Raw genomic sequence first — 70,860 nt, 5'->3', positions numbered from 1 at the left:
CTTTTGGTTGGTTGATTCATAAATCTGAGTATATTTGGTATCCCCTTATAGAAAGGTGTCGTTAATGTATTCTTATTAATGATTTCATATAAAACCGAGTCTATTTGGCATCCCCTTATAGAAATGTGTCGTTAATGTATTTTTATTAACGATTTCATATAAATCCGAATCTATTTGGCATCCCCTTATAGAAAGGTATCGTTAATGTATTCTTATTAATGATTTCATTATCTAAATTGTTGCTATTATTTATTGTTTTGTATACAAGTTGTGGAATTTCATCTACTATATACTTATTGTTCAAAACTATGAAAAGTGCTCACCAACATTCGTGTTGACAAAGTTTATTTTATGCAATGTTACATGTTTGTTACTTGGTTGATTTGGAGACTTGAAGAACTATTATCTTGCGACCGTTTAAGTTATTAGACATAAATGTTTGATTAATTATTCGGTTATTTGTATGAACAAGTTTGTGTTATTTGGTTGATTTAATGAAATGAACGAGTTGTTTAAATATTGTCATTTTGATAGTGTCTTGTGTTCATGGGAAATCCGTTGCACCCCGGCATGTTCCGCCGCCTTTGGTCGGGGTGTGACAATTAGAAATGCTAACTCGTTAAGTATAAGCAAGTTGTGAAATCTAATGATTAAGTAACAAAGAACACATTTTATCGCTACTAAAAAATGAGGCATTTTTCTACGACGAATTTTGTAAGAAATTTGTTGAAAACTCCACTTTCTAACAACTTTCCAACAAAATTGTTACGTTGGAAAACACATGCTTGAAAATTATTTTCAAACGTTTTTAAACAACTTTTCTAACAAAATTGCCACAAAAACATGTTGTTGCAAATTTCCCCCAATTTTCCTACTCGGCTTATAGGCTAAAGTTTCATTTAGTTGTATTTTTTTCCTTTTAGTCGTCCAATTTTAGCCGCTATATTAAATACTTTAACTTCCAAATTAAATATTTAGTCGGCTCACATTTTATTTCTCTATTAGCCGTCATGTTTTAGCCGTCAAAGTTAAATATTTTTTATTTACCTAATAAACACTTAGCCCGTTTTCAATTTTTTTACTACTAGTCATCTTCGTTTATTCCCCTTAGCCGACATGTTTTAGCCAACAGAGTTAAATATTTTTACCTGCCTAATAAAGCAACTTGTCACAACTTGGTGACGTGGACTTGTTACGGAATAAAAACGGGGTTGTATTCCACTTTAAACTTGTTTATTCCTTCTTAACCGACTTTGGAATATTTGTTTATTCACTTAGCTGGTTCTTTGTTTTCCGTATATCTTTGCCGGCTCCAACTCGGCTCACAGGCTAAAACTTCACTTAGTTGTCTTCTATTTTTTTTTCTTTTACTCGGGTAAATTTAGCAGCTAAAATTAAATAGTTTACCAATTTAGCTACTATATTAAATACTTAACCGATTTCTATCTTTTTATCTCTTAGCCGGTGTAAGTTTAGTCCCCGAAATTAAATACATTTACCAACTTCATGTACCGTATTATATGTATTTAGTTTTGACGGCTAAAACATGCCGACTGGGAGAAAAAAACATTGACGGCTAAGAGAAAAAGAAATAGAAGCCTGCTAAATATTTAATTGAGTAGGTAAAAAATTATTTATTTTCAGTGACTAAATTTACACCGTCTAAGATATAAAAATATATAAGTCGGCTAAGTATTTAATATGGTAGGTAAACTTGGTAAACTAAACTATTTAATTTTTGGCGACAAAAATCAGACGGCTAAAATAAAAAAAAAGAAGACGGATAAATGAACATTTAGCCTATAAGCCGAGTTGGAGCCGGCTAAGAAGAAATATATGGAGTCGACTAAGGGGCTGTTTGGTTCATTCATATCTAAATGAATCATGTCTGAATGAGCTCATGTCCCATTCAACAACAACAACAAATCTGAATAAGTCAGACATAATTTTAACCATTCAGATGTTTTCTGTTTGGAACCAAACAGTCTGAAGTCTGAATGAATCAAATGTTTACATTTGAATGGTTCCATTCAGTTGTAAACAAACAGTCTCTAAGTGAATAGACATATTTCCCAAAGCCGTTAAGAGTGAAGGATGACGGCTAAATAACCAGAGATGTAGGCTAAATTTTGCTGTATTTGACAAATATCGAATTTTTATAGGTTAAAAATATATAATAAATATATTATTATGATAAAGAATAATAAAAACAAGAAAGAAATAAAAAAATATTTACAAAAGATAATCAATATTACTATTATGATAAGCTTTAAAAAATTGTTATAAACTAGTAATATGTTAAATAAAATTGTTAAAAGAATTGAAAGAAGGGAGGTCAACTTTACGACCAGCTGATATTCTTGTGTTCGGGTGGGTAGGGGGAAAACACGCCTGTGTGGATCTTACAGGAGTGTCTCCTCTTGCTGGGCTCAGGGACCGTGAGTTTGTTGTGGGTCAGGCTGCGCTGAAGGCTGAATCGAGCAAAGTTGTTAAAAACGAGAAAACTTGTTTAGAGAATCAACATGTCTTCCTCCAATTTGCTTTTGATACATTTGGTTTTCTGGCCCCAGAGCTGTGAATTTTTTGAGTATGGTTCAGCGTGTCGTACACGGAACCTCTTCAGCTCCTAGGTCCCAAAGCTTCGTTTTTAGTAGGATTGGCTTTGCTATTCAAAAGGGGGTTGCGGCGCAGCTTGTTACCCGTTTACCTGCCACTTTATTGTAATCGCTTTGTTTCATATTTAAAATATGGTAAACCTCTTTAAAAAAAAAGAACTGAAAATATAGAAAAGAATGTATGACAAGTACACGAGGGGATTACGTTTTAACTAACCCTATTTCTTTTAAAAAAGCAAACTGCATTTTACCCTTGCCATATGTATAGTTGCAAGAAATATCCAAACATATAATATTTGTCTTTCAAGTCTCTAGTTTCTAGATAATAAAGCAAAGAAAGGGCCTACCAAGCACAAAAACCAAGAAGTTATCGTATCCAGACATTTATGTATAATTTATACAACCCTGAGCACTAATTTTAACGGTACTTGTTTTTTTTTTTTTAATTATTTTTCTCGACATATTCTCTAACATGATATGAGATTTTCAGATTTATCTCGACTGTGGCCTGTGGGTGCTAGGCTACTAGCTCCTCGGCCCATATGCACATTTGCGACCCATCCTCAATCAATCATTGTAACATCTTTAGCCCATTTGTAGCATATCTTCGGCCCATGTGTCATCTACTTCTTTCTATGTTCTAATGTAACATGAAATTGATGCGAAGTAACACAGTTGAACAGGCAATCATTATAGAAGTCATGAATGTTTCTTGTGAATTTTACGCTCACTCATTTATCTACCTGTCTTACATAATACCCTACGGGAGGACATGGCCATCTCAATATCCTGTGTAGGGTGTGCAGTCGCACATGACCCATAAATTTATTTGTTAAATATATATTTTGTTTAAATTCACTTGAATATACTTGATTAATTGAAATTTTCAACTTAACTATTTTAGTATTTTGTATTATTATCACACCGGTCGTTCTAATACTATATTTTGAAAAGTATCACACAATGACCATGTTTGTAGAAGCATGCTTGTCTGGAGATCCAATATTCAAAAAGTCTCTTCATACAACTTGACATGAAATGATTTTTATTGTTTCTTGGATTCCAATTCATTTTCATGGTTTGGTTCAGAGAGACAAATATTTTGTAATCACGTGAGTTATGCATCATTTTTAATAATTACATTTGTGTGCATCATTTTTGAAACATGAAGGGGGTGTTTGGGATTGCTTCTTAAAAGTGCTTATGGATTTTTGGAGAGGCAAAATATCCAAAATGTCACTCCAAAAGCACCTAAAAGCTCCAAATTGGAGCTTTTAAACGCTTTTGAAGGGGCATTTTTGATATTTTGTCTCTCCAAAAAGCCATAAGCACTTTTAAGAAGCAATCTCAAACATGCTCAAAGTTAAAAGTACAATAATGAGTTTATATGCATCTTTTTTGAAGTTTTTGTTGTGAAAATTTGGGCGTACAACATATGCGGATTATACAAGAAACTTAACTAATTAAAGAAAAACTAGGAGTTAATAAAAGTATTGATGAGATGCATATTTATAGAAAGGAAAATGTAGGAAGTGTTATGGAATTTATTTTTCTTAGCTTAATCCGGTAATTTATAGGACATGGCTAAAATATGGTTCATACATATGAAGTTAACTTAAGAGTTGACACGACACAAAAATAAGCATGTTAGAGTGGGGTCTACATGGTATTGGCTCGTGAATGGGTCACACAACCTACATGTTTGATAAACGGGTTATATTGTATTAAGTCACGAGTAATCAGGTTTTTGTGTTGAGTCACGAGTAATCAGGCTATATTTGTATTGAGTCACGAGTGAATATGTTGACCGGCCATTCCACTTGAAATTACAAACAAAGTAATTACTAAACAATTAACTAATAAGATAATATCATCTGTCAACCAAAAAACTATCCTAACTACACTCCGTTAATTAATCCGAGTATTTATATACACTCGATCCCAACTACCGGCTAGCTACTCGATTAACTTGGGGTGTCTTTCCCATCTACCCGGTTAATCGCGGGTGGTACCAGGTCCGCAATCCTTAAGGAATAAAATCACAGTTCTCGCGGTAGTTTACTTTATTTAAACTACCAATTAAAACTTCTTGTATCTACCTTTTGCCTTTCATAATTATAATATCATGTAAATTTTAACCAGGTCTTAACTGAACTTTTATAACTAGTCTACTTTACTTGGCCCAGATTTATGCGGTATCAAAAAACGTACCATCAGGTAATTAACTGGCCATTCACAATTTTGTAGAGGTGGTAACGTGAGTGGATTGGATTGGATTTAGGTGATGGGTTAGAATGGGTATGGGTAGAGGTGCACAAATCGGTTTTTTTAAAAAAACCGGTTCGGTTAATAACCGGACCGGTTTTTCTTGGCCTGGAAAAAAACCGGTTTTTAAATAACCGGATCGGTTTATTAACCGGTTTTTTTGGTGCAAAACTCGGACCGGTCTAACCGGTTAGGACCAGTTTAGAAACCGGTTAGAACCGGTTAATAACCGGTTTTTTTAATTAACCGGTTTTTTTTTTTTAAAATAACCGGTTAATAACCGGTTTTTTTCATAATAACCGGTTTTAAAATTAACCGGTTTTTTTCATAACCGGTTCAGTAACCGGTTTTTTCTCTAGAACTTGTAACCGATATACGAACCGGCGGTTACTAAACCGGTCAAACCGGTTTTTAAATAACCGGTCAAACCGGTTTTTAAATAACCGGTTTTTGTAAAAACCGGTTTTCGGTTTAAACCGTTGAACCGGTTCACCAACCGGTTTTTTTGCCCATCTCTAGGTATGGGTTAGGATGGGTATGTGTCATGATAAATTTTTAAAATAGATGGTTAAGATGAGTATAGGTCAAGATGGGTTAACTGTATAGGTCAAGATGGGTATAGTTAACCCATCTTGACCCAAGTGAAAGTTAAAATACAAAGGTTTCAAAAAACCCTCAAAAAAATATTCAAAAAATTATTTAAAAAATAACTCAAAATATAAACAAAAAATGCAAAATGTAAAATAACTAAAATGTTCCGCCCATCGTCCTCGCTCATTAAAAAAACCCGGTTTTTGTACCGATAAGTTTTTTTCGGTTCGGTTTTGCTTTTTTTCTCTTTGGTCGGTTCCGGTATCTATTCGTTTTCAATTATTTCGGTTTGATTTCTCGGTTTCTATTCGATTTCGTGAGTTTTGTTTAAAATAAAATTGGATGATGCTTGTTTTAGTTCATTCTAACCCATAAACAAACCAATTTTAACCCATAACTAAAAGTCACTAGTATTTCCCTAACCCTTCTTAATCTCCTTAGAAAATTCTTTTGATTCATCATTACTCATTCCAATTTTAAAAATTATTCATATTGACCCAAATCAACTCATTTGGATTGTTTTTATTGTTTTTGCAACCCCTACAATTTTGTATTAAAAGTAAATAGAAAGACCATTGTCTAAGCATATCCAATTCATGATTAATCAAACAGTGACTTCCTCCAAGATTGACCCTATAACTTATTAAGTTATCAAAATAAAAAATCATTTATTTGGGACCAAAACATTAAAAAGATTATTATTTTTTTTCTTTCTGTGTCAATGTTGTAAAAGTAGGTCTATAATACCGAGTACTCTTTGAGTACTCGATACAAGGTATGGTGTCGAGAGGAGTTTCTTTAACTCCGCCTAGTTACTAAAAACTGGTCAAAGGTGGTCAACATTTGCCAGAATCACATCTAGTCGGTTAACTTGAATCTATTTTGACTTAAAAAATACAACATAATTTGTATTTATATAATATTAAAGAACGAATATCATTTTTTAATTATTGGTTAACATTTTTTAGAATAATTTAGTGTTTAAAATGTATTTCTTTTATTTATATTGATATTCATTTATTTTATTAGAAATATCAGTAAACTTATGATATTTGAAATATATATATTACCCAAAAATTAATTTTCTTTATATTTATCATGTAGTACTCCCTCCAAAAGAGTCGACCGTCTAAGGACGGTCTAGCGACTTTTAGAAAATTGTTACGTGTCATCCTAGAATTAATAAACGTAAAAACCCAAAAAAGCTCAACCCTTTTCTCATTTATAAATACTACTTTTTTACAACATCATTATCACCAACCCAACAAACAAAAAACAAGAGCAAAATACCCATAAAAAACTCACTTTTTACCCTCTCCATTAAACTAAACAAATAAAACTAAAAATCTAATCTAAAAAAAGAACCAGGTTAAGGATCAAAAACCCTGCTTTTAACATGCTGCACTTACATAAGATCTAATGGATTCTCTCAATAATCTTTCAGGTTGGTGTTGCTCTAATTTCTTCATCTTTGGTAGTACAAATGCCAAGGAAGATATGGCTTTTGCTGCCACCACTTTTCTAACCAACAACTCCCATCTTGCTTCTTCCTTCTTGACGTGTACCCCTCTTGTTTTAAACTGCCTGCATAAGGGCACTTTGCAAGACTCATCTTCAAGACAAATGGAAGAGTGGAGTCTGAAGAGCTGCCACGTGCGTTTACACCTGACACAGCCTCCACCAACTCTTTTCTTGCAATTTGCAAAGTGGTAAATGGAGTGTTGGAGGCCCTCACATGTTGAGAACTTGGTGCAAGGCAGCAGTGTTCTCTTATTGCTAATTGGCTGTGTGCCATGTGGTCCCACAGTGGTGCAGCCTTGGGTGCAAATGTGATGTAAACAGTCCATGGCTTCACTCAGCTGCAAATACAAACTCTGTGCTTGCACTTGCTTCCTTATACTCTTTCTCCTCTGTAACCAAATTCAGTAATTAATAATTATCATCATCATCATCATCGTACTCAGTATATCCCACCAATAGCAAAGCTATGGTAGGGTGTAAGATGTAGACAGCCTTACCTCTACCCCATGGGGATAGAGAGGCTGCTTCCGGTGACACCCCCGGCTCGATAGTAGTTTTGCATCAAGCCTTGGACATATTATATAAGGCACATAGCACTCAATCATCGGGACGCCGGCTGATTGGTGCATGTACCCTTGTCTTTCGGCTATCAACGCCACCACATGATGCCTGATTAACCTTCCATCACTTTTAACGTTATTTTCACAAAATTAGTAAAATAACGTCAAAATTAGTGCAATTTTACTTTTGCCCACCCAAGGGTTCACACATATATACATTATATGCGCGCACCGCAAGCAGGGCACCAGTAATTAATAATATATATATATATTATTAGCAGATATTAAATGATATTTTGAGTACTACTCACTGATTCAATTTCATCTATGAATCTGAGGATTTCGAGTTCGAGAAACGGGTCGTTGTCTTGAAGGAACTTCCATCCTTCTGTTTCCTCAACGGATTTGAATCCGTTGGAAATTAGTTTCATGCATTTCAGGTAAACATCAGGCGCGTCGCAGAGGCGAGCCAGTTGGAGAACGTCCACCACGTTGTCTATCGTCAGCCGTCGGATTAAGGCCTTGGAGCACTGCGTCTTCAGCTGTGGTACGGAGTAAACGTGAGCCAGCGCCAGCAGATGAATCGCATATTTCTCAATCCGTTCTTCGTTGCATCTGTTACCAATGGTTCTTCATATTAATTAATAATCAATAATAATAATTAAAAAAAGTGTAATGACCTATTGTAATAAAGGAAGCTAACGAAGACTTGTACAGCGTCACACGGAACGCCGAGGATCCGAATTGTCTTCTCGGAGCTCTGGCATATATTATTAATTAGGCTTTCTAACACCGGTGAAGCTGATGCCTGAAATTAATTAACACTCGATATTCAATAATCATCTGATTATATAAGCTATCACTCGATCGTAATGTTTAATTACCAAAATTTTAGCGTTTGCCGGAATCCTACGACCACCGGATGTCAAAATATATACACTAGTCTCAACAGATTCAGCGAAAACGTGATCGTCGGAGTTACGAAGCGGAGGTGACACAGGGACTCTACACATACTGCCGGAAAATATTAAAAGCCGGTGATAATGGCAATAGTAGTATTAATTCGTTGTTATTCTACCTACACACTCTTTTCTTATTTATAGGCAATGAATTCCAAAAGGTGTGCTATGCTGCAAATACTTTTCTACCTCACTTGCCTTGTCACTGCGCGTGTGCCACACAGAAACCGTGATGAAATACCGACCGTTGATTAGCAGATGAACTGTGAATTACCAGATATGCCCCTTCGGGGTTTAATCACATGCTGAGGTGTCAAGATGGATAAACCAGCTCATCATGTTCCGGAGAGTCGTGTTTGATAATCGGCCTTTGGAAGAACAGACTCACTGCTGACATGGCAATTATCCACTTTCCAGGTGTTTGTGTAATTCTCTTTACACGTGGAGGGCTAGTGACGTCACACGTTACCAACTTAATTGTCAAGTTGGAGATTTATAACTCCACCGTATATACATATGGACTGTTGTGGATTATACAAGATATTTTTGGGTGACAGATGATTATTCACACAAGGTATTATTGTGCTTTTGATTTTTGAAAAAAAAACCAAAAATGAAATTTCATTGGATGCATTTTATTCCATAAAATCTATCTTTGAGGATAATAATGGGTGATTAATAAGTCATTGATCCTAGGTAACCTGTAACTATTTTTGATAACGATGTGAATTTTCTGCGATCAATATGCATTTTCGTACTTCAGGTTTTTGTTCTTTAGTATGTTGGAGTTAAATCAATATGGAATTTTTGGATATTATGGTGGTCCCGGTATTAACTCAAAACTAAAATTTCACTTACCTATTGACGGCCACATTCAATTTATGTTAGATATTTCTAAAACCTGATTATCATTTTTGTTATCTTATATCTGTTACTCGATTTGGGTGAACTTACTAGTCTTTTGATATTTCTGTTGTTTGTATAGGGCGAAACTTGTTTATTTATTAAGTGCTAATCAGGGTACTATATATACTATGCATGTGATTTTCTCGATTAGGTAGAGGCCGGTTAACTAATATAAAGAAAAAAATGTAGACTTAGTAGTAAGTTGATGTTATAAACTTATTTTTACTTGTCGTGGACCTCCGAAATATCAAAGACGACCCATCACTTACTAAGTTGCATGCGATGATAAAAGATCTATAATTCTTTATCACCCAAACCAAATATAAGTGAACTTAAAACGGGCGGGAATCTCGGCAAGAAAAGAGGCTCATGTGAATTTTTTGTCGGATCCACATGAAAGAAGGTCTACTCTCCGACCAGCGGACATTCTTGTGTTTGAATAGGCGGGGAGGGGGAGGGGGAGCATGCTTGTGTGGACCTTACTGAGGTGTCCTCTTGTTGAGCTTAGGGACACTGGGTTTGTTGCTAGGTAGGCCGTGCTAAAGACAGAAGCAGGAAAAATTGCTAAGCACGGGAATGCGTGTGAGAAGAATCAACACGCCTTCATTTCTTTTGCTTTTGACACATTTGGGTCTCTTGCCTCCGATGCTGCTACGTTTCTAAATAGAGTTCAGCGAGTCGTGCACAGTAACTCCTCGACGCCAAAGAACGATAATTTTGTTTTCAGTAGGATCCGTTTTGCCATTCAAAAGGGGGTGGCGACGCAGCTTGTTGCCCGCTTATCTACCTCTTTATTGTAATTGGATATTTTATTTGAAATGAAAAGTATTTCTTGTTAACTTAATATGAATATACAAATCACAACATGATGTATTTGCGTGCATCCTCATATTTCCACAAACTCCATACCTTTTTTTTTCCAATCATAACATGATGCAGGGCCTAAATCGGTATCTAAAAGGATGTCTTGTTGTAAAAATGTTATCTTGATTATACTCTATATAAATCAAGATGATGTATTCATTTTTCTTTTTTGCAAAATACATAAGTAATGTGGTTCCTCATACATTTTTAAACCTAATTCAGTTTAAAGTTTAAACGCCGCTAAAATCACACATATCAATTCAAATTTCAAATTATGAATGTGTGATTATTAGTTTTGCTTCGGAAACCGGAGGCCTTAAAGGTGGAAACCTAAAGTCTTAGCTTCATTTCGTTGTCCTAGTGTCGACGACAATGACATGATGTATTTGCTTACGTCATGATCTTTCCACCAACTCTATATACACTTCTATTTTTGGAACATGCATATTCTTTTCATCGTCTCTCCTATTTTAGTTTATGACATTCTTGCTTTAAATGAAACACACCCTGCCCGTGTCACAATTTGTAATATGTTTTCATCTACTATTTACGCGGCGGCTTAAATGTAACAAGTTATTCAGTTATCTTTTCTAGTTGAATATGAAAAGAAATATCGCAAGAAACATTTTTTATGCATCTTCCCACGTCATATCCACTATACCCTCTTTGCTTCTTTCTCTAATCAAGGCGTTCACCTTTTCTCTTATCATATGGAACAAAAACATTTAAGCAACAAATTTGTAATTGTCATTGAATAAATTAAAAATAACCGCAAAATGATTATCTTTTTGATAAAGGACAAAATTATCAAAAGACAAAATTATGTATTATAGTTTGTACTAAAAGCAACAAATTTTGTATCTTTTAAAATTTAAGAGTCACTCACTCATGCTTTATATATAATATAAATTAACTTATTGAAAAGTTTTAAGGCCATATGTACTAGGCGGCAAAAAAGGGCGAGAACACCGCCCTCGTGAGCGAAAAAAGAGGCGACAAGGGCGGGGGGTATTTATCGCCTGGTTATGTTTTGTTTTTAATATTATTATATTAGTATGTGTGTGGGTGATATATATATATTGGGCTACAACACCATTATACCCCTAAAACAAAAACGCATCCTTTGCTGACTGGACGTCACATGGCGCATAACGCCCCATTTTGTAGCCCCTCCACTACATATAGCCTAAGGAGGTAAAATAAGGAATCCAAACACCATCTAACTGTCGAAATTTGCATAATTCACTCGCTTTTGAAGCGCGTGTTTCACGGTTGTTTGTTTTTGAAGATTTAGATTATCTATTAATAATTTTAATAAAATATAATTTTCATTTCATTTTTATATAACAAGTTTTTTAGCCCGCGCGTTGAGGCGTGGGGTTATTTTGTTTGTGACACGTACGGGTGCATGTTGCAGCGCGTAGTAGCCATGCATTGATAGATATTGAGTCCACATAATTTGGGGTTGTTCAAAAAGTTCGAGACTCGAAGCTCGGGCTTGTGGCTCGTTCGATAAAAGCTCGAATAAAACTGGCTAAACAAACTTGATTTGAAACATCCTGAGCTGAGTTGGCTCATTTTTGTAACCGAGCCAAAATTGACCTTGGCTCGGCTCGATCATAGCTCGGCTCGTTGGCTCGATCTTAATCTCGTTTAACTTCAAAATTGAGCTAGAGCCTTAGTTGAGTTTCCCCGTTTAATTTCAAACCCGAGCTTGAACCACCCTGACTCGACTCGTGAACAACTGTCCACTCCAATCCTCCTTTAGCCGTTTAAGAATATAATAAATATGCATGGCAGCATTCAGTAACATATAATATATGTAGGTTTGGCCCTAATAAGCAGTCAAACTGTCTATATTCTATACACATATTTGGTGCTGCTCTTTATCTTTAGCCCATTCTAATCGACTATTAGGCATTAATATGTAAAAACAAAAATCATGACCCAAGTTAATCCAAAACAATTGTCTAGCCTGCTCTAATGTTTGGCTATGTTGTAGTGACTATTTGTCTGCATAATAGCAACATACAAAAAACATTAAAAATATTCTTCTACAAATGGTGTCATACATCTAAAACCAACGCGTTTATTGAGCTGGTAGAATTGAGCACCTTTAGATTGAATTTAAGTCTGCAAGATGGTGACAACTTAACACTCTCATGAACCCACTGTAGCCTTCTATGCAGACCTGAAGCGATCATGATTTAGGAGTAAAAAGGTTAATTTAGGATAATCATGATCATAGAGATGGTCTCCATACCAATTTTAGTGTTGTTGAACATAAAGTTTCTTGCTTTATTTGTTTTCTTGTTTAACATTATTGAATATAGAAACATAAATAGGTAATACTGATAAAAGTTTGCTAAGCAGTCTATGTTAGATACATTTTATATAACTTATTTCTTTTTCTTGTAAGATCCTTACTTGGATTCAGTCCTATATATGATGTGACTTCATAATGTTTTACAAAAATAGGAAAATCTTTAGATAATATTTTTAATTAATCGCGGTTGAAATTTATTCGAATTTTCATTATTTATTTAGAAGCGTTACTTTCAGTTCTGTAAAACTATTGAAATTAATTAACCGTCCATTTCAGAAAGATATTGAGCTCATACGATCTCTTGGTGTAGATCCTTACTGTTTCTAAGCAGCCCATGATTAGATTTATTTTATAACTTATTTCTCTTTCTTGTAAGATCCTTACTTAGATTCTTTTCTATATGATGTGACTACATATCTTTCATAATGTTATACAAAAATAGGCAAATCTTTAGATAATGTTTATAACTAATGGCAGTTGAAATGCATTCAAGTGTTTCATTATTTAATTTAAAAACGTTACTTACAGTTCGGTAAAATGATTGAATCTGATTAATCAACCGTTGCAGACAGATATTGAGCTCATACAATCTCTTGGTGTAGATGCTTACCGTGTTTCTATATCATGGTCAAGAATTCTTCCAAGTAAGATATGTAACTTAAAATAAAATGCCACTAAGGACCAAAATTTTCGTTTGTTAATTAAAATCTGAATTGTATCAGGGGGAAGATTCGGTGATGTTAATCCAGATGGGATTATCTTATAATCGGTGTCGTATTCTTTCACTCAAATATTCTACTCAAATTTCTCTGCAACTCTCCCTCTAGATTTATATCATTTAAAAATCAAATTTAAAGATTCTTTAAACTGACTGAACATGAACAACGTGAACCGATAAAACTGAATTTGTCGGCGGTTCAGAACATATGACGTCTCCTAGTTTTACCAATCCTGATCATACTGAGTCCGTGCCCGGTAGTTGGTAGTCCCAGTATGTAAAAAAAATACTGATAAGTGACTAATAAGAAGTTAAAGCGCTCAAAACTGGAGCCTTCACCATGAGATCCAAAGTTTTAGCTTATTGTTCCTAATAGTTGAGATGGATGTGTAAAAAAAATTAACGGTGAAATGTTATAAAATGGCTAGCGAAAAGCTAGCACACAATAAAAAAAAGTTAAGCGGATTTTGTAACCAAACCGTGCGGCTAACATTTATTTTCTATATCGATTTACAATCCAGAAAAAAACATAAGAATAGAAACAAAATAAAATTTATTATTATTATTATTGTTATTGTTTTAATTATTATAAGGTTCTAAATTATGTCTCCGATGTCACTATATTTTGGGTCTTTTTAAGGGTTAATAAAACTCTTGTTAGTTAAAGCGGTGCACAAGTCTTATTTGTTGTTAAGTAACAATAGAACACATGCAATACCTTCCTCTCGGATTCTATGAAGCTGCTTGACATCATCGCACTCGTACACCACCACCACACTACGTACCGCATGACACCAACATTATCGACCATCCTTTCCTGTTTCGCCACAACTTTCCACGTTGCTTTTATAAATAAAACACACACTAAAGTGTCACAAGGGTATAAAAAAAACGAATCATAGGATGAAAGGTAACCGTATCCAGTATCCGTAACAAGACGGACAACGATGGTTCACGTTAGAGTATTATATATATACTGATTTTCTTTGAACATGTGCATGCTCTTAATTAAGAAATAAATGTTAACATCTACTTGAAGTTAAAAAGGCCAAAAGTCATCTACCACAAACTAAGAAAGACATAGGCACTCTACTTCTAGGCAAGATATTTCACGTGTACAGACGAGTGAAGCCAAGACTGAGCTCAACTTGTTTAACTTACAAGTGTTGAAGCTCAACTCATTTCTAGCTTTGTTTTTAAAACTTGAACTTAACTCATAAATTAGTACTTTGTTAAGTTCAAACACAACTCATCTATTATTTACAAAACATATATTGTTTGAATATTGTTATTATAAGCTTAATGTTTGATAATGATTATATTAAAAAAATGTTTTTGTTCCATATGATAAGAGAAAAGGTGAACGCCTTGATTAGAGAAAGAAGCAAAGAGGGTATAGTGGATATGACGTGGGAAGATGCATAAAAAATGTTTCTTGCGATATTTCTTTTCATATTCAACTAGAAAAGATAACTGAATAACTTGTTACGTTTAAGCCGCCGCGTAAATAGTAGATGAAAACATATTACAAATTGTGACACGGGCAGGGTGTGTTTCATTTAAAGCAAGAATGTCATAAACTAAAATAGGAGAGACGATGAAAAGAATATGCATGTTCCAAAAATAGAAGTGTATATAGAGTTGGTGGAAAGATCATGACGTAAGCAAATACATCATGTCATTGTCGTCGACTCTAGGACAACGAAATGAAGCTAAGACTTTAGGTTTCCACCTTTAAGGCCTCCGGTTTCCGAAGCAAAACTAATAATCACACATTCATAATTTGAAATTTGAATTGATATGTGTGATTTTAGCGGCGTTTAAACTTTAAACTGAATTAGGTTTAAAAATGTATGAGGAACCACATTACTTATGTATTTTGCAAAAAAAAAAATGAATACATCATCTTGATTTATATAGAGTATAATCAAGCTAACATTTTTACAACAAGACATCCTTTTAGATACCGATTTAGGCCCTGCATCATGTTATGATTGGAAAAAAAAAGGTATGGAGTTTGTGGAAATATGAGGATGCACGCAAATACATCATGTTGTGATTTGTATATTCATATTAAGTTAACAAGAAATACTTTTCATTTCAAATAAAATATCCAATTACAATAAAGAGGTAGATAAGCGGGCAACAAGCTGCGTCGCCACCCCCTTTTGAATGGCAAAACCGATCCTACTGAAAACAAAATTATCGTTCTTTGGCGTCGAGGAGTTACTGTGCACGACTCGCTGAACTCTATTTAGAAACGTAGCAGCATCGGAGGCAAGAGACCCAAATGTGTCAAAAGCAAAAGAAATGAAGGCGTGTTGATTCTTCTCACACGCATTCCCGTGCTTAGCAATTTTTCCTGCTTCTGTCTTTAGCACGGCCTACCTAGCAACAAACCCGGTGTCCCCTAAGCTCAACAAGAGGACACCTCAGTAAGGTCCACACAAGCATGCTCCCCCTCCCCGCCCATTCAAACACAAGAATGTCCGCTGGTTGGAGAGTAGACCTTCTTTCATGTGGATCCGACAAAAAATTCACATGAGCCTCTTTTCTTGCCGAGATTCCCGCCCGTTTTAAGTTCACTTATATTTGGTTTTGGGTGATAAAGAATTATAGATCTTTTATCATCGCATGCAACTTAGTAAGTGATGGGTCGTCTTTGATATTTCGGAGGTCCACGACAAGTAAAAATAAGTTTATAACATCAACTTACTACTAAGTCTACATTTTTTTTCTTTATATTAGTTAACCGGCCTCTACCTAATCGAGAAAATCACATGCATAGTATATATAGTACCCTGATTAGCACTTAATAAATAAACAAGTTTCGCCCTATACAAACAACAGAAATATCAAAAGACTAGTAAGTTCACCCAAATCGAGTAACAGATATAAGATAACAAAAATGATAATCAGGTTTTAGAAATATCTAACATAAATTGAATGTGGCCGTCAATAGGTAAGTGAAATTTTAGTTTTGAGTTAATACCGGGACCACCATAATATCCAAAAATTCCATATTGATTTAACTCCAACATACTAAAGAACAAAAACCTGAAGTACGAAAATGCATATTGATCGCAGAAAATTCACATCGTTATCAAAAATAGTTACAGGTTACCTAGGATCAATGACTTATTAATCACCCATTATTATCCTCAAAGATAGATTTTATGGAATAAAATGCATCCAATGAAATTTCATTTTTGGTTTTTTTTTCAAAAATCAAAAGCACAATAATACCTTGTGTGAATAATCATCTGTCACCCAAAAATATCTTGTATAATCCACAACAGTCCATATGTATATACGGTGGAGTTATAAATCTCCAACTTGACAATTAAGTTGGTAACGTGTGACGTCACTAGCCCTCCACGTGTAAAGAGAATTACACAAACACCTGGAAAGTGGATAATTGCCATGTCAGCAGTGAGTCTGTTCTTCCAAAGGCCGATTATCAAACACGACTCTCCGGAACATGATGAGCTGGTTTATCCATCTTGACACCTCAGCATGTGATTAAACCCCGAAGGGGCATATCTGGTAATTCACAGTTCATCTGCTAATCAACGGTCGGTATTTCATCACGGTTTCTGTGTGGCACACGCGCAGTGACAAGGCAAGTGAGGTAGAAAAGTATTTGCAGCATAGCACACCTTTTGGAATTCATTGCCTATAAATAAGAAAAGAGTGTGTAGGTAGAATAACAACGAATTAATACTACTATTGCCATTATCACCGGCTTTTAATATTTTCCGGCAGTATGTGTAGAGTCCCTGTGTCACCTCCGCTTCGTAACTCCGACGATCACGTTTTCGCTGAATCTGTTGAGACTAGTGTATATATTTTGACATCCGGTGGTCGTAGGATTCCGGCAAACGCTAAAATTTTGGTAATTAAACATTACGATCGAGTGATAGCTTATATAATCAGATGATTATTGAATATCGAGTGTTAATTAATTTCAGGCATCAGCTTCACCGGTGTTAGAAAGCCTAATTAATAATATATGCCAGAGCTCCGAGAAGACAATTCGGATCCTCGGCGTTCCGTGTGACGCTGTACAAGTCTTCGTTAGCTTCCTTTATTACAATAGGTCATTACACTTTTTTTAATTATTATTATTGATTATTAATTAATATGAAGAACCATTGGTAACAGATGCAACGAAGAACGGATTGAGAAATATGCGATTCATCTGCTGGCGCTGGCTCACGTTTACTCCGTACCACAGCTGAAGACGCAGTGCTCCAAGGCCTTAATCCGACGGCTGACGATAGACAACGTGGTGGACGTTCTCCAACTGGCTCGCCTCTGCGACGCGCCTGATGTTTACCTGAAATGCATGAAACTAATTTCCAACGGATTCAAATCCGTTGAGGAAACAGAAGGATGGAAGTTCCTTCAAGACAACGACCCGTTTCTCGAACTCGAAATCCTCAGATTCATAGATGAAATTGAATCAGTGAGTAGTACTCAAAATATCATTTAATATCTGCTAATAATATATATATATATTATTAATTACTGGTGCCCTGCTTGCGGTGCGCGCATATAATGTATATATGTGTGAACCCTTGGGTGGGCAAAAGTAAAATTGCACTAATTTTGACGTTATTTTACTAATTTTGTGAAAATAACGTTAAAAGTGATGGAAGGTTAATCAGGCATCATGTGGTGGCGTTGATAGCCGAAAGACAAGGGTACATGCACCAATCAGCCGGCGTCCCGATGATTGAGTGCTATGTGCCTTATATAATATGTCCAAGGCTTGATGCAAAACTACTATCGAGCCGGGGGTGTCACCGGAAGCAGCCTCTCTATCCCCATGGGGTAGAGGTAAGGCTGTCTACATCTTACACCCTACCATAGCTTTGCTATTGGTGGGATATACTGAGTACGATGATGATGATGATGATAATTATTAATTACTGAATTTGGTTACAGAGGAGAAAGAGTATAAGGAAGCAAGTGCAAGCACAGAGTTTGTATTTGCAGCTGAGTGAAGCCATGGACTGTTTACATCACATTTGCACCCAAGGCTGCACCACTGTGGGACCACATGGCACACAGCCAATTAGCAATAAGAGAACACTGCTGCCTTGCACCAAGTTCTCAACATGTGAGGGCCTCCAACACTCCATTTACCACTTTGCAAATTGCAAGAAAAGAGTTGGTGGAGGCTGTGTCAGGTGTAAACGCACGTGGCAGCTCTTCAGACTCCACTCTTCCATTTGTCTTGAAGATGAGTCTTGCAAAGTGCCCTTATGCAGGCAGTTTAAAACAAGAGGGGTACACGTCAAGAAGGAAGAAGCAAGATGGGAGTTGTTGGTTAGAAAAGTGGTGGCAGCAAAAGCCATATCTTCCTTGGCATTTGTACTACCAAAGATGAAGAAATTAGAGCAACACCAACCTGAAAGATTATTGAGAGAATCCATTAGATCTTATGTAAGTGCAGCATGTTAAAAGCAGGGTTTTTGATCCTTAACCTGGTTCTTTTTTTAGATTAGATTTTTAGTTTTATTTGTTTAGTTTAATGGAGAGGGTAAAAAGTGAGTTTTTTATGGGTATTTTGCTCTTGTTTTTTTGTTTGTTGGGTTGGTGATAATGATGTTGTAAAAAAGTAGTATTTATAAATGAGAAAAGGGTTGAGCTTTTTTGGGCTTTTACGTTTATTAATTCTAGGACGACACAGTAACAATTTTCTAAAAGTCGCTAGACCGTCGACTCTTTTGGAGGGAGTACTCAGAGTATTTGGGGAGTACTCGAAGAGTACTCGGACATGATAAATATAAAGAAGATTAATTTTTGGGTAATATATATATTTCAAATATCATAAGTTTACTGATATTTTTAATAAAATAAATGAATATCAATATAAATAAAAGAAATACATTTTAAACACTAAATTATTCTAAAAAATGTTAACCAATAATTAAAAAATGATATTCGTTTTTTAATATTATATAAATACAAATTATGTTGTACTTTTTAAGTCAAAATAGATTCAAGTTAACCGACTAGATGTGATTCTGACAAATGTTGACCACCTTTGACCAGTTTTTAGTAACTAGGCGGAGTTAAAGAAACTCCTCTCGACATCATACCTTGTAACGAGTACTCAAAGAGTACTCGGTATTATAGACCTACTTTTACAACATTGACACAGAAAGAAAAAAAATAATAATCTTTTTAATGTTTTGGTCCCAAATAAATGATTTTTTATTTTGATAACTTAATAAGTTATAGGGGTCAATCTTGGAGGAAGTCACTGTTTGATTAATCATGAATTGGACATGCTTAGACAATGGTCTTTCTATTTACTTTTAATACAAAATCGTAGGGGTTGCAAAAACAATCCAAATGAGTTGATTTGGGTCAATATGAATAATTTTTAAAATTAGAATGAGTAATGATGAATCAAAAGAATTTTCTAAGGAGGTTAAGATGGGTTAGGGAAATACTAGTGACTTTTAGTTATGGGTTAAAATTGGTTTGTTTATTGGTTAGAATGAACTAAAACAAGCATCATCCAATTTTATTTTAAACAAAACTCACGAAATCGAATAGAAACCGAGAAATCAAAACCGAAATAATTGAAAACGAATAGATACCGGAACCGACCAAAGAGAAAAAAAGCAAAACCGAACCGAAAAAAACTTGAATCGGTACAAAAACCGCATAAATCCAATCCAATCCACTCACGTGAAACCTCTACAAAATATTGAATGGCCAGTTAATTACCTGATGGTACGTTTTTTGATACCGCATAAATCTGGGCCAAGTAAAGTAGACTAGTTATAAAAGTTCAGTTAAGACCTGGTTAAAATTTACATGATATTATAATTATGAAGGCAAAAGGTAGATACAAGAAGTTTTAATTGGTAGTTTAAATAAAGTAAACTACCGCGAGAACTGTGATTTTATTCCTTAAGGATTGCGGACCTGGTACCACCCGCGATTAACCGGGTAGATGGGAAAGACACCCCAAGTTAATCGAGTAGCTAGCCGGTAGTTGGGATCGAGTGTATATAAATACTCGGATTAATTAACGGAGTGTAGTTAGGATAGTTTTTTGGTTGACAGATGATATTATCTTATTAGTTAATTGTTTAGTAATTACTTTGTTTGTAATTTCAAGTGGAATGGCCGGTCAACATATTCACTCGTGACTCAATACAAATATAGCCTGATTACTCGTGACTCAACACAAAAACCTGATTACTCGTGACTTAATACAATATAACCCGTTTATCAAACATGTAGGTTGTGTGACCCATTCACGAACCAATACCATGTAGACCCCCACTCTAACATGCTTATGTTTGTGTCGTGTCAACTCTTAAGTTAACTTCATATGTATGAACCATATTTTAGTCATGTCCTATAAATTACCGGATTAAGCTAAGAAAAATAAATTCCATAACACTTCCTACATTTTCCTTTCTATAAATATGCATCTCATCAATACTTTTATTAACTCCTAGTTTTTCTTTAATTAGTTAAGTTTCTTGTATAATCCGCATATGTTGTACGCCCAAATTTTCACAACAAAAACTTCAAAAAAGATGCATATAAACTCATTATTGTACTTTTAACTTTGAGCATGTTTGAGATTGCTTCTTAAAAGTGCTTATGGCTTTTTGGAGAGACAAAATATCAAAAATGCCCCTCCAAAAGCATTTAAAAGCTCCAATTTGGAGCTTTTAGGTGCTTTTGGAGTGACATTTTGGATATTTTGCCTCTCCAAAAAGCCATAAGCACTTTTAAGAAGCAATCCCAAACACCCCCTTCATGTTTCAAAAATGATGCACACAAATGTAATTGTTAAAACTGATGCATAACTCACGTGATTACAAAATATTTGTCTCTCTGAACCAAACCATGAAAATGAATTGGAATCCAAGAAACAATAAAAATCATTTCATGTCAAGTTGTATGAAGAGACTTTTTGAATATTGGATCTCCAGACAAGCATGCTTCTACAAACGTGGTCATTGTGTGATACTTTTCAAAATATAGTATTAGAACGACCGGTGTGATAATAATACAAAATACTAAAATAGTTAAGTTGAAAATTTCAATTAATCAAGTATATTCAAGTGAATTTAAACAAAATATATATTTAACAAATAAATTTATGGGCCATGTGCGACTGCACACCCTACACAGGATATTGAGATGGCCATGTCCTCCCGTAGGGTATTATGTAAGACCGGTAGATAAATGAGTGAGCGTAAAATTCACAAGAAACATTCATGACTTCTATAATGATTGCCTGTTCAACTGTTTATTATCTAGAAACTAGAGACTTGAAAGACAAATATTATATGTTTGGATATTTCTTGCAACTATACATATGGCAAGGATAAAATGCAGTTTGCTTTTTTAAAAGAAATAGGGTTAGTTAAAACGTAATCCCCTCGTGTACTTGTCATACCTTCTTTTCTATATTTCAATTCTTTTTTTTTAAAGAGGTTTACCATATTTTAAATATCAAACAAAGCGATTACAATAAAGTGGCAGGTAAACGGGTAACAAGCTGCGCCGCAACCCCCTTTTGAATAGCAAAGCCAATCCTACTAAAAACGAAGCTTTGGGACCTAGGAGCTGAAGAGGTTCCGTGTACGACACGCTGAACCCTACTAAAAAAATTCACAGCTCTGGGGCCAGAAAACCAAATGTATCAAAAGCAAATTGGAGGAAGACATGTTGATTCTCTAAACAAGCTTTCTCGTTTTTAACAACTTTGCTCGATTCAACCTTCAGCGCAGCCTGACCCACAACAAACTCACGGTCCCTGAGCCCAGCAAGAGGAGACACTCCTGTAAGATCCACACAGGCGTGTTTTCCCCCTACCCACCCGAACACAAAAATATCAGCTGGTCGTAAAGTAGACCTCCCTTCTTTCAATTCTTTTAATAATTTTATTTAACATATTACTAGTTTATAACAATTTTTTAAAGCTTATCATAATAGTAATATTGATTATCTTTTGTAAATATTTTTTTATTTCTTTCTTGTTTTTATTAGTCTTTATCATAATAATATATTTATTATATATTTTTAACCTATAAAAATTCGATATTTGTCAAATACAGCAAAATTTAGCCTACATCTCTGGTTATTTAGCCGTCATCCTTCACTCTTAACGGCTTTGGGAACTATGTCTATTCACTTAGAGACTGTTTGTTTACAACTGAATGGAACCATTCAAATGTAAACATTTGATTCATTCAGACTTCAGACTGTTTGGTTCCAAACAGAAAACATCTGAATGGTTAAAATTATGTCTGACTTATTCAGATTTGTTGTTGTTGTTGAATGCGACATGGGCTCATTCAGACATGATTCATTTAGATATGAATGAACCAAACAGCCCCTTAGTCGACTCCTTATATTTCTTCTTAGCCGGCTCCAACTCGGCTTATAGGCTAAATGTTCATTTATCCGTCTTCTTTTTTTTTATTTTAGCCGTCTGATTTTAGTCGCCAAAAATTAAATAGTTTAGTTTACCAAGTTTACCTACCATATTAAATACTTAGCCGACTTCTATATTTTTATATCTTAGACGGTGTAAATTTAGTCACTGAAAATAAATAATTTTTTACCTACTCAATTAAATATTTAGCAGGCTTCTATTTCTTTTTCTCTTAGCCGTCAATGTTTTTTTCTCCCAGTCGGCATGTTTTAGCCGTCAAAACTAAATACATATAATACGGTACATAAAGTTGGTAAATGTATTTAATTTCGGGGACTAAACTTACACCGGCTAAGAGATAAAAAGATAGAAATCGGTTAAGTATTTAATATAGTAGCTAAATTGGTAAACTATTTAATTTTAGCTGCTAAATTTACCCGAGTAAAAGGAAAAAAAATAGAAGACAACTAAGTGAAGTTTTAGCCTGTGAGCCGAGTTGGAGCCGGCAAAGATATACGGAAAACAAAGAACCAGCTAAGTGAATAAACAAATATTCCAAAGTCGGTTAAGAAGGAATAAACAAGTTTAAAGTGGAATACAACCCCGTTTTTATTCCGTAACAAGTCCACGTCACCAAGTTGTGACAAGTTGCTTTATTAGGCAGGTAAAAATATTTAACTCTGTTGGCTAAAACATGTCGGCTAAGGGGAATAAACGAAGATGACTAGTAGTAAAAAAATTGAAAACGGGCTAAGTGTTTTATTAGGTAAATAAAAAATATTTAACTTTGACGGCTAAAACATGACGGCTAATAGAGAAATAAAATGTGAGCCGACTAAATATTTAATTTGGAAGTTAAAGTATTTAATATAGCGGCTAAAATTGGACGACTAAAAGGAAAAAAAATACAACTAAATGAAACTTTAGCCTATAAGCCGAGTAGGAAAATTGGGGGAAATTTGCAACAACATGTTTTTGTGGCAATTTTGTTATAAAAGTTGTTTAAAAACGTTTGAAAATAATTTTCAAGCATGTGTTTTCCAACGTAACAATTTTGTTGGAAAGTTGTTAGAAAGTGGAGTTTTCAACAAATTTCCTACAAAATTCGTCGTAGAAAAATGCCTCATTTTTTAGTAGCGATAAAATGTGTTCTTTGTTACTTAATCATTAGATTTCACAACTTGCTTATACTTAACGAGTTAGCATTTCTAATTGTCACACCCCGACCAAAGGCGGCGGAACATGCCGGGGTGCAACGGATTTCCCATTAACACAAGACACTATCAAAATGACAATATTTAAACAACTCGTTCATTTCATTAAATCAACCAAATAACACAAACTTGTTCATACAAATAACCGAATAATTAATCAAACATTTATGTCTAATAACCTAAACGGTCGCAAGATAATAGTTCTTCAAGTCTCCAAATCAACCAAGTAACAAACCTGTAACATTGCATAAAATAAACTTTGTCAACACGAATGTTGGTGAGCACTTTTCATAGTTTTGAACAATAAGTATATAGTAGATGAAATTCCACAACTTGTATACAAAACAATAAATAATAGCAACAATTTAGATAATGAAATCATTAATAAGAATACATTAACGATACCTTTCTATAAGGGGATGCCAAATAGATTCGGATTTATATGAAATCGTTAATAAAAATACATTAACGACACATTTCTATAAGGGGATGCCAAATAGACTCGGATTTATATGAAATCATTAATAAGAATACATTAACGACACCTTTCTATAAGGGGATACCAAATATACTCAGATTTATGAATCAACCAACCAAAAGCGGTAAACACATTAGCAATTAAGTATGTACGCATGTAACACAAAATCGAACATTTATTTAAGTAAGGTATACAATAAAGTTTGTGGTTTAAGACTCAAGTATAAAACATTTAGTTTAAATATGTATGCAATATCACCCCCAAAACGAAAGATGAAAAACGGGGAATGAAAAGTACTCACATTCAAGTAATAAACTTGATCGGTAAAAACGACGAGTAACCGGGAGGATGAGGTTTAACGAGCAAAGCCTAGATGAAAGGAAGTCTTGTATTAGAAAGGTTGTCTAGGAAGTCTTTAAATAAAATAAATGATAAGAAATGCAAACAATTTAAAGTTTAAGGTTTAAAAATGTAAATATTTAAGAAATTATCATAATAGTCCTTTAAAAATATTAGTTTGCTCGAAACCGGGTTAAAGTATCTAGCCCTTAATTTTACTCAACCTATGTTAAGTAATAAGGTGGGTAAAAATGCAAGAATGCAAATCCCTTTATAATATAGATACTAAAACGGGTTTTAACGAGTGTTCGGGTTATTGGTTCGGGTCTTGGTAATTAGGTCAAACCCAAAGTCAACTTTCCAAAATAATGAATGTTATGAGATAACTCAATAAAATTTTTAAAGACTTAACCAAGTATGTAGTTCTATTGTTTTAGAACTAACAACGTCCGTTAAGCGAGTGTTTGGTTTCGTTGGTCCAAACTTTGTTATAAGATCAAGTTGGATTCAACATTCCAATTACTTTAGTAAAATAATTAAAATCAATTTATAAAATATTTTTAAAGAAATATACAAGTCATGATAGCTAGAAACACACTTGTGTGTCTTAAGCGAGTGAAATCGGTTTAGTTCGGTTTTTATCTTAGAATAAGGTCAAGAATGTTTACCACATGCCCAAACATCAAAGAACTTGTATAATAATTTATAAATGATGATACTTAAGTTTTACAACCAAAAAGTCAACAATAAAGTCTTTAAACGAAAGTTCGGTTTACGGTTCGGATCTTGTTTCGGGTCAAGGCCGAGGTTAGATTCTACAAACCCATAACCATGGAACTTATAAAAATGATATTACAAAGTTAAATCTAACATGAAGCATGTTTATACAATTATTTAACAAAACTAGTAAATAAAGTTCGGTTTACGATTTGGAGCTATTTACGGTTAAACCGAAGCTAGTCTCTACAAACCCATAACCATGGAACTCAATAAATAAGAAAGATGAGTAGAAGTTAAGCATGGTTAGTAATCATAAACAAGTTATATAATTATATATATATCAAGGACCACGTGAGTCATCCATGAAGCTTTGCCTTACGAGGCCCGACACTCCACCTACCGAGACCGGAGAAGTGACCACCAAAGGTAACAAGGGGTGTGTATTATATATATGTTGTATAACAAGCTTCAAGTATTAATAAGAGCTAACGAGTTAATTAAAATGAAAGAACATGGTCAATTTGACTTTGGAAAGTCAAACTGCGAAGAATTCATGAAGAACAACCTTAATATCTTTGAATTTGAGAGAGAATTTGGTGTATGAGCAGGTGTAAAATGAAGGAGATGGTCATGTATGTATAAGGTAAGTTGAACAAGTCTTTTATAAAGTGTTATGCATGGAAATGAGTTGGTTATGAGCACAAGAAAGCATAAAAGCCTAAAAAAAAAAAAAAACGAGTTGGTGCAGACTCCCCTTAGCGTGGCGTTAACTGCCCAGGGTATGGATGTTAGCGCGGCGCTAAGTGTGCCTGGTGGAAATTCTGAACTTTCAAAGTTGGCAGTTTTGGCCCCCAGAGTTGGTTTTAAGCGTTTTAAGGCCATTTTAGGGACCGAAAAGGGTGTTTTCGAGATCCGACAAGTATAAAACAAATATGTAAAAAAAAATCCATCATTTTGATTATATTGAAGGTTTCGGTTTACAAAATGGGTCGGTTTACATGATAAACAAATACAAAACGAATACAAATATGACCCGAAATTAACGAATGTCACACTAAGATTTGTTTAATCACAAATAATTAAATTTCTCAATCCTTTGACTATTGGTCTTTAATATACTGTTACACTTATAAGAATCTACGCATCGCATTATCCATGCCCCTTTTTGTGGCCTAGGTGAGAGCCGCGTGTGGGAGGGGCAACATCAAGGTATGTCTATCCATTGGGTTCACCATTGACTCATAGTTAATCTACTGGGAAGCGTAGGTAGTCACAAGGACCATCCAACTATAGTGTTTGCGTTTACGTATCCACCTCCAATAAAAAATAAAGGCATAGTTCATGTAGCAAATAGCAAGTATGTATCAACAAGTATAAATGTAGTCAGCACAACTGATATCGTATGAATCGTGTGAGGTTTAAATATGAAATATTGAGATATTGAGATACAGTGCATGCTACACCCCAAAACATTTTAAAGTCTAAAATGGAGCTATGAAATACCAGCATCTTAAAGTTGCGAGAAAATAGAGATAAGGAAATAAGCTTAAAACAGAAGGAGTGGGTTGATTCGACCCAACAATAAACCTTAAATTACAAGGTCTAACGCTTAAAAGAGGACTCAAAGAATTAATAATTTGTACAAAAGACTAGGAGTTTGGTTTTTAAATCAGGGTTAAGAAATTAGTTTAAGAGAGAAATTAAAACGTGTTGAGTTTTGTTTTATGAATGAAGTTTGGTTAAAACAATTATTAGTCATGTAGTTTATTTGTTTAGTTTAATGGAGAGGGTAAAAAGTGAGTTTTTTATGGGTATTTTGCTCTTGTTTTTTTGTTTGTTGGGTTGGTGATAATGATGTTGTAAAAAAGTAGTATTTATTAATGAGAAAAGGGTTGAGCTTTTTTTGGGCTTTTACGTTTATTAATTCTAGGATGACACAGAGAAAAAATAATCTTTTTAATGTTTCGGTCCCAAATAAATATGATTTTTTATTTTGATAAGTTAATAAGTTATAGGGGTCAATCTTGGAGGAAGTCACTGTTTGATTAATTATGAGTTGAGTATGCTCTATTTGCTATTAATTAATACAAACCTATAATTAATACAAATCTAAATGACCATAACCAACTGACCAAGCGGTACATTTTTTCCCAAACCTCCATCATATTCTCATAACTATTGTCAATCTCATGCACACCTCGTCTCTTCAACAATCTCTTAGGCCATGCATGTTCGGCGAGGAATAAGCTCGACGTGGGGTGACGTTAAAAGGGAACACCGTCCCGGTGAGGGGGGGGGGGGGGCGGGGGGGGGGGGGTGTCGTCGGTGAAGTTTTTGAACGATGATAAAAAAATAATTTAAAAACTTAAAATAAATATCCGATCAATTCAACAATTTTCATCATTTCATATACTAACTCAAATACTTCTTCACCAATTCTAAACCAATTTCAGCAAGTTTTTTTTTACCAAAATGGATTTCACAAACACTTCCGACATTTGGGAACTTCTTGAGGATACGAAGAAGATTGATCAGATCAACCAACAGACGACGTAAGAGGAAGCTAAGGTCATGAATGCATTTCGGGCCGTAGCAAATAAGATAGTGTCTGACTCTATTAGTTCTCGGCCACGCCATAGGCGATCGTATATCCTTCGAGATAGTGTGGATGCGAACGAGTGTTTGATGAGAGAATACTTCAACAACTCGCCTAGATACGACAACGTTAAGTTTGAAAGTCGTTTTCGAATGTATAGACGTTATTTGTGCGCATCACGGGAGATTTGGAGCGGGAGTATCCGTGTTTTCAACAAAAACCCGACGCAAGAGGATGATTAGGATTCGCAGCCATCCAAAAGTGTACTTTGGCGTTACGCATCCTCGCATACGGTAACACGACCGATATCAACGGCGAGTATTTAAAGATGGATGAAAAAACGGCCCGAGAATCGTTGGAGAATTTTTGTATTGGTAAAATTTAAATTGTTTAAATTTTAAAATTAGTTATTTCTTAACCTTTTTGTTTTTAATTTAAGTTGTTTTAATCATTTATTTCTATAGGAATAATACAATTATACGATGGTCGTCATTTGAGGATTCTAACTTCAAACAACCTAACTCGCATAAGAATATGATACAAGAATATGAACAAGAACGATCATTTATTTCTATAGGAATAATACAATTATACGATGGTCGTCATCTGAGGATTCTAACTTCAAACAACCTAACTCGCATAAGAATATGATACAAGAATATGAACAAGAACGATACAAGCTAGTACGACACTTAGACCACATAATTGAAAGTAAACATATACAAACTATCAATAGATGAGTTCATCTTGCAAACCAAGATGAAATTCTAAAATCGAATGAGATCCCTCTTCAACGCGCATCCTCACACAACTCTTTCTATTTTCCTTATAAAGTAACAATGACAGAGACCAAGTCCAACAAGATGCAAAGACCACGCCAACTCGATGCAAACCAATCCCAGTTAGAGGTGCACAAAAAACCCGTACACGGAACCGGACCCGAAAAAAATACCCGGGTATTCGATACCCGAAACCGGAACCGACCCTACCCGTAGGGTATGGATAGGGTATGCATTTTGAGGTCAATACCCGTACCCGGAACCGTACCCGATTTATACCCGTAAATACCCGGACCCGGTCATACCCTATACCCATACACGGTTATACCCGATACCCGATTCCAATTTTCTAATGCCCGAAATAATACATGAGTTTTTATAGTATTTTTTAATACTTCACAACTTTTATGTTTAAGTTTTTGTAAAATGCATAATACTAAGTAAATAATTTGTAATTAAGTGGATTTATGGTTTTTGTAATATACTTTAATTATTTTTATAAATTACAAAGCAAATTTAAATTTTAAACAATATAAAAAATGTATAGAAAATTACAAATTCAAAACCGGGTATTAATACCCGGTCGTACCCGGTTCCAATACCCGAACCCGATCATACCCTACCCGGGTACATAGGGTTGAGTTTTTTTTCTCAATACCCTACCCCGGTTCCATACCCGAACCCGGGTATTAAAAAAAACCCGATTTATGCACCTCTAATCCCAGTTGTGTATTCACATATTCTACGAGCCCGTTTTTAACTAATCATCGGCCCAATTCATAAAAAAAATAACACACACATTAGTAGCTACATTAATCCTTAATAATTCCTTATCAATCAATTAAGTAAGATTGAGTTTGGTGATGATTTTCCTCATCACGACTCAGTTGCACCACCTAGTAGCTGCATTAATCCTTATCAAATCAAATTTTGTTATATATGATATCTAGAAACAAAATCTTATAATCAAAGCATAATATATCAAAAAAGTATCCTCATACAACATTAACTTTATTTTTCTCTTGAATACGGTTGAATAAAAACTGAAAGAAAAACATAGAACTAAATCTTCTATTCTAGTGTCTATTTTTTTATCAATGAACATCCATTGATCAATATTCATCCTTATTCCATACGTGGATATGGGATTCGTAGATCTAGAGTTCAACATTGCGTGTCTCGAAAGATTTAAGAGGAAACGTCGAGTCTAAATACATGTTGCAGAGTCCTTCTACATTCGCAACTCCACGTTGCATACGAATGTATCCCTTCTCTCCCCATGAGTCTCCCCATGAGTTTCTAACAATATAGTACTTGGTTCCGTCAGGAGCCTCGTCGTATCCCACATGCAACATAGCGTGCTGAACATTTAATCCACATGGTCCGGTATATATTCCCTAAACACCAGTTACTAATCATAAATTAGCAACTCATATAACTTAATTTAATTTAGACTTGTTATAACTTATAAGTATTACCTCTTTGTAGAACATGAACCCATCATTCATTGGATCCATGGAAAAAGTCACAGGTTGATGTGCAACTGCTTTCATCACCGCTGCTTCATCGTTTTTAGGTATATCCTCCTTTCCATCGAGAGTTACTGAGTGATGACCATACTGGATTCAAAAAAATTATAGATAGAAAATGTTCATATATACAAGAAGTTTTTTTCTTTTGTAATAGACACTTTTGGTGTTTGATGATGGATTGCAGGGTATGATGTGAGATTTTTTTGGTTTTTGGGTAGTAATTGGCATTTACGGGAGTGTCCTACGTGACGAATTTTGTGAATGGGATTTGCTGATCTGGAAATGACATTTGCAGATCTTAATTTTCCGTTAAAAATTAATAACGTCGATTAAAATTTAATCAACACTAGGGTAACCTCATTAGTAATTGTCAATGGAAAACTAATTAAGATCAGCATATGTCATTTAGAGAACTGCAAATCCCATTCACTGAAGTTGCCACATAGGACACTTCCATAAATGCCATTTACGAAATACCCATAAACCCAAAAAAATCTCACACCTTACCCACAAACCATCATCAAACACCAAACTCGTATTTCAAAAAGTGCTTGTATACAACATGCAAACATTGTTGGATTCACAAGTAAGTTTGTTTGTACCTTTGATTTATCGCAGGTTTCCTTTTTCCCTACATAAGGATAGGACTCATCTGAAGCTATACCTCCATGCTCCGTGACAAATTGGTATACACCACATACGATCCCTCCGCCACAATACGAGGTTCTCGACTCAAGAGTATCACAATCTAGAACTTGTTGTTCCGATAATGATTTGAGTTGCCCGATTCTGATGGCGTTTATTCCTTCAATTCCACCCACCGCAGCAAATGCAAAGCAACTTCCTGTAACGTATCGTTTTGAATATATGTAGATATATTAACGGAGAAAAACACTACTAGAAAATTAGACATTTTTCCACGACTGATTTCGTAGGAAATCTGTTGGAAAAACCACTTTTTAACAATTTTCCAACAAAATGTGGTGTTAGAAAAACAACTTTTTGAAAATTGTTTTCAACTGTTTTCCAACAACTTTTCTTACAAAATTACTTATACACAGTTGTAAACTTTTCACAAATTTCCCACAAAAACTATTTATTAGTTTATTTTTCATTTGGGGTTAGTTTATACCAGCATAAAAAAACAAAAGAAATAGTTGATAAATATTTTTTTTGTTTGTTGGAAAGTTAGCACAAATTTTCCAACGAAAATCCTATTGTTACTATTCTGTTGCAATATTGTAAGAAAATTAGAGCTTAGTTTTACTTTGTTAAAAATTCGTTAGAAATCTGTTGGAATTACTTGGCGTAGAAATTTTGTAGGAAAAGGACATGTTTTCTAGTAGTGAAACTATACAACACTAAACGACTAGTGAGCTCGAAAAAATGTGTTACCGCATTGCCCTTGACTCTTGACGGGGACAACAGCGTTATGTTCCCTCCAGTCTATTCTCCGTGGGAGACTGTTAATATCAATTTCACTATAAGTTCCTGTCAAGTTGTCGGGCTTAAGAGTACCGCGAAGTGCCTTGAAGTGTTCGCTCTTTGAGTTGGCATAGATGTTACTCCACTCATGGAGTGTCAAGGTAGCAAATTGGTTTGGCTCCACCTTATAAGGGAGGTTCTGTTTGTTTATTTTGTGAATATTGTGTACGTTGTACTTGAATACATTGAACCGCTCGTGGCTTTTCTCGGTCACTTTGTGGTGATCTCTCCACCTGTCGTACATGCCTTGCAAGCCTTCCTCCGATTCGAGTTCTTTCTCATGGTAATCAAAGCTATCTACAACTCCTAGAATCAAAACCAAAGAAAGTAAAAGTATAATAGATTTACTTATTTCCATTTCTCTTGACTTATGTATTAATTATTATGAGAGTATTAATTTGTAGTGTAAAATATATATATAACTGGTGACACTCAATCAACTACGTAGATTGAGGTCGTGAAGGCACATTGATTATGATCCAACTACACATTTATATAGTGTTTTCTTATTACTATTTTGAGGGTTTGAATGAGGAATTTTAGATCGAGTCAAGTGTATATATACATGGATGGTTAGTATGATGTGAACATATCGTGTGGCCATTCATTTTGTTAGTTTTTTTATGGGAAGAAGGTGAGGATTTTGGGGGTTATATTTATATACTTCTATTTAAATGTTTTTAATGGTCAAACGTTATAATGGACCTATAATAATGAATGTTGTGCACACTTTTATTTGCAACCGTCTCAAAGTTGACTATCAAATGCCACTAACTTTAAGAGATCGATTTTATATATACCTAAGACAAATTGCTCGTAAGTTTTAGAAATTTGAATAAAAAAGTACTGTTGTTATTTTCCCCACAAATAACCCGTATTAAATTTATGATATTGCATCGGGTTTTTTAACCCATCATAACTTATTATTTTTACGAACGCGATCGGTTCGGATGTTACAATTACTACCACAATTAGGGAAACTAAATAAACGGTTTTGACCAATACTCGGTACCGTTAGGACTACCATTTTTAACCAAAACCCAAAACATGACTCGAGCAAACCCGAACACGAGCTAACCTTACCTGAAAAACGGGTAGTATCACGTTAATAGTAGGTTTATATAGTTTGGTATTGTTAATTTTTTAATGTATAGTTTTACGCAAAATTTTATAGAATTCATAAAATTTCTATAAAATTTCGGAATTGCTAGATAATTCGGCAATATTGCATTATATTTAAAAAATAACTGTTTTTTTAATAAAAATAAAAGAGAAAATTATGATTCCCCCCTGTATCGTCCGGTTCTGACTTTGAGTGATCTGTGCCACCGTAATTTTAGGGCGCACACAATTTAACTCATGTTGTTGACCGTGCAACAATTGACGGCTTAATTGATAAATAACTAAGCAAACTTAACGGCTTAATTGACGGTCAACAAACGACAAGAGTTAAATTAAACCCACCCTAAAACTATGATGGCACAAATCACTCAAATTCAGAAATGGATCTATACAGTGCCCCAACACATAAAGCACATGAGCATAAATAATTTATTTTCTCAAAATAGAATTTAAAGTGGTTTTAAAAACGTCCTTAAGAGAAACTGAAAAATAATATAATACCATGCTAGCTAGATGTCCGCGTGAGCCGGCAGGATGCGCCCGCAACTCGACACTGAATGCATAATCAGTGTCGGTACATTCGCCACATGATGACAGTGCGCACATAGCCTGAAACTGGACGCTTAAGTCATGCAAGTCAAGTACGCGTATAACTGAAGATTGAACACACGTAAACGACATAGGAATGCACATTATTGTCATTAAACATGTCTAACCAACACTGCACGCAGCACGTCGATTACTAATTTTTCGGGGCGCTGGGTTAAGTGTTTACCAAGATTGGGTTACGCGCTTACGTTGGACACATTTATCGGCCCCGATACATGTAAGCAATGGCATCCATGTAACCGACAGCGAATATCAAGAAGAAAAACTGAAATTTACTGTAATTTCAAGTAAGTCATTTTAAACTAACTCATTTTGGCCCGAAACCCGTTCCGACTCTACATCGTTTCAATTTGACCCCTTTCAACTCGAACCCTTACCAACCCGAACCAAATTAACCTTTTTTGTATCATCTCATTCCGAACCTAATCCAGTTTACATACGACTAAGCTCGTTCGACTCGACATGTTGCTGGTTCTAACTAGTAATCACATAAAATGCTAACTTTTTAAAACTAAAAAAATATAGCAATATCATAATCAAATTAAAAAGAATAAATGGCTGTTTTGTGGTGTAATTATTTTTAAAAAGTATTAACGTGTGATAAAATTATGGTTGTTAAAATGTCTTGGGGGTTAATGATTTTGAATTAGGGGTACATGTGTAACTATTCATTATTTCATTAAATTAACAAAAATTGAGTGAAATTGAGCGACCAAGGTCGTGGCTATACTTTAAAAGAATGAAAGCTTTCGTGACCCCTAAATTATATATTTTAGATGCAATATATGTTGTACTAATGCAATAAGTTTGATATATCTTAAAATTAAAAGGTCTCTAACTCTTGTTTTATATATAGGGATGAGTATCATTACAGAACTGTTAAATTATTTAAGAACTTGAATGAACCCTTAAAAACTAACGTTTTTTATAAATTTTTTTGTATGTTAATGTTCTTTGAGAATAGTTTTATCACTTTTTATATTTACATTTACGATTACAATTATACAAATTAGTTTTTACACATATCTAATTTTCTTTAACACAAATGTAAGTTTGTTATTGCATAAATTTTACACATATGTAAACTTGTGATTTATATATGTAAATAAAAAATTTATATATTAAACACGATAAAACTACTCTCAAATAATGTTATTAAATAAAAAAAATTTAAAAAATATTTGGTTTTTAAGAGTTCCTAGAAGTTCTTAACTTTTGTTGAGTTCTTAAATGAAACTAACCCATATATATAGTAAGTATTGATATAGATTATTTGGGATGACATAAGGAGCGGTTGTCTTTGCGAGTGGTCTACAAAACCGCTCTGAAAGATGAAAGAGAAAGTGATCTTTAGTAGTAATATCATTAGCAGCGGCTAGAAAGCACTTCAAAGTCTAGAAAACCACTTCTAAAAGGGTGTTCTTCTACTGGTGTATGACGAGACGAAAATGAACATACATGCCATATAACTATGTTAGTGGTCACCTTAGTAATTTATTTTGTCAGCCAAAAACATCACAATGCCAGGAAAATCACAATAACAATGAAAAAATAAAAAGGAAAGTCAACCAATAGCATATGGCAATGTCCAATACTCCATACAATTGGTTATTGACTATCCGAGTGTCCAAATAAAGTACATCAATCTTCTCGAATCAGTTCAAGCCAAACGAAGAAGTATTATTGTATTAATTTACTTGTCGACATAAAGATAGGAATCAAATTTGCGTCCCACTCAACTCAAATTTTTATTTCTAAGTTTTACAATAAACACGTACAAGATTGATTAATTTGGTGAATATATCATGAAAAAAATAATAATATAAACAACTTATAAAAAGCATGAGATTAATAACAAGAAAGTCTCCTTACACAAAATCTATTCATTTTCCTCTTTCGGATGGTTGAACACAGAATAAAAGATAATGCAATTCAATAGTTTATTCTAGTGTTCTGCATTTATCAATGAACAACGACTGATCATCCTTAATTATTCTAGATTTCTGGAAGCATGGAGTCCATCCAGAGTTCAATATTGCGTGTTTCAGGAGATTTTAGTGGGAATGTACCCTCGGCATTCATCCCGCAAATTCCTTCTGGAGTTCCCAAGCGTGCCATACGAATGTATCCCTTCTCTCCCCATCATTCACCCCACGAGTTCTTAACAATCCAATACTTGGTTCCATCAGGATCCTGATCGTATCCCACTAACAACATGGCGTGTGTTAGAGTATATCCACATGGCCCGTTATATATTCCCTAGACATGACCATGAATGATTAGTTAATGAGAGATCATAGATGGGAGCGATAAAAGTTCTTCGATTTAGGGTTGTTTTAATTGTTACCTCTTTGTAGAACATGAAATTATCACTGCCAGCATCCATCATAAACGCACACGGTTGGCCGGCAACTGTTTTCATTAGGTCTTGTTCATCATCTCTCACTGTATACTCACGTCCATCAAGAGTCACCGCATGGTGACAAAACTGGATTTGAAAAAGGCAAAGGTTATTCTCACACCATATAGGTTATTGGACACCATATGCGCCTATACGGCTCGTATATGAGCTATACAAGCCGTATAGCTAGGTGCAAATTTTTGTCCTTTTGTGATGGAGGGTGTCAGGTGTTTTAAGCCGATACGACTCGTATATGGGCTATACGACCCGTATAGACTGAAAAAACTGTCATCCGTATATTAGTTAGTCATGTGAGAGCTATACGACTCATATAGTCCCTATACGAATCGTATAGAATTGTTAACACACAATGTGGGTGGTGTTTGAATATAACGACCCTTAATATATATAATAAATAGCAAACGTTCATTTATATATAAGTTTGTTTGTACCTTGGCTCTATCGCAGGATTCCTTTTTGCCCGTGTAAGGGTAGAACGCTTTGTTGGATTTAATGGTGGGTTCGGGTCAAGTCAACGCGACCGACCCGAATATGACCCGATATGAGTTACACCGGGGGTAACGAGATATAAACCCACTTAAACGTTTACGCTAACTGGGCCCGACACAATCACATAATAGGATAAGTTGATGGACTAGGCTTTAATTTGGTGGTTGGGCTTTAAGCCCATTGGGTTTAAAATGTTTAAACCCTAATTATATTTACTATATATATAATAAGATAATATCATTAGATGATCCATCTTATTCACCAAAAACCCTGGCCACCATAACTTCCGGCAGCCGCCACCTCCGGCCACCGGACCACCGTCCGCCACCCACCTACCACACCGGTTGTCCCTTGGTCACCGCAACCACCACCACTGTTCCATATAAGCAACGGTGCTGTAGAAAGCTTCAACCGCAAGCTGTCAAACGTTTTTCCGGCGACCTTGGGAAATTCCGGCGAGCCCGTTTTTCCGGCAGCCGTAGTTGTTGTGTTGTTTGGTTGCTACTGTTGCTGTACCACCTTAACCACAACCCCTACACCAGCCAGCACTACCACCTCCGCCCCCTGCAACTTCCGGTCACCGGAACTCCGGCCACCACCACAGTTTCTGGTCCCTGCAGCCTCAGCTGCTGCCGTTGCACCTGCCGGAGTCTGCTGTTGCTTCTGTTCAATGTTGTTACTGTACCGACGCCGTGCCACCGCAATTTCAGCCGTGTTGTCGCCGTCCGTCAGCAACTGTCACCACCGGAGGTCGTTTGGGTTTGTTGATTGTGTCAAATCTAGCTCATCTCGTTAACCCTCGGTGTCTTCCCGGTTTCAATAACCGAGGTATATCGAAAACCAATCTATGGTTGATTTATTCTTGTTTATCGTGCTCGTATAATAGTTGTAATCGGATCCGGGTCTTGGGTTTTGGTTTTGGTTCGTTTAAATCTTTAACTTTCCGCTGCGTTTTTATAACTCGTTCATATCTTTGTTTATTAATATGGATTAATAACTATTGAAACGATATATTAACTAAAACGGGTTAAAATAACTTGACCGTTTTCGTTCCGAACCACCGTTGAAACCCAACACGCTTCCGTAGCTAAACCTCCATTCTCTACGATCCAGTCGCATACACCGCATGTCAACCCTCCGCTACAAGCTTGGGTTCTCTCACTTGTATCACAGTCTAGAATTTGTTGTTCTGATAAGCCTATGAGTTGCCCTGTTCTTATGGAGTTTAATCCTTCAATTGCACCCACCGAAGCAAAAGCGAAACAACTTGCTGTGAAATTCAACATTAAAATAGTGTTAGATACCATTGCAATAAACATAACGCCATTGTTTTAAATGTAGATAACTTTTTGTGTTACAACATCATATCACTACAAGTATAATCTTAAGTTACTATTTTAGCATATAGTGTAGGTCTAGTATATATGCATTTTAATTAGTGATCATTTTGTTGAACCACCTAGAATCATACGAGACAAAAAATTCTTAGTTAAATTTTCTTAATTAACGGATCTCAATTACAAAGATAAATTATAACGTCAAATGACTAACGAGTAAGAAAAATAATATATGTTACCGCATTGCCCTTGAGCCTTGACAGGGGTGACGGCGTTATGTTTCCTCCAGTCTATTCTTGGCGGGAGACTGTTAAAATCAACATGACCATAAGTCGTGGTCAAGCTGTTGTTGTTGTAGTTATCACGAATTCCACGAAGTGCCCTGATGTGGTGAAGAAACACTAATCGACCCCGGGCAGATTACGGGTAATCTGGGGGTTAAATAGATGTTTCCCACGAGGGGTTAGACCCGGCAAAGATGGTTCTTCTGATAACCTGCAAAACAGACACCGTGAGCTCGTCACTGAGAAGGGGGGGTACCTCCTTGTGACCACCCTCCGGCGTGAGAATCAGACTAGATTGCTCTTGAATATAAATGTATATTAAGAGATTGCTAGAGCAGATATCAGGTATAAGATATAAGATGAGATGATAAGATGATATACCATTCCAAGGTGTTGGAGTATTTATAGCCGAAGGTAGGTTTCCAAGAAGGTAAGCCGGCTGAATAGTGTTCCTGTTTTGCCAACTGTGGGCTACACACATGCCATGCTGGTAGTTGGTGGGTAGGCAGCGGCTGATAGTGACCAGGCCGGCTGTGTACTATTCCTGTTCCACCAACTGCAGGCTTTGCACGTCCTCCGACAAGTTGGTGAGTAGGCAGCGGCTAATAGTAACATACAGTACAAGAGCGTGCTGCTCGTCATACTGTTGTCAGTGAGCTGTCGTATCTTTGGTCAGATCTTTTGTCCTTACCTCGTCAGGTACAGTACAAAAGATCTTCCAGTATCGTACGGACTGGCTCATTTGGGTGGGAGTTCTCCCGGCTTTGTGCGGGAGAGTTCCCGGCTTTGCTCATTCCTTCTTCAGGTGACATTACTGAATTATTATGAGAGCTAAGTGCCTTGTGCGTGTAGCTTTGCTGCGCAGGTAGCCTTCCTTGATGGCTTGTATCCGCAGATGCGGGAACAGGCAGAGTACACCATTGGGAGGCTTTTCCTGCGGGAACAGCTTGCGTACTGCGCGTAAGGACGTCACGTCTCTGAGCATGGTGGGTCCTGCGGATCCAGTTGGTCTCTGCGCAGACGTCCCTTTTCAAGGTGAGTCTTGCGGGTCCAACTGGGCTCTGCTGGTACCTACCTCTTCAAGTCCCCCCAGTCCAATGTTCTTCTCATAAATTGTTAATAAGTGAGGTGAACTTTTGGACTTAAACAAGGGGTTTTGAAAATGTTTTAGTTTTAAGGTTTTCCATGGGGATTCTTCCCGCGAAAGTCCTAATGTCACGTGCAGAAATTCCCGACTTTTCTGCTTGATCTTTGGGTGTGATGCGGGTAGGTTTTGGTAGTTTTGAACATAGTGATCAATTATGTTTAAACAACCAATTCCATCTTGGAGGTTCAAACAATCTAGTTCTCGACGTTCCCGCTATGCGGGGATGTTATTCCCGTTTTCGCAAGCACTGCCCAGAAGATCCTTTTTGGTTTCAATTCCCTGCGGAGTGCTAGGTATGTGAAGGGTTTTGCCTTGACACTGTACCCGCACTCGTCTTATAGTTACTTTACTTCCAAGGTATTCATGGCTTCAATTCCCTGCGGGTGCTAAGTATGTGAAGGGTTTTGCCTTGACACTGTACTCGCACCCGTCTTATGGTTACTTGGTTGCCGAGGTGTTCTTGGCTTCAATTCCCTGCAGGTGCTAAGTATGTGAAGGGTTTTGCCTTAACACTGTACTCGCACTTGTCTTATAGTTTCTTGGTTGCCAAGGTAAGGGGTATTTTCCCGCTTAATTTTAAATCTTTTTGAAATTCGAAGAGTTGGTGAAAGGATAAGAACAGTCCAAACTGTTGAAACGTCGTCCGACGGTTTCTTCTGACAGTGTCAGGACGTGCAGGAAGTTATGGCGACGTGACGGTATATGGTCATTCCAGGCGCTTTTTCAGGCGCGTGGGCGCGATTTTTCGGGCGCGTGGCCACGAAATTAATGGCACGCGTCCTTTCAACAGCTGTTGCCAGCTTGCACTTTGCCACGTGTCATAGTTTCATTGCACCTGCGATTTCTCTCTCTTCCGCATTAAATTCATCGCATTAATTGCGATGAGTATATAAAGGGGGAGAGGGTCCTTTGTAATCCACACTTTCACTTCTCTTTTCATCTTCTAAACGATTTCCGGCGAATACTCACTATTCCGTCGAGCATTCTTCTGAAATCGCTTCTGTTCATCCGAAACATGTCTTCTACCCGTGATTTTGAGGCCACTGCCGAGGAGTCGGAGTTGTTCGTCGAGAACCCGACGTCGACGTCCGAAAAGGACGACAAGAGCACTGCTGGCGAGTGCCAGTGTGCTCTTCCGGCCGAGCTTTTTCAGTACATCGTCCGGAAGTTCATGCTCGAGTCGTTCGAGCCTGAGTTTCCGGGGCCACACCAGACGGTGTACGATGCCCCCAAGGGCAAAATAGGGGTGTATGCTGCATTCTTCGTTTATGGGAATCTCAGGTTCCCATTGACGAAGTTTGTATACCGTGTCTTGGAGAGGCACGGTGTGCATTTGACGGAGGTACACCCGATGGCGATCGCCAAGATCCGCCACTTTGAGTGGGTGTGCCTCATTCTGGGTGTGGAGCCCCATGTTGACCGGTTGATGACCTTCTACTCCTGGAGGTGCATCCAGGGGTGGTACACCTTGGTCAATCGAATCAAGGGGTTGAAGATATGCGCTACCGAGCGCAGTCTTCGGTCGTGGAAGCGGGAGTTTTTTTATATCTCCGCTCGCGTCGTCCCCCTTGCGATGACGTTTAAGAATGGGAGAGCACTCCCCGCCCTCACGCCCTCAACCACCAGGAGGCGGAGTGGTTCGCCAAGATCTCCCGGATCCAGACTCCGGTGTACCGCTTTGCGGAGTCTGGGATGGTGATGCTTGGGATGAGCCGGGTGTGGAAGGAGGCGTCCCAGATTCCCATCGTCCTCGAATACGGTTTGAACTGTCCCTTACGGTATGTTATGTCTTCTTTGTTGATATAGGTTTTTCTTCTAACCGTTTATTTTTTTTTATTTCAGAGGGGAATGACTTGCAGTCGCTCCTGCAGCCGCGGGAGGCTGATGGTCCCGCTCGGATGGGTACTAGTGCTCTCGATGAGAACGAGTTGCCCATCCTTGAGCAGACGAGGGATCGGTTTGTGGAGGTCTACCCGCCAGGCCACCCCATTCTGAGCGTCACGCGGCCAGGTAAGGAGTTATTCAACCCTCGACCTCTCAATGCTGAAACCTCTGCTGGAATTCCCCTAATCTTGTCATCTTCTGATGAGGAATCCGCATATGGTCCTCCGTTGGTGCGGAAAAAGAAGGCTGCCGGCGGGAAGGGGAAGGCGAAGGTTGCCTCCACTGCCGATCCGGTGCATCGGTCTGATTCAGAGACCGAAAGCGAGGAGGTGGCGGGGAACCCTGGTGGTGATAAGACCACTACTCCGGAGGCTGAGACGACTGTCACCTCCGGGCAGCCCGGTGTGACGACGGTGAGCGGCGTGAAGAGGCCGGCTCCATCGGGTTCATCCCCGCCTGTTCGCACCTTTAGGCTCAAGAAGACCCGTAAGTACAAACTTCCTTTACTTTTAACTTCATATCTTTCCGCCATTATACTTATATATCTTCTTTGTACAGGCGTGGATGCTACCGCATTCCAGGGTGGAGCAGGGAGGAGCACCTCCGGACCCATGACGGTAGGCTTGGTCAACCTACCTGAGGCGGTGACCCAGGCGACTGCGCCTGCTTCAGTTGGTTCAATTGCTCACCCAGTTGAGCCAACTGTTCCAACTGTGATGACATCTCCGCCGGCTATCAGTGCCATATTTACTGAATCTTTCACTGAGCCGGCGGTGACTATTTCTGCAGGCTTCTCCGCAGCGGCGACCACGGTTGTGAGTTCACCTCCGGTGAGTTCACCTCCGTTGGTTTCTACCGCGGCGGCCTCCATGCCTCCTCCGACGTCGGCAACTGCGGCCGATCCTTCAGGTATGCCTGGGGCTTCTCGCCAACCTCTGCCCCCTTCCCATCTGCCTGACCTCTTGGATGGATTTCCCTTGGGTTCAGGTGATGGGTTTGGCAGCTATCGGCCTGTTGTCGACCCTACAGGTGCGTAGGGTTCTTTTGGCCTTTTTTTTTTTTTATATATCATCTTTTCCTAACTGCTCTTTGTTTTTTGCAGTGTCGGATTCCAATGAAGTGTATGTTCCACGATGGAACATTCGCCGAGGAACAACCCTTCGCACGCCTGTGGAGTGCGTGGAGTGGGCTCGTCACGCAGCTCCGAGTGGTGCGTTGGGGGAAGCAATGGCTAGCTACCAGGAGGGTAGGCTAACCAATGAGCTTCGGATTTTCCTGGCCCGGATGCAGCCGCGCGTCGAGCTGCTTTGTCGTGAAAACGACAAGTTAAAAGCAGCTCGTATCCAAGAAGCAGCTCAGGCGCGGGCTGTCCGGGAGGAGAACAAGAGGCTTACCGCAGTGGCTGCGGAAAAGGAGAAGGCCTTCAAGGCCCTTGAAGTTGAAGTTCAGGCCCGTCTCGAGGCCCGTTCCAAGGCTGCCCAAGCTGTTAACGAACAACTTCGGCTGGCTAAGGAAGCTGCACGGAACGCAACTGAGAGGGCCACCAAGGCTGAAGCTGTTGCTGAGCCTCTACGCATTGAGAACGAGGAGCTTAAAGCCAAGCTAGAGAGGCTCCAGCAGGCTCATGATGCCTTGGCTATGGAAGACGCCAAGAAGCTCCAAGAGATCTTGGACCAGAGGGGCGTGCTTGACCACACTGAGCGGAAGCTAAAGGGCGTTGAAGAGGCTGCTGCAAAGGAAGTGTTGCTTGCCAACCTTAACAAAAGTGAAGCCGAACGCGCCCGTAACCAAGCTCAAGCCGCCCTCCAGGAGGCTCTGGTTGCCAAGGAATGGCTTATTCGAGAAGCGTTGTCTCAGGTATGCGTAATTTCATATCTTTACGCTTTTCTTTGTACATAGAAAAGGTTCTGACACTTGTATTTTTTCTTGTAGGTTGTGCATCGAGTCTTCACGGACACATCATACGACGATGCCATGAGCGCAGCCCTCAACGCTTCTCATGAGGATGGGGAAAAGGCCGGCTTCCTGCTTGATCTAGGGTTCGTTGAGAAAGGCATCCCGCCTTCCAACTTCCCTTTGTATGATGTGGATACTGAAGCTGTTTATGACCAAGCAGTGAACCAGTATGCTGCCTTCCCGCATCCGGTGGTGGAGAAGGTGAATGAAGTTGCTGCTGCTGATGATGGGCTGGCTATCCTTAAAGCTTTCCTTGAACCGCCACACTCTACTGATGGTGCGGGTCCAAGTGGAAGTGGTCTCCTGAAGATCCCTTTCCACCATTAGAGTAGTTTTTTATTTTTGTATAGCTTCTTTTGTATGCGGGTATGTACCCAGCAATCTTTGTAATATTTGAATTTCGATGGAATAAAGATTATTTGCTAATGCATTGCCTTGTTTATTTCACGCATATTTTGATTTAACTTAGCAATTTCTTTAGTACTTAGATAAGTTAACTTTTCAACGTGTCAGATAATAAGTTAAAGTTTTGCGTCATTTTTCGTGATTGTGCGGATAAGACCGTCACTTGCACTCAGTAGGATGGCTAAACTTTACCTATATCTGACCTGCGTGGAAGTTTTCCTCATCTTTTCCTTTGAAATTTTCTAAGTGTTTAGAATAAGTTAACCGTTCGACGCGTGGTTGTCAATAGGTTAGTTCAGTTTCTTCTATCATGATTTGTGCGGTTAGGACCGGCACTTTCATTTAGTGGGATCACCAAACTTTACCTATGACTGACTTGCGTGAAGGTTTGTCGTTTTTTGTGTTTATGCGGGTTTTGCCGCCTTCCACAAGCAACGATTTCTTTACACTTATTTATGCGGTGAAAACCGGCATCAGTGTTGAATAAATTAACCGTTCGACGCGCGGTTATCAATAGGTTAGTTCAGTTTATCATGATTTGTGCGGTTAGGACCGGCACTTTCATTTAGTGGGATCACCAAACTTTACCTATGACTGACCTGCGTGAAGGTTTGTCGTTTTTTGTGTTTATGCGGGTTTTGCCGCCTTCCACAAGTAACGACTTCTTTCCCCACTTATGTATGCGGTGAAGACCGGCATCTCAGTGTGGAAAGTTCATAAGTATAAATGTAAGATCATTAGCATCAATGTTCTAATGAGAATCATTTCCATTAGAAGTGGCTCTGGGCCTTTTCTTTACAAGTTTGGAATTGATCTATATGCAAACTGTGTAATTGAGCTCCCTTCCATGTTGTTGGGATGGGAGTGCCATCGAGCCGATATGCACCTGGTTCAGGATCTCGTTGTTTACGCAGTATGTAGTCTCCACCATTGAAGCTGCAATTTTATTGTGTTTTCCCCAACTGGGGTTCTACTCGCATCAGCCTGCTCAGCGTTCGTTACGCCACGAGGTGCGCGAGCGTCCCATCTCTGACAAATGCTTCGACGATGTCCTTCACGTCTGTGCATTCTTCAGTGTTGTGGCCTTTTGTCCTGTGAAAGTCACAGTATTTGCTCCGATCGGCATTGTGACGATGTCGGATTATTGGAGCCTTTGGCCATGGGAGATTCTCAGTGGCGAATATCTCGGTGACGCTTTTGGTGAGTGGCGTCCATCTGGAGTTCTGGTTCGACTGTACGTTATCCCTTCCGCCTAACCGATGTTGCAAGCCGGATGAGGTGTCAAAGTTTACCCTTGACTGCCAAATGCCTAGCTTCCGCTTTTTGTTTAGCCGGGCGGTAAGGACGTTGTCTTCTCTTGTTTTCTGGGTGTAGAGGTTTGTGCTCTGGGGGAGATCTCTACCCAGTTGCTTCTCCGTTTCCGCAAAGCGTTTAGCTGCTGTCATGATGGCATCCCATGTGGATGGCATGCCATCTTTACCCGTTAAGGTGCGGATGAGCTCTGGGTCATTCGCGCCCTGGATGAAAGCAGCGCGAACAAGATCTTCGCTAATATTACCCAGACTTAGCTTCTTTGAGTTGAAGCGAGTGATGAAGTCTGGCAAAGATTCATCTTCCTCTCGAATGCAATTGAGGATTGTCCATTGCTCTTCGGTATATTTTCTTTGCTGGCTGAAGTGTTGGCTAAACTTCTGCTGGAAGTCAGCCCAATTGTAGATGTGGTGGACCGGTAGACGATCGAACCACGCTCTAGCTGCCCCAACAAGCGTCATTTGGAACATGTAACACCACGTAGGTTCCGTCCAACTACTGACGGTTGCCCCCGCTATGAACCTGTTCAAATGATCGTCTGGATCAGATATACCATCGTAAGTGCCGATGTTGGACATCTGTTTGGCACTTTTTGGGGCGATTGCTTCCGCAATGTCCCTTGCAAATTTGGACGTTCCCGCCTTTGCAGCAGTTGGTGTAAATGTTTTGGAGAAGTCACGTGGGTTTCCACTCGCGTTTTTTGGTTTGAAGGTTTCTCCAAAACGCCTTCTCGGTTGGGAGTCCGTTTCCTTACGCTTCCCTTTCGCCCTATGACGAGGGTTTGCGTCACTATCGGATTCCTCCGAATCATCGTCCGAGTACTGTATGAATTCATCAGCCTGTTGGAGTGAACGTAAGCGTTCATCCAACTCAGCTTGGAATTCTTTTTGACGTGCGTCCGCCCACGCTTTAACTTCATCGAGTGTTTGGCGGGGGAGCCTCGTTCGTTGTCTCTCTAACTGGGTATCGGTGTATCCCAGTGAGCGATTTACTGCACTTGCCCCAGCTTGGGTAACCGGGGTAGTGTTCGTAAAATTTACTGCACTTGCCCCGGCTTGGGTAACCGGGGTAGTGTTCGTAAGAACTGTGTAGTCGCCGGTATTCCCCCCAGTAGCTGGGGTTGTGGTTACCGGAGTTTCTTTAACCATCTTTCCAGAAGTTTTGAGAAAACTGAAAAGGAATTAAGTTCTAGCTTTTATGCACGGATGGCGCCAATGAAGAAACACTAATCGACCCCGGGCAGATTACGGGTAATCTGGGGGTTAAATAGATGTTTCCCACGAGGGGTTAGACCCGGCAAAGATGGTTCTTCTGATAACCTGCAAAACAGACACCGTGAGCTCGTCACTGAGAAGGGGGGGGGGGGGTACCTCCTTGTGACCACCCTCCGGCGTGAGAATCAGACTAGATTGCTCTTGAATATAAGTGTATATTAAGAGATTGCTAGAGCAGATATCAGGTATAAGATATAAGATATAAGATGAGATGATAAGATGATATACCATTCCAAGGTGTTGGAGTATTTATAGCCGAAGGTAGGTTTCCAAGAAGGTACAGCCGGCTGAATAGTGTTCCTGTTCTGCCAACTGTGGGCTACGCACATGCCATGCTGGTAGTTGGTGGGTAGGCAGCGGCTGATAGTGACCAGGCCGGCTGTGTACTATTCATGTTCCACCAACTGCAGGCTATGCACGTCCTCCGACAGGTTGGTGAGTAAGCAGCGGCTAATAGTAACATACAGTACAAGAGCGTGCTGCTCGTCATACTGTTGTCAGTGAGCTGTCGTATCTTTGATCAGATCTTTTGTCCTTACCTCGTCAGGTACAGTACAAAAGATCTTCCAGTATCGTACGGACTGGCTCATTTGGGTGGGAGTTCTCCCGGCTTTGTGCGGGAGAGTTCCCGGCTTTGCTCATTCCTTCTTCAGGTGACATTACTGAATTATTATGAGAGCTAAGTGCCTTGTGTGTGTAGCTTTGCTGCGCAGGTAGCCTTCCTTGATGGCTTGTATCCGCAGCTGCGGGAACAGGCAGAGTACACCATTGGGAGGCTTTTCCTGCGGGAACAGCTTGCGTACTGCGCGTAAGGACGTCACGTCTCTGAGCATGGTGGGTCCTGCGGATCCTGTTGGTCTCTGCGCAGACGTCTCTTTTCAAGGTGAGTCTTGCGGGTCCAACTGGGCTCTGCTGGTACCTACCTCTTCATGTGGCTAGACATCGTGTTTGCATAGGTGTTCCTCCACTCATGGACAGTCATAGTAGCAAAGTGGTTTATCCCCAACTTATATGGCAGGTTCTGTTTGTTCATTCTGTGAATATTATGTACGTTGTGCTTGAATACATTGAACCGCTCGGGGCTTTTCTCGGTCACTTTGTGGTGGTGTCTCCACCTCTCGTACATGCCTTGCAAGCCCTCCTCTGATTCGAGTTCTTTCTCATGGTAATCGAAGCTATCCGCAACTCCTAGAATCAAAACCAAAGAAAGTAAAAGTAGAATAGACTTGCTAATTTCCATTTCTCTTGGCTTATATATTAATTAAAATGAGAGTATTAATTTGGAGTGTAAAATATATATAACCGGTGACACTCAATCAACTATGTGGATTGAGGTCGTGAAGGCACGTTGATTATGATCCAACTACACATTTATATAGTGTTTTTTATTACTTTTTTTAGAGTTTGAATGAGTAACTTGAGATCGAGTCAAGTGTATGCATGGATGGTTACTGTGATGTGAATATATGTGTGGCCATGCATATTTTAGGGCCTTTTTTCTATATACTTTCTTTTTCAATTTTCAATTTTTAATTTTCACGCTTTTAAATGATCACTTTATGGTATGGACATTTATGAATGCTGTGTACACCTTTTTTTTTTGGAGCAATTATATATGTATTTTGATACTAGAACAAGATTTATCTAATACATTACTACAAATCCAGGTATAGTACTAGAAAAAGAGTATCACCAACACATGATTTCATCCGTCTGTAACCTTTTTATGGATCACGACGGATCACCGAGGGTAACCACCTTTACTGATGAATTGTTTACCTGTGAACATCATTCGTTCGGTAGTGTTAACCATCAAATTTTGTAACCATCTCAAAATTTACAATCGGATTTTAACTAACTTAAAATGGCAAAAAATAAAAATAAAAAATTAACGACCTACATAAACTATGATGCCACTTTTTGCACGCGAAAGCTTAAATGTGGGACTTGATTATTAATCGAAAGCTTCCAATCATGGAACAAGTTTCAAAAACAAATTTATGTGTTTCTTTTGCTTATGAGCAATCCGCACTACTATAAATAAATGAGATAAATAGTAGTTATAACTTTCTTGACATCATAAAAAGATTTTTCTGCAAGGTCACAATAGATGTATTTTGCCCAATTATGTACTGTAAAATTGAGTTATATTGAATTACGATTGTGGTAAGCATTTGGTAGTGTTAACCATCAAATTGTGTTTCTTTCACTTATGAGCAATCCGCACTTCCAAAATGCCATCCAAAATGTTGAGGGCGCGGTGTTTGGGAGCATCTTGTCATCAAAATACTCCCCTACGCATGATCTTAGTGTCACAAAAATATCTCATATCTCCTCTATTCTCTCTTCTCTCACTCACCTCACAAATGCATTCTTAAGAATACTCTTTACCAAAAATCTGACCAGAACATTGCCACGGATCATCAGACCTTACAGAAATACAAAACCCATATTGTAAGGGAATATGGGTCGAAGGCGAAATAATAAAAATTAACAAAGATATAAAGTGACAAAATTCAAAATCGCTTCTTGCCTTTTGTTATCGGCTCACTTCTACTTCTAATTGCAAATGTCATACAAAATTGACACAATAACGAAAGTGAGGAAAAGAGATGTAGTGGAGATCATTATAGAGGACGGTGAAGAACAAACATAACAGTAATTAAAACCCTAACGATGAACCACCATAAAAAATCAGTGATGAAATAAGTGGGTGACACACGAAAAACCAAACACACGTACGAACATGCACATAGCTTAAGAATGAAAAAAGTACAGTACAAATACTACAACACAACATACAAAACCATAATGCAAACCTTAGACGAAATTTTTATATTAAAATACGTTGTATAAAATTCAATATGATTAATCCTGATTAATCATTAGTCTCTACCTCACCGCTACACGAGCATCTAGCAAGTTCTACAACAATGCCAATGATAGATCTTCTGGTAAGACTACTAATGCGAGCAGGTGAAAGTATTGATCAAAGTTGTTTTTGTTAACTTTTAAACTTGAACCTAGTCTTAAGCAAGGGTCAATGGAAGATTCAGAAGCTAATGAGCATATGTTTTTAAATGAGAAAGTTGTGTTTAATTGCATTAATGTTTCATAATTTAACTTCAGAGTAGGACATCGAAATGGAACTTAAAAAAAACAGAAAAGGAAGAAGGAAGTTTACAGGTTGTACGTTTGGCAATCTAGTACTAAATTAACAAGAAAAGATGTGGTGTTTGCCAATAGCCACATCAACCTTGCATTGACAAAATGACATCCACACATAGTCTAAGAGGTTTTTTGGCAATCTAGTACTGAATTAATAAAAAGTCTTAATGATTCACAGGTGTAGCCTTTGAATTATTCAATATGTGAAACTTAATCACTAAGTGACTTCATAAGTCGTTAAAAAAATATAACCCCACGCACACTCAGTATCAGACCAATTAAAAGACTGTCTGCCTCTTAACGAACCTAAGATCTTTTAAATAAGTCAAAATATTTGAAAATAAAAAACGCAATATTTCCTTTCAAAAAGCTAGAAGTGTTACAAATAATAATAATATTCAAATGCAAATTAATATTCATAATAATCCCCCCAATTTCAAATCTTCAAAAATCTCCCATTTCATCATCACTTTCATGTGATCTCTTTAATTCGATTAATAATTTACAATAATAACAAATTAATACTAACATTCAATATACATTTTGATTTTCACTCTTTGTTCGTGCAATTCATAATCCGATGGCTACATCGGCGTTCAAATCCACGACCAGAAGAACTCCGGTAGCTAATTCGTCGGAATATTCTCCGTCGTCGTCGTCATCATCCTCCAAGCCTCACCGTCGTTCAAGAAGCTTAAGCAGATTCTCACCACGTGCTGACATTCCTACACCTCGTCGGAAGTTCGTTAACACCGTCAGAGGCTCCGATTTTCCAAACATTAGTCTCGATGATCTCGCAATTGAGTTTTTCTCCAACAGTTCTGAGTTAGATGATGAGAGTGTGAGCAGTAGGAGTACTCAGTTTGTTCGTGTGAATCCGGAGGTTAGTCTGCCGTTGACTTCGTCGTCTGACCGGCGGTCAAGGTCTGTTTCCAGAAACCCTAACGGTGTTAATTCGGTTGGTACTGGTTATAATCAGAGACATGGACGGTCTGTTTCGAGGCGTAATGATGGGAATGGTATGGTTAGGCGGTTTGTTTCGGTTGCACGTAATCGGATTACTGATACTCAGGTAAAGTTACTGGTTAAGTGTTATTATTATTAGTATCTTTCGGGGGTGTTTGGCCTAGCTTAAATTTTTGTGCTTATGCTTATTTTTTTTTGAAGCTTATAGCTTATTTTATATCATTTGATAAGCCATTGTTAAGTGTTTGGATTAGCTTATATTCTACAAGTTGATTATACATCTTAATAAGTTGTTAAATCCATCATTTTTAATTTGTTAGTAATAAGTTACTTCAATATTATTAATCCATCACTATTTGAAGGCAAATGAGTAATTTACCCCCTTAAACAAATAAGCTTATTCAAATAAGCTAAATAACCATCTTCAAATAAGCTTCTACAAATTAGCTTATATAAGCTTATAAGCCTAAGCTAAAAAAGCTAAACCAAACACCAAATGAAGCTTATTTTATAAAAAAAAAAAGCTAAAAAAACTATAAGCTTTGCTAAAAAAGCTTGGCCAAGTTCGAGCTCGACCTTGGGTTGTTTTGACTTATCAGAGCCCGAGTTCGGCTCAATTCGAGCTCCTTTTATAAAGCTCGAGCTCAGCTTGTGAGTTTTTATTTCAAGCTCGAGCTCGGCTTGTTTATTATTTATTAATTAATTTATATACGATTTTTATTCTTTTTATATAATTTGAGATATACCTTCAACGAGACTAAGCTCGACTGTGCAGTGTGGAATTAATACATCAGAGTCCAAAATAAGAAAACTTAATGATACACAAGGGTCGACGAGCCTAAACGAGCTTCACATACAAGGCTTGAGCTCAGGATTGATAACTAAGCGAGCGTTAATTAAGGATCGGGCTTGAGTCGAGCTTGAAAATACTTGGCTCGCTTTGGGCTTTTTATTGGTACAAGCTCTAGTGGCTCGCGAGCAGCTCGGTTCATTTGCACCCCTAGGCATTGATAAGGAAAATATTAATGAATCCTATGAAACAAGACGTTATACAAGGTGTAATCAAGAAGCTGGGGTTTTTAATTAGATATGTATGTGGTGTTACTATACAAACACAAAACACCACCGCCAAAAACAGTAGGGGTGTAAATGAAAGTAGAGTGGTATCTATAATGATCTCTAGTTGACTAGTTGATTAAGTGCTTTTGAGTTTTGAGGCATTGATAAAAAAAACTGTTGTATTTGAATGAATCCTATGAAAATAGACGTTATATGAGGATCAGTCAAGAAGCTGAAATTTTCGGTTAGAAATGTATGTGGAAAAAATGTACATCTGATTGTAGGGGTGTAAACGAGCTGAGTCTGAGCTCGACTAGGTTTGTTTTGACTTACATGAGCTCGAGCTCGGCTTGTGAGTCGTTTTTTCAAGCTTGGGCTTGGCTCGGTTATTATTCATTTATTAATATATGTACAGTTTTCATTAATTTTTATATATTTTGAGAAAAATTATAAACGAGCCTAAGCTTGGCTTGAGTTTGTGTGGTACCTTAAACGAGCCAAAGCTTGATTTGAGTTCAACTGTGCAGTGTGAAGTTAATGCATAGAAGTCCAAAATAGGTAAAACTTGAAAATACACAAGGCTTGTTAATGCTCGACGAGCCAAATCAAGCTTCACATACAAGGCTCAAGCTCGGTTCAATAACTAAATGAGCGTAGCTCGAGAAAACTCAACTTGTTTTGAGTTTCTTTTCCATCTGATCTTTAGCGGCTCGCCTTGTTTGCCCCCTACATGCTTGTTTGTCACATCATACGGCGATATGGTGTCAAATCAACGTAACGACCATCGTATCAGTCATTTGTTCATTTGTTTGTATGATTTGCCACTCACACGATCCATATGGGCATTTTCTCCTTGTCAAACGGCTCGTTTGACACGTTTCTACTTTTCATAGGTGATTAAACTTTTTATATGATTGACAGAGTGGTATAGATCTTTCCCGGAGTTCTGCAAGTCAAACTAAATCCAGGAGTATGAATAATGACAATAGTCGGGTTGCTTCTTTTCAAAGACCCACTGCTTCAAGTCATCGGAGGCTCACCAGGTCTATGAGCCAAGCACCTCAATCAAGGTCACACGATGACTACATGGTAAGTGTTAACCGGCATTTCCTCAAGTTTTAACTGGTGGTTTGTAAGAATCTATTTTAAATCTTAGGTTAAACAAATCTTACACAAGTGTGAATTACAATGGGATATTTTTTTCAAAATCATGACGTATGTTTTGTTTGGATTTGGGTTTTGAAACTTATTATTTGATTATCACTTGGTTTTTTATGTTTGGATTAACAAATTATGCTTTTGATTATATAATTATTTGTGGGCCAAGTTAAGGGTAGCAGATCAGGTCTGTTATTCGGTTTTCGGTTAGTTCAGGTTTGGACGAAATTGTTAATTTTTAAAATTTTGGTTCAGATACTACACTTTTGGTTCAAAAGATTCAAACCCTCATGTTGTTTGGAAAGTTAATGTAATTCAAGACAAGAACATAACCCTCATACCATATTAATATTTGTAAAGTTAAGTGTGTATTCACGAATTCTTGATAACAGGCCAACAGTTGAACTGACGCAGTTCAGGTGATACCAAACACTTAACAGTAGGTTAAATTGGTTTTCGGGTATTTGGGCCGGGTCAAGTTAATCCGGTTTGGGTAAAATCAACGGGCCTAGGCTAATAACTTTTGGATAATCATTTCCATACTAGCTGCAATAAAATGTCTAAAGATAAATTTGAAATAAGTATTTAGTATTTATGCTGTTATCTGTCTAATTTCTAAGGCTTTAATTTCCATTTCACATTATGTTCTTTTTCTGTAACTTCACTTGTTCTGTTTATTTAGTGATTGGAACTGATTGTCGAAAGAACTGATTATTAATATAACATAATCACTTTCAGAGCCGGTCTTCTGCACTAAACGATGATGATTTAAGATATGGTCGTTATGGAAGAAATGAGATTGAGAAGACTATTCGGGCGGTTTATGCTCAAAAAAAGGTTTGCTTTGGTTTGCTTTTTTTTTTTTCCTGAAATATAATTACCAAATGGAGTAGGCCTGTATATGAACCTAGCGTTCAATGAACTGTGTGTGAACAGTTCGGCACAGGGGCGGACCTAGCATATAGCTAGGGGTAGCCTCCGCTACCCCTCAACTTTTCGCCGATAGTACAATGTTTTATATGTTTTGGTCGGTTTTCGTATTTCATTATCCCTAAAAAAATATAACGTTACCCCTGTTTGTTTAAAGCCCAACCAAATTAAAAGCCGAAACCAATTAAAGCCCAGCCAAATTCAAGCACAAACTAAATAAAACCATTTGTTTGTTTTACCCTTATGCTTAAACGTTTGGTCTAGGCCAGACATCATCATTCAACAAAACAAAGTTTCATTCAGTCGTGGCTTACACCCCACATTGCCCCGACCCCCTTCAGTCATTCACTCATCGTCCACAGTTTGAATTCTATTTGTTCAATTTAGGTATTCTTCTACTTCTAGTTAAAATTGTAATTGTTTATATAAATTGTTAATTTGGAATTGTTTATGAGCAAATAAATGATTTTTTTTAACAGTTCACTTTTTTTTAGTTTTTGTTGTCTATAGATATTGAACCTAAGACCTATCCATCCAAACTTAGGTGTTTTACAGGCTCTGCCTTTGGCAATGGAGCATAACCCCATTTGTAGCAATTGAATGATTGATTATGGTATGTTGGATGTTCAGATAATTAGGAACTTGAATGATGAAACAACAAAGTCTTATTAACAATATTTTTAAATGAAAATTACAAGAAAATGATAATATCAGTCCAAAGGCAAGTTAAAAAAAACTATTGTGTGAAATATCTATTAAAAAATCCGGTTACATTGTAAGAAATATGATAAATTTTTTTTTTGAACGGTACCCCTGAGATTATGGTCTAGATCCGCCACTGGTTCGGCAGGAAGTTCGTTTGTTTAATAAACCAACGAACATGAACCGATTCTTTTGTTCAATTAGTTAAACAAACGAAATGCACACTTGTCTCATCCGTTCATTTATGTTCGCTCATCTTTGTACGTTTACGTTCAGTCATGTTCGTTGATGATTATATAAGTTCATTTATTTACACAATCATCTAAATTTTTTGGCCCATTCGTTTTAATAAATTTTTAGGCCCAACAAATTTATGTTCATGTTTACTTTTAATTGGTGTTTGCTTAGCATGTTTGCTCATCTATATTTATTTATGTTTGTTTGTTTGCGTTTTGTTTATACTATTCACGAGCACGGACACACTTCTTTTATTAACGAACGTGCACAAACAACAAAACCTTGTTTGTTTAATTGTTTGTGTTCGTCTGTTTGTTCATTGAAGTTAAATGGACGAAGCAAACATGTTGCGGTTCATTTACAGGCCTAGGAGGTTTTATATCTGCATTTTAACCGCCCAATCTTGTTTTTAGATTGACCACCCAAGTGGAGATGATGCTAACCTTGAGATACGTGAAACAATGAAAAAAGAACTTAAGTCCGCTGTTAATGAGATCATGATAGAATTTGAACAGGTATAAATGTATAATACTATAATGTTATTTTCATAAAACATTTAAATATTATGATGTTTATAAATACATGTTTCCATACTTTCTAACCACTTTCAACTGTCACTTAACTAATTCAGAAAATGGAAAGAAAGTCTTCTGCATTATCTGTTCATGATCGTTTGTATTCCAATACATCTGATGCTACAACAAGAAAATCATACACAACAAAGTTAAAACAGGTAAACATTGAAACCTTAATAATTTGAAGACATTATTTATCCTTTTATGGTAATTCCTTGCCTTTCTTGGTTGACTTAATGTTTTTTAAATTTAAAGCTCGAAGAGCAACAGGATCAAGACGGATTCAAGATTGTTAAGGAGGTGATTCCCGAATCAAAAAACAATGCTAATGCACAAAAAGTCTCACGCTCCCGAAAGGTTTAGCTTCATAAACTTTTGATCTTGTACAGGTGGCAATTCAGGCCCGTTTGGATATAAATGGGTCTATTTTGGGTTATGTTTGATCTCAAATGGGTCAAACTAGGTTATGTTTTAAAATTATTTAACTAAAAGGGAAATTGGTTCAATGGTCAAACGGGCTGAAACTCAGCGGAAATGTCACAAAAACCTTAATTAAAGTCCCAAAAAATGATTAGAATAAATTGTAAAAATTTGGTTTTTGAACTTGTAGAGAAGCAATGATAGAAACCGAGTGTCTAGATGTTTAAACGACGAAGCAGAAAAATACTTGGAAGATTTTATATCAAATGTTGAAGATACGGACTTTTCTTCGTTTGATGGAGAAAGAAGTGACACGAGTTCAAGTTTAGTTGGGACTGTAGCTAAACAAGTAGATGGTGCATTACCAACCCAAAATGGTAATAATACAAATTTTAATATTATCTCTGTTCCTGTGGAAATGGAGGGGATTAAACTACCATGGTTGAAATGGGATGATGATAATGATGGTGATGTTCATCCAACAACGCCAAAAACAAAACTGTGGGACCCATTTCAGGTATTTGTTAGTTTCACTTGTCATCCTTTTGAATAGCTTTAATTTAGGTTCTCCATAAACTGGTGTGTCAAATATTAAAACTGATACTATTTCAATAACAATCTGTCAATCTGTGTGAATGAAATGGTTTAGGAGGGTTTTATAATTTTAAATAGTTTTGGCTCAATTCTTTTAACCTCCAAAATTGTTTTTCATCTAAAAAATTAGATATTTTTAGAACATAGTTTTTGTAGAAATATTGATTATATCTGCAATTAGTTTAGAAAATGGACGAGAGTGTCGATGGATCAAAAGCCAACCTGAACCAACCTATTTTGACTGGCTCTAATAAATTACTTATTTTGACCCATTACCCAAATGGCTTGTTTTCCAACTTCTTGGTGCTTTTAAGTTCATAGTCATACCAACCAATTTTGATTTCTTAATTACTGTGAATATGCATACCTACTTAATCAATATTCACATATTTGATGTGAATATGTGATCCTATTCGACATGTATTAAATTTGATGCCTAGAAGGTTAATGGGTCTATTAAATGAAATAGAATGATTCTCATTAAAAAGGCATTGTTGTCAACCCAACTCGACCCGTCCTAGTTCATCTAGAAACTGCTTGTTATGACCCATAACACCAACTTCTATCATTTTTGTTTTCGACTCATTTTTTTACTCATTTTTTTTCTAGGATTTGAAAATGATTCAAGAACATGGGAGCGGATCCAACAGCAGTCATGGTAGTTGGAACCCTGAACATACAACCGCAAATTCAACAAATGCAAAAGGAAATAAAATTAAAGAAAATAAAAGCCAGCGATTTGACATGATTAAATATATTGAGCTTGAGAGGACAGAAGAAGCGTTATTTGATAGTTGGCGGGAAAGAAGTGTAATTAGGTCCGGTGGTCTATTACTTTGTAGTGCCGTTACCCCTTTTTGAAATTTGATTTCCGCTTTTAGTCCTTGATTGTATGGATGTCTTAGTTTTTAATAAAGAGTAAAGGTCGGTTTAGTTTGGCTATTTTAACTAGTTCAGTCAGAGTAATTACGTTTTCATTTAACTCTTTTCTTCCTTAACCGATGCTAACCCCAAACTCAGTTAGATTATTTTTATGTTAGTTTTCATAAAATAAGACCAGTTTGTATTAAATTTAATTTGACCGAACTAGATATAATGGCTAAATTACAAAAACAAAAACCAGCTTAATCAAAAGAACATACTTGTCTTTTCGTCCATGTGATTCGGTCATTTTAACTATTCATTCAAAATAATTTACTGCAGTTTCTACATCATTATAAAAAAACTAACAATATAAAGGTCTAGCATAAAACTAGTTAAAGTAATCAAAACCACTTAGATGAAAACAAAACTTATTCTTAAATAAAAAGCTAATAATTTTCTTTCCTTTGAAATTTGTATACAATAAATAAAAAATGTAAACTGAAAAAAAGAAACAGAAATTCACCTCATTTCATCTCAAATGTGCACCTTTTTTTGGCCTACCTTAACTACCACTCCTGTAAAATGCCCAAACTACCCTTTGAATTGAAAACAATAACTTAAAAAACAAAGATTCAATCTATCTCTACTTCATCATGATCATTTCCCATGGCTGGACCAGTTCCTGGCTCATCATCTTCTTCGTCATCATCGTCTTTCATGTATAAACCAAGTTGCTCTAATGGATTCCCTTTTCCATTCAAGTTAAAGCTCCCTAATGGATCTTGATAACAATCTGTACTGTTTTCGTCTATTAAGCTTTGTAAAGGCTCAGCGGGTCCCACGCTAAGCATTTCGAGATCTTCAAGAAACCGCGAATTGTCATTTATATCAACCATCTTTTCCATCTGATATTAGCAATAAACAAAAGTATACGTTACAAACATTAAACCGTTAAAAATTTTCAAAAACTCTTGTTCCAAGTTGAATACTATTTATAAACCTGTAACGAACAAACATGAACAAAAACTTTGTTCATTTACTTAAACAAACGAACATGAACACATATAACGTTCGTTTATTATGTTGGTGAATGTTCATTTATTTAAATCCGTTCATGTTCGTTAGTTTGTGTTCATTAATATATATTCATATAGAATTTTTTACGTTAGTCCAATGGTGTGCGTTAATATATTCACTTAAAAATTTTTCAGCCAATACAACTTGCTTAATTTTAATAGCTTTAAAGGCCCAACATATTGTTCTTCACATTACTGTTAACTGGCCCAGTTACATTTGTTCATGTATGTTCATTTATGTCCGTTCGTTTACGTTCGTGAACCATTCATTTATACTGTTAACGAAGAACCATAAACGAACAAGAACATGCTCATGTTCTTAACGAACAAACACGAACAAGAAAACTCATTCGTGTAATCGTTCATGTTCGATCATTTGTTTGGTTAAAGTTAAACAAAAGAACACAAACATGCTTCGTTAGGTTCGTTTACAAGCCTGCTTCGTTATGCAATTAGTCTTATACATATACATATATATATGCACACGGACGATACCTTTTGTAGAGCTTGACGTGCGGCTTCCCTTTCAAGTTCGCGTTTTCTTTTGGCTTCAGCAGCTGCTTCTAATTCTGCTTTCTGTTTTGCCTCTTCTGCAGCCCTTGCTTCCGCTTGCAGTCGAGCTTTTTCTATAGCATCAAGATCAACATCACAAAACAGTTAAATACCATGTGACAATACCCTACAAAATATACTTAATTCAATAAATACCTTCTTTTCTTCGCTTTTCTATCTCCTCCTTATCAAGCCTCAACCTCTCTATATCCTGCTTCTCAACCTGAAACTCATACATTATAAGACTATTATGCTCAGTAACTGCAAGGATACTTTAGTAATTTCACCTGAACTTAATGGAAAACATAACAGAATTAAAGGACAAACCCAAACTTTTTACATTTTTTGCTTAATACCCAAACATGTTAAAACATATTAATATGGCTCAAGCGGATTTAAACTCGGCTGTTTTTATGGATACGATTCAACTGCTATAATAAATTAATTTGGATTACCATTTACTACTGTTGCTTTTCAATCATAATTTTATATAGAAGTTAGGAATTTCGTACATATCCTTCTATCAATATATCAAACTTATCCTTTCAAAACACTAAAAGTATCATATACTTGTCCATCACACGGTAAATAAAACTGAACAAGTATATGCTCCAGTAAATAAAAGTAGTTCTTCTAGTGTATTGAAAAAAGTAAATATGATAATATGAAATGTAGAAGTATACGTATAAAATTGCCCCTTTATATAAATAAACTTAACAAAAGAAATGTTTTAACACATGTAAAAGGGCCCTTTTGAACATTAACCCTTTTTGATCCATGACCTGACCCGCACATCTAGACATACATACATTTACATACACACACACACGAACAGACACATATATACAGATAATATACACACAGTAACACTAACATATATATACATGCACACACACACATGTACCATAACATAAAGCACAGGGCCGACTTATACCTTTCCAACGGTTTTCTCTTTAGCTTTAAAAATGGTGTCGGCAAAACGGCTTCTCAAAAGTGCTGCGCGATAAAGCTTATCGGGAGAGACTTGCCTCTCGTTTGGAGCACACTCCCCTAAAATATCATTATTACAGGTGAGAAGTTGAGAACATGTCCTGCTTATTAACTCAATTGCTTACCCTCTTGATTCCCATCATTTTCAGCAGAAACAGGAACAGATTGAGGTTTCTGCTCAACTGGGTCCACCCTATTCTCAGAATCTGTAAAATAAAAATAATCTTAGATATCCAATGGCATTATCATCTCATACAATTGCTAACATAGTTGGAAAGACGGCTCAAATCAGCTTCACGTTAAAACCATCATTTTTATTCTGGGAAAAAAGGGTATTGTCGAGTCAAGTTAAACAATCCGAGCCAGGTTGAGCTCGGGCTTGACATCATCGGCTTGCTTATTTTATCAAACTAAAAGGTCGAGCTCAAGCTCAGCTCAAAAAAGCTCGAGTTTTCTCAGAGTTTTTTTCTTTAAAATTTCTTACATTTTGACTTATAAAAGACAAAAAATAAAAATTTTATATACGCATATGTATATATATATATATTTTTTCATTTTTTAAAGATGGAGAAGTAGATTCAAATGTTACTTGTATTATTTTATTTTCAATATTTATATATACCCACACCAACGCGCGCACACACTAAAATTTAGGGTTCAATTTAAACAAGTGAGTTATCAAACGAGCCAACGAGCAAGACGTGAGCTGATCCAACCTTGGCGATGTCGGCTAGTTTACAGACAAGGTTCTTGAACAGCCCTAGGTAACTAGGTTAGGTTGGCCTAGAGGTGTTCATTCATTTGGTTTATTCGGTCTTGTATCTCACACCATTAAACTAGTTAAATAAAAAATCAGATAAAAAATAAGTGGCTTGAAAATCCGTCCGTGATTTAGTTTTGATGTATACTGGATTCATAGAAGTTTTATTCAAAAACCTCAGGTATTTAATACTATTGGGGTTTTCCAAGGCATAACAAACACTTGCTTTGTATTTTATAAAAATAAAAGGAGAACAAAAAACCGTGTCCCCATTGTTTACCCGTCGACAACTTTTTACCATTTATTTTTGCAAAATACAAAGCGATTGCCAAATTATGACACGGGAAAAAACCAATATTATTAAATAGTCTAAAAACTTTTAAATAAAACTTTCTAGGAGGATGCATGTATCAAAAGTACATTATGGACTGCTTTTCAACCCGCTTGTCTTTCAACTAGTTGTAGCGATTTGAGACACGAGACAGCCAAAATCCACCCATACACAAGTAAATGGGTTAAAATTGCACATGCAATCGCTAATATGTGGCTGATTAGTTGTTTTTACATAAATATGAAAGGTTCACCTTCTACATCACGGGGAGCATCCAGCATTTGCTCCATATTAGCTTCAGGACCCAATGAAGCCTAGAAATCAGTAGAAAAACAACCTTTAAATTTCATACACATAAAGTTGTTTGGATGTGCGTTTTGGAAGTGATAGGTTATATGATATGCGATAATTAGTTATATTTATATTCATATCATTTCCCCTCTCCAGTAACATTAATCATAAAATATAGAAGGGAACATTAGTGCTTCTATGTCTAAATACATATTAACAGATATATGGTAACTTTTTATGTTAAAATGTCACGTTATATGTAAATGAAAATGTATAACTTCCACTTTCAATAAATGTGTAATTTCGAATAAAAGAATTTAAAAAAATAATAATAGCAAAATCTCAAATAATATAAAAAAGCTTCTACTTTTACATATATGGTAGCTTTTTAAGTACGTCATGTTATATGTAAATGAATACGTATAACTTCCGGTTTCAATTACTACGTAACTTTAAGAAAGTTATTAAATTTGTATTGAAAAAAAAAACAAGAAACGACAAAAAAATTAATAACAAAATCTCACATAAGATATAATAGTATAATGCGCATATATTGTAGCATCTAGTTCTGAATCTTAGATAATCACTGCATACGGAACACTACCTTGATATTGTTTACAAGGGCAGTAAGCTTAGCACCATCGGATTCACTTTCCGAATCTGATTCAGCAAATATGCATTAGCATGAAAATCAAGCAAGTAATTAATTATGTCATAAAGATTCAAATTATAAACCATAAAAGGCTCAAAGTAGCACAAACCACTAGATGATGATCCAGAATCGCTACTCGAGCTACTTGAACTACTGCATTTACTGTTTCTGCCAGCCTTATCTTTCTCAATCTCTACTGGCGGAAAGCTTGTTACGGGTAGATCATTCCCACCAATATCTATATCCTCTTCATTCACATCATTAACTGAAACCGACAAAAAATTAGAAACCATTCACAAACCGTTTAAAAAAAAGAGCTTTGACCAAGGATACAACCTTTGACCACTTGCTCGGATGAGTTAATGAATCCTGACTCATTACGAACCTACAATAACACATAAAATAATCAAACAATCATCAAAAGCCGTTTGTATGCTCAAAGGATCATATTTTTATAACCTAAAGTTTTACCATGTTTTTTTGTTTATCCACCAAAAAATCGTCTAGAAGCTTCCTCAATTTGAACAAGGTTTCATCGCTAAGAATATCTATATCAATCTCTATTTCATCATCCATTGCTGCATTCCCATTTGAGCTATTTTCTTTAAGAAAATCAATAATGTTTTCAGGTAAATCTGCTAGTGAGGCTTCCAACTCAGAGCTCAATTTATGCCTTTCAGCAGCAGACATAACCTTTTTAACAGGTTCTTGCTTTAATTCATTGCCAAAAGATGCAGTCTTTTTCTTCTTTAAAGGTGGCATTAAATTAGCAGTTTCAATGTCGGTTTCCGTAACATTCTGTCTAACTGATATTTTCTTTTCAATTGCTTTCCATCTAACTTCAAAAAACTTACTCAACGTTTCAGCCATAATATGCACATCATTTCCACGTGGATTATAAGTCATCGCGTTCGAAAAAGTCAACCAAACATCAGCTGCAAATCCCCACGGGTCAACATACTTCCCCGAATTCAGCTTCGTTTTCACCGTCCCCAAATCCATCGGATGTTTAATAACCGTATAATAATCCGGAATCTTTAACGCCACTACATCAACCGGCGTATTAAACACCCAACCAAAATTATGCGCCATCAAACGGTTCAAAAGCGTCTCACATTGCTTCATCAGCATCGCATTCCCAGTAGCCGGAGGCAATACCGCCTTCTTTAACTGGGACCCACCATTCCCATTCGGCGGGCCCCGTTTCTTTCCCGACCGCGAAAACTCAGGTACCGGTTTTCTTTGTCCAGCACTACAACTACGAAGATCACTCGACGGCGACAAACCCTCATCGATATTCCTCTGAAATGTTCTAACTTGTTCAAGCTCACGTTTTAACCTCGACTCCAATTCTTTCCTCTCAAAACTCGATAACTTCGATAAAGTTATAACCTGAACAGGAACCCCAAACTGCTGATAAGTATCACTAACCAAGTTAACAGACTTATTTCTCGGTGCACACGAAACTTCCGAAGCAGTGTTTTCGGTATCCACCCGTCCCGAGCTACCATACCCTTCCGAGTCCGCCATTGTCTCAACCGTGTGTCGGTAATCCGGCACAAACCCATACGAATAACCCTTGGAAACTTTCCTACTCTTCCCCATGAATTGAATCAAGTGCCATAAATATCCATAACCACAAAACTCACAAATTCAATCCAAACCTGTCAAAATCGTGAATTTATATCAGCAATCAGCAATTTAAGCATCCAATTTGAAAACCCATTAACTGATTAACACAAATCGTCAAAACTTCAGCCCTAATTCCTCAATTAGCCCTAATTAACGGTAAGCTTGATTCATGAATTAATCGAAATCAAACCAATCGAAGCCAATGACGATTCGATTAGAACCCGAATACACCGAGGTGGATCGAAGACGAATGAATGAATTAATCAATAAACCCTAGAAGTAACAGAATTGAGAAATTGAAGGGTAGAAGTAACATAAAACGGGATGAATAATACGGAATCCGGGTCGGGTTGGATTGAATTGGATAAAGGGTGTGTGTAAGAAACCCTAGAAAAGCCCCATCGGGTTAATTTCTAGAGAGAGAAAGTTAGGGTAAAATGGTCGATGAGAGAGAGAGAAAGATGAAGGTAGTGTTTAATAATAATAATATTATATAACAATAATAATATGGGTTGGGTTGGTTATTGCTAATGCTCCAGTTATTAATTAATAAGAGAAATTGCCCACTTAATGCGGCACTCTTTTAGCAAATCCTGGCCGTTTATCATTTGAATCCATTGTTAATCTTGTGGTCTGAATTTTGTTTTGAATTTGGTTTTTACCATATTTGTTTCAAATCGAGTGATATATATATGTTGAGAAAATAAATAGAAATTTTACTTTTTTTATAAATTGGATGACGGTTGGTGTTTATTTTTATACTTGAAGAAACACTAATCGACCCCGGGCAGATTACGGATAATCGGGGGGTTAAATAGATGTTTCCCACGAGGGTTAGGTCCGGCAAAGATGGTTGTTCTTCCGATGACCTGCAAAACAGACACCGTGAGCTCGTCACTGAGAAGGGGGGGAGTACCTCCTTGTGACCACCCTCCGGCGTGAGAATCAGACTAGATTGCTCTTGAATATAAGTGTATATTAAGAGAAATGACTAGAGCAGATATCAAATAATATATGGAGATATAAGATAATGATACCGTTCCAAGGTGTTGGAGTATTTATAGCCGAAAGTAGGTTTCCAAGCAGGTACTGCCGGCTGAATAGCATTCATGTTCTACCAACGGTGGGCTACGCACGTGCCATGCTGATGGTTGGTGGGTAGGCAGCGGCTGATAGTGACCAGGCCGGCTGTGTACTATTCCTTTTCCACCAACTGCAGGCTATGGACGTGCCCCGACAGGGGTTGGTGAGTAGGCAGCGGCTGATAGTGACTTTAAGTACTAGAGTGTGCTGCTCGTCGTACTGTTGTCAGTGAGCTGTCGTAGCTTTGGTCAGATCTTTTGTCCATACCTTGGCAGGTACAGTACAAAAGATCCTCCAGTATCGTACGGACTGGCTCATTTGGGCGGGAGTATTCCCGGCTTTGGGCGGGAGTGTTCCCGGCTTGCTCATTCCTTCTTCAGGTGACATTACTGAATTATTTGAGTTAGTGCCTTGTGCGTGTAGCCTTGCTGTGCGGGTAGCCTTCCCTGATGGCTAGTATCCGTAGCTGCGGGAACAGGCGGAGTATGTCGACCATTGGGAGGCGTTTCCTGCGGGAGCAGCTTGCGTACTGCGCGTAAGGACGTCGCGTCTCTGAGCATGGTGGGTCCTGCGGATCCAGTTGGTCTTTGCGCAGACGTCCCTCTTTAAGGTGAGTCTTGCGGGTCCAACCGCGCAGACGTCCCTCTTTGAGGTGAGTCTTGCGGGTCCGACTGCGTAGACGTCTCTGTTTGAGGTGAGTCTTGCGGGTCCAACTGGGCTCTGCTGGGACCTACCTCTTCAAGTCCCCCCAGTCCAATGTTCTTCTCATGAATTGTTAATAAGTGAGGTGAACTTTTGGACTTAAGCAAAGGGGTTTTGAAAAGGGTTTAGTTTTAAGGTCTCCGCGGGGATTCTTCCCGCGGGTTTCCTAATGTCACGCAGAATTTCCCACTGTTCTGCTTGATCTTTGGGTATGATGCGGGTAGGTGTGTAACCTCCTCGCACGTCGGGAGCGTTGAGTTTCATTTATGTAGATTCTCCACGGGGTTTTGGTAGTTTTAAACATAGTGATCAATTATGTTAAACAACCAATTCCATCTTGGAGCTTCCAACAATCTAGTTCTCAACGTTCCCGCTATGCGGGGATGTTATATCCCTTTCCGCAAGCATGGCCCAGAAGATCCTTCTTGGTTTCAATTCCCTGCGGAGTGCTAAGTATGTGAAGGGTTTCGCCTTGACACTGTACCTGCACTCGTCTTATAGTTACTTTACTTCCAAGGTATTCCTGGCTTCAATTCCCTGCGGGTGCTAAGTATGTGAAGGGTTTTGCCTTGACACTGTACCCGCACCCGTCTTATAGTTACTTGGTTGCCGAGGTATTCTTGGCTTCAATTCCCTGCGGGTGCTAAGTATGTGAAGGGTTTTGCCTTGACACTGTACCCGCACCCGTCTTATAGTTACTTGGTTGCCAAGGTAAGGGGGTAAAGTCCCGCTTACTTTTGAATCTTTTTGAATTTTTTTTGAAATTCGAAGAGTTGGTGAAAGGATAAGAACAGTCCAACTGTTGAAGGGACGTCAGCGTGGTGTGACGGTTTCTTCTGACAGTTTCAGGACGTGCATGAAGTTATGGCGACGTGACAGTATATGGTCATTCCAGACGCTTTTTCAGGCGCGTGGGCGCGAGTTTTCGGGCGCGTGGGCACGAAGTGTACGGCACGCGTCCTGTCAACAGCTGTTGCCAGCATGCTCTTTCCACGTGTCATAGTTTCATTGCACCTGCGCTTTCCTCTCTCCTCCGCATTAAATTCATCGCATTCATTGCGATGAGTATATAAAGGGAGGAGAGGATGCGTCTCAACTCACAATTTCACTTCTTCTTCTAAGCGATTTCCGGCGAATACTCTAACTTTTCCGTCGAGCATTCTCCTGAAATCGTTCTTTCCATCCTTCAAAACATGTCTTCCATCCGTGATCCTGAGGCTACTGCCGAGGAGTCCGACATGTATATCTAGAACCCGACGTCTGACAAGGACGATAAGAGTACTGCCGGGGAGTGCCAGTGTACTCTTTCCGTCGACGTTTATCAGTACATCGTCAGGAAGTTCATGCTCGAGCCTTTCGAGCCTGAGTTTCCTGAGCCTCACCAGACGGTGTACGATGCCCCCAAGGGCAAGATAGGGGTGTATGCTACATTCTTCGTCTATGGGAATCTCAGGTTCCCATTGACGAAGTTTGTGTACCGTGTTTTGGAGAGACACGGTGTATATCTGACGGAGGTGCACCCGATGGCGATCGCAAAGGTTCGCCACTTTGAATGGGTGTGCCATATTCTAGGCGTTGATCCCCGCGTCGGCCGCCTGATGACCTTCTATTCCTGGAGGTGCATCCAGGGCTGGTATACCTTGGTCACTCGGATCAAGGGTTTGAAGATCTGCGCTACCGAGCGCAGTCTTCGGTCTTGGAAGCGGGAGTTTTTCTTCATCTCTGCCCGTGTCGTCCCTATTGCGATGACATTCAAGAACGGGAGAGCACTCCCGAATTTTCACGCCTCCAACTACGAGGAGGCGGAATGGTTTACTAAGATCTCCCGGATCCAGACCCCGGTTTACCGCTTTGCGGAGTCTGGGATGGTGATGCTCGGGATGAGCCGGGTGTGGAAGGATGCTGGGGCAGAGGCGCCGCAGATTCCCATCGTTCTCAAATATGGTTTGAACTCTATCCCTTACGGTATGCTTTCATATCTTCTTGCTGATTTAGGGTTTTTCTTCTAACTGCTTTTCTGTTTATTTTCAGAGGGGAACAATTTGCAGTCGCTTCTGCAACCGCGTGAGAGCGGTGGTCCCGCTCGGCTGGGTACTCGTGCTCTCGACGAGAACGAGTTGCCCATCTTGGAGCAAACGGCGGATAGGTTCGTGGAGGTCTACCCGCCGGGCCACGAGATTTTGAGCGCCACGTGGCCAGGTAAGGGTTTCTTCAACCCCCGTCCTCTCCATGCTCAAACCTCTGCTGGAATTCCTCTAATTTTGTCATCTTCTGATGAGGAATCCGCAGACGGTCCTTTCTTCGTGAGGAAGAAGAAGGCAGCTGGCGCGAAGGGCAATGCGAAGGTTGCCTCCACCGCCGATCAGGGGAACCAGTCTGACTCGGAGACCGAAAGTGAGGAGGTGGCGGGGAACCCTGGTGGTGGTGAGACAACTGTCCCGGAGGTTGAGACAGTTGTCACCTCCGATCCGCCCAGTACGACGGTGACCGGCGTGAAGAGGCCGGCTCCATCGGGTTCGTCCCCGCCTGTCAGAACCTTCAAGCTCAAGAAAACTCGTAAGTGTAAATTAATCTTACCCGCAATTCTTTCCGCCATTGTTTTTAATATCGTCTTCATGCAGGCGTGGATGCTACCGCATTCCAGAGTGGAGCGGGGAGGAGCGTCTCTCGACCCATGACAGTAGGTTTGGTCAACCTACCCGAGGCGATGACCCAGGCGGCCGCGCCTGTTTCAAGTGTTGGTTCAGTTGCTCACCCGGTTGAGGCAACTGTTCCAATTGTGACGTCCTCTCCGCCGGCTGTCAGTGCCATATTCACTGCATCCTTCACTGAGTCGGCGGTGATTGTTTCTGCGGGCTCCTCCGCAGCGGCGGCCACGGTTGTGAGTTCACCTCCAGTGAGTTCACCTCCGATGGTCTCTACCGCGGCGGCTTCAACCGTGCCTCCGGCACCGGCGACTACCTCGTCCCCGGCCGGTTCAGCAGGTATGTTCAGCGTTGGGGCTTCTAGCCAATCTCTGCCTCCTTCCCATCTTCCTGACCTTTTGGATGGATATTCCTTAGGTTCGGGTGATGGGTTTGGCGGCTAACGGCCTGTTGTCGACCCTACAAGTGCGTAGGGTTATTTTGGCCTATATATATATATATATATTTATATCATCTTTTCCTAACTGCCTTTTGTTTTTGCAGTGTCGGATTCGAATGAGGTGTATGTTCCGCGGTGGAACATCCGCCGGGGAACAACCCTTTGGACGGCTGTGGACTGCGTCGAGTGGGCGCGTCACGCGGCCCCAAGTGGCGTGTTGGGGGAAGCCATGTCTAGCTACCAGGAGGGTAGGCTGACAAATGAGCTTCGGATTCTCTTTGCCCGGATGCAGCCGCGCGTCGAGTTGCTTTGTCGTGAAAACGACAAGTTAAAGGCTGCGCGTATCCAAGAAGTGGCTCAGGCGCGGGCTATCCGGGAGGAGAACAGGAGACTTTCCGCAATTGCTGCGGAGAAGGAAAAGGCCTTCAAGGCCCTCGAGGTTGAAGTGCAGGCCCGGCTCGAGGCCCGTTCCAAGGCTACCCAAGCTGTTAACGAACAGCTTCGGTTGGCTAAGGAAACTGCGCGGAACGCGACCAAGCGACCAAGAGGGCCACCAAGGCTGAAGCCGTTGCTGAACCTCTGCGCGCCGAAAATGAGGAGCTTAAAGCCAAACTAGAGAGGCTTCAGCAGGCTCATGATGCTTTGGCTATGGAAGACGCCAAGAAGCTCCAAGAGATCTTGGATCAGAGGGGTATGCTTGACCACACTGAGCGTAAGCTAAAGGGCGTTGAAGAGGCTGCTGCTAAGGAAGTATTGCTTGCCAACCTTAACAAAAATGAAGCCGAACGCGCCCGTAACCAAGCTCAAGCTGCCCTCCAGGAGGCTCTGATCACCAAGGAATGGCTTCTACGAGAAGCGTTGTCGCAGGTATGCGTAGCTTCATAATATCTTTACGCTTTTCTTTGTACTTAGAAAAGGTTTTGATACTTTGTATTTTTTCTTGTTGTAGGTTGTGCATCGGATCTTCACGAACACATCTTATGACGATGCCATGAGCGCAGCCCTCAACGCTTCTCATGAGGATGGGGAAAAGGCTGGTTTCTTGCTTGGTCTGGGGTTTGTTGAGAAGGGAATCCCGCCTTCCAACTTCCCTCTTTATGACATGGACACTGAAGCTGCCTATGACCAAGCAGTGAACCAGTATGCTGCCTTTCCGCATCCGGTGGTGGAGAAGGTGAACGAAATTGCTGCTGCTGATGATGGGCTAACCATTCTCAAGACTTTCCTTGAACCGCCACAGCCAACTGATGGTGCGGGTACAAGTGGGTTTGGAGGAAGTGGTCCTGAAGTTTGAACCTTGAGATCCCTTCCCACCGTTAGGATAGATTTATATTTCTGTAGGCGGGTAGATACCCGGCCATTCTTGTAATGTTTGAATTTTTAACGAAATATAAATGTTTGTGCGGGTAGGACCGCCACTTTCACTGGATGACTTACTTTATAAACGCTATATGACTTGCTCATGCATATTATAGGTTAATTTGGCACTTGTTTTGCCGCATAAACAATATATGATTCGCTCGTGCATACTTTAGTTTAACTTAGCAATTTTCCAAGTGTTTTGAATAAGTTAACCGTTCGACGCGCGGTTGTCAATAGGTTAGTGTTCAGTTTCCTCTATCATGATTGTGCGGGTAGGACCGTCACTTTCATTTAGTGGGATGACCAATCTTCACCTATAACTGACCTGCGTGAAGGTTTGCCGTTTTTTGTGTTTATGCGGGTTTTGCCGCCGTCTACACTCAACGACTTCCCCACTTATCTATGCGGTGAATACCGGCATATCAGTGTTTTGGATAAGTTAAACCTTTCGACGCGCCGCTGTCAATAGGTTAAAGTTCAGTTTCCTCTATCATGATTGTGCGGATAGGACCGGCACTTTCATTTAGTGGGATGACCAAACTTTACCTATAACTGACCTGCGTGAAGGTTGTCCTCATATGTTAGAAATTTTTGCCGTTTTTTGTGTTTATGCGGGTTTTGCCGCCGTCCACACGCAACGACTTACTTCCCCACTTATTTATGCGGTGAATACCGGCATATCAGTGTGGAAAGTTTATAAGTATAAATGTAAGATCATCAGCGTCAATGTGATAAGGAGAATCATTTCCATTAGAAGTGGCTCTGGGCCTTTTCTTTACAAGTTTGGAATTGATCTACATGCAGCCTGTGTAATTGAGCTCCCTTCCATGTTCTTGGGATGGGAGTGTCATCGAGCCTTTCGAGCCGATATGCACTTGGTTCGGAATCTCGTTGTTTACGCAGTATGTAGTCTCCAACATTGAAGCTACAGTTTCATTCGTGTTTTTCCCAACTGGGGTTCAACACGCATTAGCCTGCTCAGCGTTCATTACGCCACGAGGTGCGTGAGCGTCCCATCTCTGACATGCTTCGACGATGTCCTTCAAGTCTAAGCATTCCTCGGTGGTGTGGCCTCTTGTCCTGTGGAAGTCACAGAATTTGCTTTGATCAGCGTTTGGACGCTGTCGGATAATTGGAGCCTCTGGCCATGGGAGCCTCTCAGTGGCGAATATCTCGGTGACGCTTTTGGTGAGTGGCGTCCATCTGGAGTTCCGGTTCGACGACTGCATGTTGTCTTTTCCGCCTAACCGAGGGTGCGAGCCGGATGAGGTGTCAAAGTTTACCTTTGACTGCCAAATACCTAGTTTCCTCTTTTTGTTTAGTCGGGCGGTAAGGACGTTGTTTTCTCTTGTTTTCTGGGTGTAGAGGTTTGTGCTTTGGGGAAGATCTCTACCCAGTTGCTTTTCCGTTTCCGCGAAGCGTTTAGCTGCTGTCATGATGGCATCCCATGTGGATGGCATGCCGTCTTTACCTGTTAAGGTGCGGATGAGCTCTGGATCTTTCGCGCCCTGGATGAAAGCAGCGCGAACAAGATCTTCGC

The 70,860-nt window shown here is 38.2% G+C and overlaps 6 protein-coding genes across 7 annotated transcripts; 2 read left to right on the top strand and 4 right to left on the bottom strand.

The window, feature by feature from the left end:
• Positions 1 to 6,654: 6,654 nt before the first annotated feature.
• LOC143579617 (BTB/POZ and TAZ domain-containing protein 1-like) lies at positions 6,655 to 8,622 on the bottom strand. Its single transcript, XM_077062868.1, has 4 exons — positions 8,437 to 8,622; positions 8,233 to 8,360; positions 7,864 to 8,167; positions 6,655 to 7,381 (listed from the first exon to the last, which is right to left on the bottom strand). The coding sequence occupies exons 1-4, from the start codon at positions 8,563 to 8,565 to the stop codon at positions 6,863 to 6,865; spliced, it is 1,080 nt and encodes a 359-aa protein (XP_076918983.1). The 5' UTR covers positions 8,566 to 8,622; the 3' UTR covers positions 6,655 to 6,862.
• Positions 8,623 to 17,034: 8,412 nt separating this feature from the next.
• LOC143579616 (BTB/POZ and TAZ domain-containing protein 1-like) lies at positions 17,035 to 18,890 on the top strand. The gene is made up of 4 exons (XM_077062867.1): positions 17,035 to 17,220; positions 17,297 to 17,424; positions 17,490 to 17,793; positions 18,276 to 18,890. Exons 1-4 carry the CDS (start codon positions 17,092 to 17,094, stop codon positions 18,792 to 18,794), a joined length of 1,080 nt encoding a protein of 359 aa, XP_076918982.1. The 5' UTR covers positions 17,035 to 17,091; the 3' UTR covers positions 18,795 to 18,890.
• An 11,016-nt stretch (positions 18,891 to 29,906) lies between these two features.
• LOC143579630 (cysteine protease Amb a 11.0101-like) lies at positions 29,907 to 32,422 on the bottom strand. The gene is made up of 4 exons (XM_077062879.1): positions 31,803 to 32,422; positions 31,010 to 31,251; positions 30,354 to 30,494; positions 29,907 to 30,272 (listed from the first exon to the last, which is right to left on the bottom strand). The coding sequence occupies exons 1-4, from the start codon at positions 32,248 to 32,250 to the stop codon at positions 30,033 to 30,035; spliced, it is 1,071 nt and encodes a 356-aa protein (XP_076918994.1). The 5' UTR covers positions 32,251 to 32,422; the 3' UTR covers positions 29,907 to 30,032.
• Positions 32,423 to 35,765: 3,343 nt separating this feature from the next.
• On the bottom strand, positions 35,766 to 47,372 carry LOC143579623 (vignain-like). Its single transcript, XM_077062872.1, has 6 exons — positions 47,056 to 47,372; positions 38,111 to 38,178; positions 37,605 to 37,804; positions 37,054 to 37,269; positions 35,971 to 36,111; positions 35,766 to 35,882 (listed from the first exon to the last, which is right to left on the bottom strand). Exons 1-6 carry the CDS (start codon positions 47,370 to 47,372, stop codon positions 35,766 to 35,768), a joined length of 1,059 nt encoding a protein of 352 aa, XP_076918987.1.
• Positions 47,373 to 50,980: 3,608 nt separating this feature from the next.
• On the top strand, positions 50,981 to 56,829 carry LOC143579629 (uncharacterized). 2 transcript variants are annotated; one of them, XR_013143498.1, is made up of 6 exons: positions 50,981 to 52,414; positions 53,222 to 53,320; positions 54,766 to 54,867; positions 54,984 to 55,085; positions 55,183 to 55,864; positions 56,551 to 56,829. XR_013143498.1 is itself a non-coding variant. In XM_077062878.1 (5 exons), the coding sequence occupies exons 1-5, from the start codon at positions 52,298 to 52,300 to the stop codon at positions 55,288 to 55,290; spliced, it is 528 nt and encodes a 175-aa protein (XP_076918993.1). In that variant the 5' UTR covers positions 50,981 to 52,297; the 3' UTR covers positions 55,291 to 56,063. The 2 variants fall into 2 exon arrangements, 1 of the variants encoding a protein (XP_076918993.1); XM_077062878.1 differs by lacking the exon at positions 56,551 to 56,829 and having other exon boundaries at positions 55,183 to 56,063.
• Positions 56,830 to 57,220: 391 nt separating this feature from the next.
• Positions 57,221 to 63,562, bottom strand: LOC143579615 (transcription factor GTE10-like). The gene is made up of 11 exons (XM_077062865.1): positions 63,280 to 63,562; positions 61,929 to 63,121; positions 61,794 to 61,842; positions 61,567 to 61,722; positions 61,410 to 61,465; positions 60,768 to 60,828; positions 59,549 to 59,629; positions 59,368 to 59,483; positions 58,590 to 58,656; positions 58,377 to 58,507; positions 57,221 to 57,710 (listed from the first exon to the last, which is right to left on the bottom strand). The coding sequence occupies exons 2-11, from the start codon at positions 63,060 to 63,062 to the stop codon at positions 57,438 to 57,440; spliced, it is 2,124 nt and encodes a 707-aa protein (XP_076918980.1). The 5' UTR covers positions 63,063 to 63,121; positions 63,280 to 63,562; the 3' UTR covers positions 57,221 to 57,437.
• Between the last annotated feature and the right edge of the window lie 7,298 nt (positions 63,563 to 70,860).

This window comes from Bidens hawaiensis, unplaced genomic scaffold (assembly GCF_021521415.1).
Source record: "Bidens hawaiensis isolate Kalapana, Puna unplaced genomic scaffold, B.hawaiensis_p1.1 tig00029887_1, whole genome shotgun sequence".
In the NCBI taxonomy this organism is placed as follows: Eukaryota; Viridiplantae; Streptophyta; class Magnoliopsida; order Asterales; family Asteraceae; genus Bidens; species Bidens hawaiensis.
The sequence above is the reverse complement of the archived record's forward strand: the minus strand, read 5'-3'. Positions and strand labels throughout refer to the sequence as shown.

Bases quoted from the DNA above. Each gene is read 5' to 3' on its own strand.
- LOC143579615 (XM_077062865.1), bottom strand. From the start codon at position 63,062: ATGGGGAAGAGTAGGAAAGTTTCCAAGGGTTATTCGTATGGGTTTGTG. The intron at 59,630-60,767 runs GTGAACCTTTCA...TTTATTTTACAG, and splicing joins TGCTCCCCGTGATGTAGAAG to ATTCTGAGAATAGGGTGGAC. The intron at 58,657-59,367 runs GTATAAGTCGGC...TATGAGTTTCAG, and splicing joins AAGAGAAAACCGTTGGAAAG to GTTGAGAAGCAGGATATAGA.
- LOC143579623 (XM_077062872.1), bottom strand. From the start codon at position 47,372: ATGGAAATTAGCAAGTCTATTCTACTTTTACTTTCTTTGGTTTTGATT. The intron at 38,179-47,055 runs GTAGGTACCAGC...TGATTTTAACAG, and splicing joins ATGTCTAGCCACATGAAGAG to TCTCCCGCCAAGAATAGACT. The intron at 35,883-35,970 runs GTAACAATTAAA...GGTCATGTCTAG, and splicing joins ATTTCATGTTCTACAAAGAG to GGAATATATAACGGGCCATG.
- LOC143579616 (XM_077062867.1), top strand. From the start codon at position 17,092: ATGTGTAGAGTCCCTGTGTCACCTCCGCTTCGTAACTCCGACGATCAC. The intron at 17,221-17,296 runs GTAATTAAACAT...AATTAATTTCAG, and splicing joins CGGCAAACGCTAAAATTTTG to GCATCAGCTTCACCGGTGTT. The intron at 17,794-18,275 runs GTGAGTAGTACT...ATTTGGTTACAG, and splicing joins TCATAGATGAAATTGAATCA to AGGAGAAAGAGTATAAGGAA.
- LOC143579630 (XM_077062879.1), bottom strand. From the start codon at position 32,250: ATGGAAATAAGTAAATCTATTATACTTTTACTTTCTTTGGTTTTGATT. The intron at 30,495-31,009 runs GTACAAACAAAC...TTTTGAATCCAG, and splicing joins AAACCTGCGATAAATCAAAG to TATGGTCATCACTCAGTAAC. The intron at 30,273-30,353 runs GTAATACTTATA...ACTGGTGTTTAG, and splicing joins GGTTCATGTTCTACAAAGAG to GGAATATATACCGGACCATG.
- LOC143579617 (XM_077062868.1), bottom strand. From the start codon at position 8,565: ATGTGTAGAGTCCCTGTGTCACCTCCGCTTCGTAACTCCGACGATCAC. The intron at 8,361-8,436 runs GTAATTAAACAT...AATTAATTTCAG, and splicing joins CGGCAAACGCTAAAATTTTG to GCATCAGCTTCACCGGTGTT. The intron at 7,382-7,863 runs GTGAGTAGTACT...ATTTGGTTACAG, and splicing joins TCATAGATGAAATTGAATCA to AGGAGAAAGAGTATAAGGAA.
- LOC143579629 (XM_077062878.1), top strand. From the start codon at position 52,298: ATGAATAATGACAATAGTCGGGTTGCTTCTTTTCAAAGACCCACTGCT. The intron at 53,321-54,765 runs GTTTGCTTTGGT...TCTTGTTTTTAG, and splicing joins CGGTTTATGCTCAAAAAAAG to ATTGACCACCCAAGTGGAGA. The intron at 54,868-54,983 runs GTATAAATGTAT...TAACTAATTCAG, and splicing joins TCATGATAGAATTTGAACAG to AAAATGGAAAGAAAGTCTTC.